Source organism: Rhipicephalus sanguineus, chromosome 8, assembly GCF_013339695.2.
Source record: "Rhipicephalus sanguineus isolate Rsan-2018 chromosome 8, BIME_Rsan_1.4, whole genome shotgun sequence".
Classification (NCBI taxonomy): domain Eukaryota; kingdom Metazoa; phylum Arthropoda; class Arachnida; order Ixodida; family Ixodidae; genus Rhipicephalus; species Rhipicephalus sanguineus.
Genome location: NC_051183.1, coordinates 115576210 through 115648298, shown reverse-complemented (window position 1 = coordinate 115648298; position 72089 = coordinate 115576210). Strand labels below are relative to the sequence as shown.

The 72089-nt window shown below is 45.4% G+C and overlaps 1 protein-coding gene across 1 annotated transcript; it reads left to right on the top strand.

The window, feature by feature from the left end:
* Positions 1-17506: 17506 nt before the first annotated feature.
* LOC119402945 (dehydrodolichyl diphosphate synthase complex subunit DHDDS-like) lies at positions 17507-48725 on the top strand. Its single transcript, XM_037669969.2, has 7 exons — positions 17507-17596; positions 29684-29868; positions 30796-30938; positions 37305-37421; positions 39397-39501; positions 46494-46716; positions 48523-48725. Exons 1-7 carry the CDS (start codon positions 17569-17571, stop codon positions 48691-48693), a joined length of 972 nt encoding a protein of 323 aa, XP_037525897.1. The 5' UTR covers positions 17507-17568; the 3' UTR covers positions 48694-48725.
* Positions 48726-72089: the final 23364 nt, after the last annotated feature.

Genomic DNA, 72089 nt, shown 5'->3' with positions numbered 1-72089 from the left:
TCCAGCTGCCCGGTGTTCCATGAACGCCTTTGCGTATACCGGAATGCTGTACAAGCCAAAAAACTACTATTGCTCACACATATTACATTTTTGCCCACACTCTGGTGACGTCAACATGCCTGAGATTACCTGAGGGCCTCTTTCTCTTTTGTGGATGCTTACAGAACGAAAGCTTGGCGATACTACGGGAAGTGGACAAGATGGGTCTCTCGATTCCCCTTGCCATTTCTTTTAGTCTCAAAGGAGTCTACTACGCCCCGAAGTTCGCCAATCCGTCGTCGCCAAACCCGAACGAATTTCAGTTGTTCAAACCATGCGAAGATCACTCGAAGCCGTACTACGACGACCCGCACAATGTGAGTGCCATTTAATTTATGTATGTCCTTGTTTATTAATGAAATCACGAAAACACCGCATAAAGCAGAACTACACTATTGCACAGTTACTGCTTTATTGTAGAAGCCATTGAAGGTCTTGTTATTCATATACGGGAAGTTCTCGCATAATGCTCAAAATAGGCTGGAAAACTAGATTCTGGCATACAGGGAATGAGGAACCTTGGAGCTGAAGCGCACGACTGAGCGGCATAATTCTCGTTAATTGCAGTTGCAACGACATTATTATGTAGCTAAACGCACAAGTGGAACTTGGAATATATATTTGGCACTGCTTCCTTCTCAGTCAGCGTTTTTCTTAAAAAAAAAGAAAAATGTCAGCTGTCAGACCGCTGGCAGTTCTGGGCAATGTAGTCTATGTCTGCGGTTGTATTTACGCGAGAGCCTAATCCTGCCGCCCATGAGATCATCACGACGTCTGTTTAATTGTCACAGTGTTCAACGCATTCATGGTTCAACTAACGCCTTCAACAAATCATTTCTACCGACTGCCATATCGGATTGGAATGTACTTCCTGACGGTATTGTTAGTGAGGTAAACTGTGTGAAATTTAAAGATTTATTGTTACAGCACCACTGTCAGGAGGACGAGTAGTAGCCCTGTTCTTTGCGCGTTTATACCTGCCTTCCCATTTTCATGTTATGTTTTTATTATTTTTCTTGCTTTTTCCCCCTTACTGTATTTTTTTCTTGTTTTTCCAACAGTATTTATGTCATGTGACCTTGTGACCCGTGGTTACCTATTGTTACCCCCCCCCCCTTATGTAATGCCCCATGAGGGGCCCTTAAGGGTAAATAAATGATGATGATGATGATAATGATACCACTGCGCTGTCCATCTACATTGACCTATTTATGGCTCTGTTGTGGCTGAAACAGACGCTGTAATAAATTTTCGCCAGTAAATATCATTGCGCCATTCCAGTCTAATTCTCACCGTTTTATTCAAAAGACCTCCAAAGGACATCATTCTCGTTACCGGCTGCAAGGCGAAATGGAATGAGCAACCGCTGCGCATCATATTCATCTGGAGCGTTATGGGATGTCGGCGGCGCGACCTTCTCCCGTAATTAATGTGGCAGTAGAATGCTATGGACTACCCATAATCTCCTGGCAATTGAAAAGCTTCTTTTCTGGGAAATGTGCATGCATTTCCTTGTGGCTTACGTTTCAAAGGGGTGGTTGTCTATTTTTCCCAGTCATTAAATGTAACTGACTGGATTCCAAGAGAGGGCAAATGAGCGAGGGAAAGGCCGGAAGCTAGGCGTGACTATACGATTAGGAAGATTGCGTGGATAAGGGACCGCGGCCAGAGTTTTTGGGATTGGCAGCTTTTTTAGGCCGTGGGTGGCAAAAAAAAAAAGCCTTGCCTATTTGACTAGCTTGTGGCTGGTTTCTTGTTCCGTCGATTTTAACCAAAGTATGAATATCTTGTGAGGTTGCCTCCATTGGCGTTCGAGTTAGTGGTGTAAAACATGGCTATGTCGCGTGTCCTGCTCACGAAATTGAATTTCGCGCTTGCCTGATACAAACTAAAAGACACATGGCTGCGACACGGAAGGAAAACTGTTGCACGGCGCCTAAATTTGGAGATGGTGTATTGCCAACAGCGACTTTAAACGGTAATTTTAAGTTCAACAGGATAATCGAAAGCGCTCCGAATCGCAGAAGCTCTGCAACCAACGACATCCGAAATCTGATATCCGATGAACTGTCTGAGTTGTTTCTTAGAGTGAGGTAAGCAGTCCAGCTCGAAAATATTACGTGCTAGGACTCCGTCATCATGCGAGAAACGACAGCGAAAGCGACTATAATTTATGCTGCATCTCCAGCATTTGAGCAATGTCAATCCTTATTGTCACCTCAATGCCGGTAGTTTTACTCCTTTCATGAAAAATCACGCAATACACTTGAAGGGACTTCGTCATCCTGCACGAAGTGAGTGGTAAAGTCAACAGTTTATGCTCTAATCTCAACGATTACGATTTTCAAGCGTTCATGCTGTGCTTATTTACACTTCCGTTAAAGGAAAATAAAACTCTTAAAGTTAGCCATTGAAATATACACGTGGCAAGTTTTTTTCACCCGCATGGCTGCTTTTGGCTACTTTTACTGCCCTTGGCTCATGCTGGCCACTTTTTGGCTTGTTTGTCCGATTGTCTTGATATTTTTCGTATTTTCCACCTGGCAACCGTGACCGCAGCATGTACAGGACCGGATTAATTGGAGAATGATGGGATGACCTTTGCTCTCCAGTTGGCGCAGTCAGGTTGATGATGCTGACGATGATAATAGTGATGATATCAATGACATTTCGTATAGTAACAGCGGCCATGCCAATGACGTCATCCGCGTTAATTCGGATTGACCGTCACTTTGCAAGAAATATGCGACCCGTATGTCTACATATTGAGGTGCCTATAGCCTCTTGTGGTTTCACGGGGCGTTAAGGAATGTAGGATAGGTTGTCTGCACAACGCTGAATGAGACACTGTTGTTACAGCGACGCTAAGAACAGTGAATTGTGATGTTGATCTGTGCTCCTTACTGCTGTGCGTTTGTAACTGCTTTGGAAGATATTTCGGCATATATTCTCTTGCAGAATATAATTTTGAATAAAGGATGACGCGGCCAATGCTTTTTCCAAGCCGCCTAGCAGCCCAGCCTCTTGAATGCGTTCACGATAACGTCGTTGTTGGGAGGTTCCATGTAAGATCGAAGAAGAAACGGGCTGTCGACTTCTTCAATTTACCTCAAAATTTTATATTTTGTTGCCTTATGAATGAAAGGAAGAGATCCGCAATCGGTTTCGCTGCCACACGTTTCTTCGAAGCAGCGTAAACTAACAGTTATGAAGAAGTGGAGTGCAATACTTTCCAGCTGGGCTGTTCTGGCCAACTTTGGTTGCGAATTGCTCAAAATCGAATAATATGAGATGGCTAAAATTTATTGAACTAGATATTTGCATGCTATTGATTGTTTTGGGCTATTTCTGGCTTTTATGGGTAGTTTAAACGTTTTTACGAAAAAACCTCAGAATCTGTCCAGGAGACGTTTTTCTGTATACGTTCCAATGAATGTCTACTCACTTTCTATAGCTGTGCAAGCAAACGCAAGGTAACTGGATTCCGCAAAAGTCTCTGCCTGTATTGGCCCATAACATTGACCAGAAGAAGGCAATGACCTACTTGACCGAGATCACCGTCGCGCAACTGGTGAGTACGCAAACTTACCTTTGTGTGTTTGCTTCAATTTTTTAAAGCAGAATATTAACCACGGCGAGTGCAAGGGTTGCTTTGACATATTCATATATATCTACATACATATTCCTGTCAGATGTGACTGCCACCAGGACTATCCGATAACCTAGTTGATATTAGGAGAAAAATTTGGGTTGGGCCACCTAAGCAGTAGTGGTGTGAAGACACAGGAAACCACGGAGCCGGCATTCCCCAGCCCTTGCTGTTCTATAGTATACATGGCTTTATTATGCTTTACATTCTCCCCTGCTCCTTTCCGTTCTCTTCACCCTCACATCACTCCTCACCACCCTCATCTGTATTTACCACGCATTGCTATATTATAGGATACATGGCCATGCTATGCGTTACCCTCTCCACTTTTTTCGCTTCACCTAACTCTCGCACCATTTCTGCCCACCCTTAATTCCCTTTTCTACGCCTTATCTGTACTGTACTCTACAAGGTAATGCTATGCTTTATTCTCTCCCTCCTCCTTTCCTTGCTCGTCACCCTAGCTTCACCATTCCGCTTCACTTCCATTTCCCACCTCGTTCCTAAACTATACGATACAAGCGCCGAGATGGAGGCTAGTTGGTGTGCAATCATTTTTACAGCGCAAGAAAGGACGGGCAAAAGGTTGGCGCACATTTTTTGTCCCATCCTTTCGGCGCTGTAAAAATGAACGTGTACTCTAAAAGGCTATGCAATGCTTCGCACTCTCTTCCTTTCCTTCCTCCTCACCACCGCATTAATTATCATCACCCTCACTTTACTTTTCCACGCCTTTGCTATGCCATGCAATTCATGGCTGTGCTATGCTAGCAGCACCTGGGCACCAATCTGCTTTCCGTGACGCATAACCGCCTAGTTTTGTGCGCATGACCCCGGAATTTTGCCATGCTAAAAGAGCTCCGCTGTTAAAGAAAATGACAGACGATGCCAAAGCTCTAGAACGAGAGCACGAAAGCATTTCTTTTGGCTAAGGTATTGTTTCGGAGGGATACTGTAAAGTGATGTTGCCGTTTGTGCTGAAGGCAACTGATATGGCAGGCAAGGGTGCTCTCTGTAGTTGCTGCGTTGGTGGCCACGTGTTGGAGACATCAGAGCGCTTACGCAGTACGCCGAAGAGTGGATTCAACATTTGCCACGATGCGGTTTGTCTTGCTACCACGCGACGTCGGGGTGTACATTGCGGGAGTAAAATACCTTGAATGCAGGTTTCATCCTTGTTCATGTTCCTTTTGCCACTTTGTTTACACTCCCAAGCGTACGTGCCCCATATGTGAAATCGGCGTCGTGAATTGTCTGTGCAAAGTAAGACCTTCTAAAGACAAATAGGAGAAGCATTAAGAAGCTGAAGCCCCGCGCAGAAGGTGGTTGTGAGCCTTGAGCAACAACGTCGGTCCGCTGAGAAAACAATCGCGTACTAATTAAATTTCTAGCGTGGAGTTTTGACCGTCAGGCAAATGCATACACATATCACACGATGACACCGAACATTTCCGCCTTGTCAGTCTTTGCCTTGTCAGCACCATACCAACCAAAATACAAACGCGTGCCTCCGTGAACTTGGGCAAAGCCCTAAGCGAATGGCTGCCATCGCAACCGTCAGTGAAGGTAAACAGACCGTCTTCACCTCTTCGTAATTTCGCCCATAGTCCACCCTGGTGGTAGTGGGGATGACCAACCCTGCATCTGCGCTGTGGTATCCTACAGCGACATTGGCTCATTCCTATTGTGATTGTCTATGGCATCTCCAAGATATCGTTTCCGTCAACGAGGCATGGGTTCCCGTGCTTGACCGGGAACTTTTCGAGGCTGACGTAACAACTTTTAGCGTTTGCAGCACCTGCCGTGGCTCCCATCGGAAAGGCCAGGTCCGATTATCTCAATTTCTCATGGATACACCTGTCCGCCAGATTCACTTCACATGCCCAAGCTCACCTCGATCGCGAAACAGATGTTATACATCCATATACCGTTTATATAAATTCGGCGGCTTCTCTGTTGTTGCGGCCAATACGGCAGTCGGAGGCTGCTGGCGAACTTTCCTGTTGGAATGATACCATGTCCCGTGAACTACCTCCACACAATGCGGATGACAAAGCCATCCCGGTTCACCTAAAGAGACATTCTACGGGCAATGCAAGAGGGAATACATAGGACACATTTGATTGTACACCGCTGCCGTCTTCGCACTTGAACGTCACTATAACTTTTTTCTTCGAAGGCAACGTCATTTTGTCACGTATCCCAAGTCCTTCTAGGCGATGTTTCTGATATAATGGTTCGCACAGCGCAAACATTTAGCGCAGGACAAAAAAACGTACGAAGACGACCGCTAGCATTCAAGAAAATTTATATCGAATAGCATAGAGATATACATTTTCCAATTCTAAAAAGCAAACAAAACCATTCCAAAAGCAGACACCTGCCGTGCGCGAACATCTTAGTATCAGGAAATTTAATTCTTTTCGCACAGCCCGAGGGAGGGAGTACTGACGCAGTCAGGCTCTAACCTACAAATGCTCTCTGCCTCACTAATTCTTTTGTTAGTTTATTTGTTTTTTCTTATCATAAAGCTGTCATGCAAAAGCGGCTCGGTGGTTTCAAACCGCTTATCACAGTTCATGGATGCAAAAGCGGTTTGAAACCACACGTGCTGCAGTGCGCGGCCAATAAACCATCGCGATCACTCATTAGGTTGCAAGCACGTTGCCGGAGCCTGTAATTGGTAAAGCGGCCGGTTTGCCCTATGTTCGGGTGTACTGAAAGAGACATCTCACAGATGACGTTTGTTGCATAAGTGAACAAGGCGTTTTGTGCCCGTTAGAAGCACCTCATTTTGCGTTCGACATCCATTTTCGACATGTAGGAGAGCCTTGAGTAGAACAGCAGGACCTAACACAAAGTTTATGATCAGGCAAAGGAAGCAATGTTGTTTTTTGCAATACGTTAAGTACTCCCCCATTTTCCTTTTTTTTACAGGCATGTGAAGGCAAGGTTTTTAACCTGAAGCTGAACTTTGCCCTGGCTGCCTACGACGCCGACTTTGACCAGGGTGCCAAATGCCCACGACTGGGTTTCGATATTTTTGGCGGCAGTTATAACCGGCTGCTGAACATGCGCAAAGTGATGGATTTCTTGCGGAATAGCTACACCAGTGCTAAAGACAACTTCGACTGCCAATCCGTTGCCGTCAACCTGCCCTTTTAAGAGAACGTGGAGGCCGCCTGTTCTGGTTGTGCGTGAAAGGCACTGATGCCGCTGGATAGTTTCTCAGAATTGATTGCTCAAAAAAGAAATAAATCATTTATGTGTTTACCTTGCGTTCACGGTGTTTGTTTATTTCTGGGAGATGGATTGTTCTTAGGCTACGTTCAGAATTGGGACGCCGGCATCCAAAGTGAACTGAATGCTCCTGCCGCTGAGAAAACACGGAGGATGCTTAAGCTTCAAGCGTAAAACGCGATAGGCTAATCGGACCCCTTTCGCATCGCCTTCCGGTGGACACGTCAACAATGCAGCAAGGAAAGAAAATATTGTGAGCGTAGGATAGCCCGTTTCAAGCTATCTTAGAATGTGTTTGCGAAGCGCCGACTCCGTCATAATTCTAGCAACACGTTCACCTGCGGTGCTGCTGACTTTTTTTGCGATAGCAATTATATGGACAGTTTCCACGGGTTTTTGCCGCCGCCGTAGCCGTCGCCGTCATGTCCTTCCGGTATGAAGTCCAAATTGATAAGATCCCCCCGCGCATTGTATGTTCTACTGCGGGTAAAAGCGCTCAAGCGGGGGAGATGAACGCGGCCGAAGCAGAGTTCAAACATGCCCGCCAATCGCGCGGAGGGTGCATGCGATAACATCACCCCGCTCGGGGGAGGCCTGCCGTCGAAGCAGAGAGGAAACGCTCGGCCTTCTTTAACGAGCCTTAATAGACGCGAGGGGGGGGGGGAGTGTCGCGTCACGCGAAGAGCGACTTTGAACTTTGAATCTAAGGGCGCGGTCGCAATCGCTGGCGCGCGCGCTTCTTCTTCTTCAGTGGTTAATCAGAAAAGGAAAAAGGCACCTAATTTCTGTCTGCCTATAGGCAACACGGCGCAGTGCCTTGTAGGGGTGGGGGTAAGGAGGGAATAAAAGGATAGTAGGAAAATAGAGAGAAAAGTGAGAGGAGCACATCCATCCAACGAAGAGAAAAGAGGACAGGAAAGATTGGGAAACGGTCACGGGAGTTCAGGGACGGGTCCGCGAAACACAGCTAGAGGCACAGTGCACACATCGACGAAACGGAGAAGGTCCCGACGATGAGCGGCGCACGGCATAGCGGGCGAGGAGTCCGTCACGGGGCGCCGGTCAGCGAGAGGTACGAGTAGTAATCCAGGACATCGCGGCCGGCACGTCCGTCTTGCTTGAAATCCAGCGAGCGAATCCCAAACGCGCGCGCTATATCAAAAGCCATCGCAGTGGGCGACGTGCTGCGCTCTCAACGCGAAGTGACTATGCGGAGCTCATCGCTCCCTGGAGCGGCCGTATTCTCTTAGACCAGCGTTTTGTAGTTACGCGAGATCGGATACAAAACAGTTAGCTGCCAGCCTCACTTTGTGTAGCACTACAATTAGTTGATATCGCATTCATTGCTTCGCCCTTGCAGTGAAACTGACTTTATGATGTAGCTGATAATGTTGATTATTGTGCCTTAGCGATATGTAAAGTTGGGCCTTTAAACCAGCTACTTTGCACACATAATGTTTTCACGTTTGGAGCAATTCAATGGATCTTCGATGTAATATTGCGTTCGTTAAGGCGATTCCTCGCACTGTATGAAATTCATCTAGTGTGTTTTCCGAAGCAGTTTGAAGCTCTGTCGTGGCTCTGGGGTAGAACAGCTGCTTTTTACGCAGAAGGCCAGAGTTCAATTCCCACGTGGCTCATTTGTTTATTTGCATCTATCTCAAATTTTGGCTCAAGGACAAGGGCGAGTTTTTGCTCGCGAACCCCACACCGACACCGGAATTTTCGTGAAGCGATCTCTTAACACTATCGCGTTAAGACTGGATCGTTCACACGGCATGCTTGACCACCGTGCAACCGGAACGCTATATGCAGTCACTGGAAAGAAAACACATATATTGCAAGGACATACTGCTTGTCCGTATCATTAAGTACCGGCAGCCATATCGTATACAGATAGCCCGACGCATTGCTCTTATGATGCAAATCGTAAGTGAGGGATTTACACTGACCAGACATAAATACATGGACAAATAAATAAATAAATAAGTAAATAAAGACGCCACTCGTATCAATCACCGGCAGGTCGTCGATAGTAGTAGTCCTCGTCATGAAGATTATTTCGAAGCGCCGCTACTTATTGTGCTCACAATCGCAGCTGAAGAGAAGAAAGGAACATAAACAAGCCGCCAAAGCACTCCGTACTTAGGGTTAACCACCAAAGCTTAAACGTGCGACACCGGTGTTTAACACTGCGTTTATCGTGACGGTTCACCAAAATCCGTGTTCCTTAATCATCTTATTAAAGAGAGACGTCACTGAGGGCGGACCAAATGACGTGCATCTTTCTCTATTTTTGCTCTTTCTCATTGATGTCGCCTATTGCTCTTTATTTTGAGTGGACCAGTGGTGAGTATCGGGGCTGTCCCAATGTCTGCGGCACAACGCGCTTGGAATTTCTAGGTGCCCTACGAAATCCGGATTTGGAAGCACAACTTTGGACAGTCCAACTTGACCGCGACGTCGCAGAGAGGCAAGGCCTATCTGGTCGGACGTGGGGGCGTCGCCATACATATTACTTCTCGCCCCGAAGGACATTTCATTCCATAACAGATGAATATTGGTTTCGTTCAGCAATATTTTGCTTCTTTGTAGTACCCCAGGCCTGCGCGAAAATGCGTACCAGCGTCAGCCGGAGTCGCAGCAAGTCGACGCGGAAGGTGGATGAACGGCCTTCTTAGAGCCCATTGTAATCTCTTAGGGCCACCTTCTGGAAGTACAGTTGAAGTTCCCACTGTTCCATAAGACAATGTGAGCACCTACGTAGTCCCACACAGTTTACAATGTATAGACACTTGTACAGGGTCGACCACATCTAAGCTGAACACCTCATTAATATTCAAACCGGTAAAACTAGAACGTTTCTTATAATTCACGAGTGCAATGCCCGTTATAGAACGTCTAATCATGGTGTCGACAAACACAGTAATGATTTTCCGAATTATGTATTAAACAACAGCTTCAATGAGGTCTTGAATACTAATGAGGTGTTCAGCTTAGATGTGGTCGACCCTGTACATATAAAATAGTAGCAACTGTGGAGTGAAATGAAGCAAGAAAGCTGCGTTTTGGGTTTTTATACCATAATATATCCTGCTCAAATGCATCGCCTTTGAGATGTACAGCCGCCGATTTTTTTTAACCTGAACGCGGGAGCGTACGACCGCCGAGTTGATAAGCACCGTACAACAAAGCGCAGCGGCTAAATGAACGAGAATACGCGGATGCACGCTATGGGCTGTGCTAGGGTGCTATTCCGGGCACTGTCAAATTCTACCATATTGTCAAGTGTCGTTATGGTGACTCTTTAAGCCAATCAGAGATGCCGTACCAGCCCTCTGTGCCAATCTTTGTTGATCAATGGCGGAATTTGACAGTGTCCAAAATTGCACTATAGGCAACTGTGGTCTGCTAGGTTTTTCCGGGAACCGTACACCACACGCGCTTCTTCTCAGCACCGCCATCGTCATAATTTTTTTAAAGACGATAGTCTTTCTTGGGGAACACAAACACAGAAATTTTGGTCTGTCTCTCTGTCTGTCTGTCTGTCTGTCTGTCTGTCTGTCAGGCGATTCAGCCACCCAGCCAAAGCTTAACCACTTGCTGAACGCCCAGGCATCTTGAACTGATGCGGGAGTTCATACTTGTGAACATTATCAATCAAAAAGGAAATATTACGTATATCTGAGGCGCAACATCAATACGTAAGTGTTAAGTCGCGTGTTCCTTTAGTAGAAAATGTATGGATGCGTAATTCTAAAGACCGTAGTGTTTGCTACGCTGCGCTGAAAATGCTAGTGCTTTTTGGGCAGCGCTGAAAATGCGACGATATGAGCCATATGCGGCGACTGAATATAGAGGAGGAGGAGTGCTCATGTAATAGGGCAGGCAGAAGCCTATCGCCTTTCGACGACATTTGCAGCGAATCGCGCAGATACGCGACCAATTTTCAAGATGATAGTCTTTCTTGGCGAACTTAAACGCAGAAATTTTTTCTTGTCCAAACGCCGCAATCAAGTTATAAAGAAAGGTGCAGTAGTCGCGTTTGAGATGGATGGTATGTGATTACACACGCTGATTACAATACGTGCGTATGAGCATTCTTACAGTTAAGCTTTTCGTTATGCCATTTCGTAATTTCCTCGTACCCTGCGCTTTCGGGGGAACGGAGCAAGATTTCCTACGAGAGGTGGAACTCCGTTACACATCCCAAACACCACCGCAAGTACATCCGGATTACACGGGATAAACCAACACCACCCTGGACGCGGGATTCTCTGTTGACGAAATTGAGGCAGCCCTCGTCAAACTCAACACAAAGTCGGCCCACGGTCCAGATCGAACACCGAACAGGGCACTGCGCAATCTCGATTACGGATCGATAGAAAAACTCACAAAATATATCCACGAGTGTTGGGCGCGTGGCAAGCTACCCCAGCAATGGAAAGAAGCACAGGTCATACTTATACCGAAGCCCGGCAAGAAATTACAGCTGGGGAACCAGAGCCCTTTTTCCCTCACGTCCTGCGTAGGCAAGTTGATGGAGCATGCGTTTCTCATTAGACTCACGTTTTACCTCGAAGACAACGAACTATTACCACACACCATGATTGGATTCCGAAGACATCAATCCACGCAGGACGCCCTTCTACAACTGAAACATCAAATCACAGAAAATCCTGGGCGCTCGACGAGAGCTATCCTCGGACTGGACCTGAAGAAGGCCTTCGATAACGTTCGCCACGACGCCATATTGCGACAGGTAGAAAAGCTGAATCTCGGGCTGCGAACGTACAACTACGTCCGAGACTTCCTAACGGGAAGAACCGCACGCATGCGAGTGGGACAATTAGTGTCAGATCAAATCAACATCGGGGGCTCGGGCACCTCGCAGGGCTCGGTGATCTCGCCGATGCTCTTCAATCTAGTCCTGCTGGGGTTACCCGAACGATTACATCAAATCGAAGGACTGCACCACACGCTATACGCGGATGATATTACGATCTGGACGACAACGGGCAGTGACGGAGCGATCGAGCAACGCTTACAGGAGACAATAGAATGCGTGGAAGACTACCTCATAGGCACGGGACTCACCTGCTCGGCCGAAAAATCTGAATTGCTGCTATATAGACCGGTCAGAAAGGGGCACCCACCCAACGGCTACATCCCCTCGGAAAAAAAAAAAAGAAATCAAGTTAACAGCACCAAACGGCTCACCCATCCCGACGGTAAACAAGATCCGGGTACTGGGGATGATGATAGAGCAGAACGGCGGCAATGGTGAAGCACTGCGCTGGATAACGGCAAAAGACACCAGCCCGATGCAACTCATCCGAGGCATCGCGAATAAACACGCGGGCATGCGCGAAGGCAGCGTCATATGACTCATACAAGCCTTCGTCATTTCTCAAATAACGTACACGGCACCGTTTCACAAATGGAAGGTTGCGGAAAAGGACAAGGTTACCGCCCTCATATGCAAGACGTACAAATTTGCGTTGGGACTTGCGCCTGGAGTCAGCACCAGCAAACTCCTAGAACTAGGCTTGCATAACACGCTCGAGTAACTGGTGGAGGCGCAACAACGGTCCCAGCTCGAGCGCCGATCCAAGACCCGCCCAGGCCGACACGTGCTCGAAAAGCTCGGCATAACATACCACACGCAGAATGGCATCAAGGTCGAAATTCCAAGAGCAGTATGCGAGCGAATATACGTTCCGCCATTGCCTCGCAACATGCACCCCCAACACCACACGGGACGGCGTAAAGCCAGGGCACACAACATGAACCATAGCTACTCCAACGACAAGGAAGCGGTTTTCACAGATGCAGCCCGTTATCCAGACAGGAAGAGTTTCGTGGCGGCAGTTACCAGCCATCGAGGCAAATACCCCACGAGCGTGACCGTGAACACAGCACACGCCGAAGCGGCAGAGGAAGTGGCTATAGCACTGGCCCTCACACAGACCAAGGCCACCTACGTTATCAGCGATTCGCAAACAGCGATTCGCAATTTTGCGAACGGGCGCATCTCGCAAGAGGCGCGCCACATACTACAGCGACATCCCGTACATCCAGGAGAGGTAGACTTCGATAACCGAAGTCACTTACTGTGCATGCCGGCACACACCGGACTGAGCACCCCGAACGAAGCTGCTCACCGTGTTGGTCGAGGCCTCACTCACCAAGCATCATCGGAGGAAGAAGAGCCCCCGCGGGGTACGGCAAACGTCTGGGCGTGGGAGGATCGTATGACCACGTTTCACGATATCACGACACACTACCAGTTACAGAGATGCGTATACCCATCACCTCACGATAGGCTAAACAGGACGCAAGCGGTACGCTACAGACAATTACAAACAGATTCGTACAGAAACCCCAGACTCATGCACGCCATGTATCCAGATATTTACACTACAAAGAGATGCAGCTCGTGTGGCGAGGTTGCCACGCTTAGCCACATGTTGTGGGAGTGTCAGGGCTTAATAGACAAATCGAACAGTGCCGATTCATCCGTTTCTTCCACCGCCAGCCTCCGCTCGCGCTGGAAGACCGCACTGGTCAGCTCGAACCTGACAGCACAACTCTGGGCCGTCAAGCGTGCCGAGGAAGCCACTTCGAGGCAAGTCTCGGAACCGCGTTCACGGTGGGTGCCCAGGCCCACTTAAAGACGCCAGACTGAAGCCTCATTGTCTTGACAATAAAATTCTCGTTCCTTCGTACCCTGCGAGATGGCCGCAGCGGGGTTTCGATTTATACAACAGATATATTGTTATGCTGACACTAAACCTCGTTTCTCTACAACTTATTTTGCCTAGCTTTGGTCTCTTTAATTAAATAGCAATGCACTATTGCGAAGAAATCTTTGTAGGTGAACATTATTGTCATTCATTGGAAACAACTTCTTTTGCGGCGCGGAGGCATAATCAACAAGCGCGGCGCGGCCTCGTGGGCAGAGCTTATATTTATTCGTAGGATGTAACCGACTATAGTACAAAAGGTTGCTGTCTCTACTCTTCCGCAATATCCTTCGTTTCTTGTGAGTCCGCGCTCTTTTTCCACTCTGTCCTTCTTACAGCAGAGCTGTAAGGACAGAGTACAAAGTATGTGCAAGCAGCTCCTAGCATAGCACAGCCATATATAGAGTGGTACAGCAAGGGGGCGAGAAAGGTAAGTCAGGATTTTAATGGTGAAGGAGATCGAAAGGAGGGGTAAGGCTAAAGAAAGAGGAGGGGAGGGGCCATCGCATTGGCATCTATAGTGTAGCATAACAAGCGGTGGGAAAGAGAAGAGAGGACGAGGAGGAGTGATATGGGATGACGTGGCAAAGAAGGAGAAGGAAAGGAGGGGAAAGGGTAAAGCATAACAAAGGCATGTATGGCATAGTATAGCAAGGGGGTCCAAAAGAAAAGTGAGGTTGAGGAGAAATGTGACAGCGAGGAGAAGGGAGGGTAGAGCACAGTACAGCGGATGCTACTGGAGGAAGGAGGCGAGGTTTGAGAGTGGGCTAGTTGGCAATCCATCTTCAACAGCTCAGGAGCGGACAATGGACGACGGAGGGAAGAAAGACAAGCGCTTGTCGTTTTTCTCTTATTTGTCCGCTGTCCGCTCCTTCGCTGTTTGTTCAACACGGGGGCGAGTTGGAGGGTCGTGACATGCAGGTCGTCTAGCGGAAAGGAGGAGAGCGTGCTCGGAGACTAGGAGCAAAGGAGGCAGTAGGGCGGAGTCGGGCGTGAGAGGTGAGAGAAGACAATGTCACTGCAAGTGTGGACGCGTGCGCTTGCTTCTTAGAGCGAGCGCGCTCCTCCAGACCCGCCGTGGTTCTGTGTAGCCACGCCGCGCGCAGGCGGTGTGACGTCAGTGATGACGTCCTAACTTTGTATTGCTTTGCACTCCATCGCTGTGGCTTCCCTTCAGCTCCCCTGTCTCTTGGTGTTTACGGCGTTAAGTCAGTTAAAACCACGTAATATTTTCCCGCGCCATAACCCGTGATGTATGTTCTACAAAAAAAGCCTTAGCTGTCGACTAGGCAGCCGTATCATCACAGATCTCGTTGTCACCTAGCGGCAGTGATAGCAATATGAACACGGGGAGACACAATCAAACAGAAGCCCAAACGAGTGCTCCCAATCAGCACGCATGCCTTTTGAAAGGCTTGGCGCCGATTTTAGCAGTAGAATCCCCTTTTTCTCCTACGCTTCCTATTGTAATATCGTTATGACAGGGGTCTGCATCGTGATGAACACGTCATGCACAAGTCAGGACGCCTGTCGCTAGACTTCAGCATTATTTAACTGCTGTGCAACGGGAGCTAGGATGCGTTGAGATAATACGCACGTCCGCACTGGCATTTTCAATATTCGTGGCAGTCCCTGTCATAAAGTTAAAGCCTATTGCCGGAAAATTAAGTGTTGTCGTGCCGCAAAGTACCGGATGGTGTCTCCTATACAGGGCGCGTGAAGAACATTAAAGGAAGGATTCGTGCTTCCACGGTCACATCAGAAACAGCTCAGTACTATAGACCTGTCGGTACACTCCTTACAGCTGGTTCTCGTTCCCTGACCGTAGCTGGTGCGTGCAAATGTGCATGCGTGCTTAATATGAAAGAAGGCTCACATACCTTGTGGTGGTACATTCTTCCTTACGTTTTGGGGGTATGCTTGACTCGAAATTTACTGTGCTTCACCGTAGAGCTTTAGGTATTCCTCATCATGTGACTGTGTTCTTTTACCGTCCCGGTAACTTGAGGGTTCCATCTTAGGAACCTATTTCAATACATTTTCCACTTACTGTGCGTACGCGATCAAAGCGAAACTGCGGAGGCATGTGAGCACGGGGTTGGGGGCTCGATCGCATCTTAGCGCGAACATTCTCCACGTTTTTCCGCCTTCCCGTTCTCTTCGGTATGTGAAAGTGCTGAACATACATTTTTTGCCAGATTTCGATGTCAGTTTTGAAATGTTTTGCTTTATAATTTAGAAATACACGGATGGGGTACTGGGACTAGTGCTCGCTCATTTCACAGTTGTTCCTCCAAGCAGCTAAACAATCCGGCTAGCTCACACAATGTAGGAATCCTTTACCGAGGAGGAATGAGCTAGAAATGTTTTTTGTTAATGAAGAAAAATAACATACTGCCTTCTATGCAGAGGTTGTTTTTTATAGCACATCTCTGTGAAAATAATGCGTGACCACGACGAAAACATTATCTGATTCTCAATACAGCTTAGAGCGGCTGGGGCACGTGCAAAAGAAAAAAAAATCACCGACGATTGCGATACTGCCTCATGCGAATTCTGGGCGCAGCTTCATATTGGGGTAACGCCAACTGTGTTTGAAGTAGGCTATCCACAGACAAGGAAGCAGCCATGAGTCGACTTAGATTTCTGTATATGTTTTATTTTCTTCATCACTGTTTATGGTCCTTCTATTCGAAGATCCCCTGATGTTGTTGCTTGTCATATATCACTTAAGCTCAGGAGAACAGTTCCCCTGATGCTACTCGTCATATGACTTTAAGCTCAGGGGAACGTTTTCCCTTGAGTATAACGGCCTTGTGGTCCGTAAAGTATAAAGTTAATGGCTCTTCCTGAAAGGTTGCAGCTTGAAGTTTGAGAATGCGATGCCAACGCGCCCGTTTCGCTTCAGCTTCGCGAGCCCGCCGCTCCGGATCGGCTGGGGCGCTGGCTGCGTCGACGCGACGTCAGGAAGAGAGGCCTCGTTCATAAGCTGATTCGCATATAAGGGTACGTTGCATGATTTATGGCGTGGTGGGTACCTTGCATGAATGACTATTATTTAAGGCGAAGTGGGTACCGTGCATGATTTATGGTGTAGTGGGTAGCTTGCATGACTTATACTAGAGAGCACGCGCCGCAGTGGAGCGAGCGCTCTATCGCACGTCCATATGTCAGGCAAACATTTCTTTGCACACCATGCACGAGGAAAACTTCGTTCTCTTCTTTCTTTCATATATCTAGTCGCACAGTTTCTCAGGCAAACATTCTTTTCCGCACACCATGCGCGAGCTCTGCTTTCGTGCCAGCACTTCGTTCTCTTCTTTCTTCCATACATCTGGTATCACGCGGGGCACTGGTCACGCTGAGGGGACAGCCCTCGTTCATAATCTGCTTCGCATCTAAAAGCCAATTTGAATTGCTATAAATCGAATCCTGGCAAGGCCTACACGAACTTTGAAGCAATCATCCATGTAAGTGACCGGTTTAGTTTGACGGCCTATTTATACAGATGGCCAAGCTCTGCAGCAGATATTTGAAGGAACAACTGGGATTTGGCACTTAATGTACTCGTGGCCTGTGAGACACGAAGAACTGATACAGTGAATACCGAATTTCCTAATCTAAAAAGCGAAAATAAGAAAGGTCAATAAACCTGCTCTCGGGGCAGCAGGCAATAGACAATAAAACCATTAGGTGTACTAACACATAAGGCTGTCACTTTAGTCTGTAGCCATGCTATGCTGCTGTCATACAAGTGCGGCGGACACTTGCGCACAGCTGGCAATTTATCATTGTGTTTTTTCGCTTCGCTCGCTGGCAGTTGCACTGCAGTTCTTCGGCACGGACGAAATGAAGCAGAGAAACGAATAGTATTATTCGCATCGGGAAGCAGACATGGACGTCTCAACAAGCCAAACAACAGGTGCGCTTAAAGAGATAAGTTCAAGATTGTATGATTCGAGCAGATCTAAGCCGTTGCTGTCCAGCGCTGAGATAATATCTTATAAAGTTACCGCGCTGCAACCAGTTATTTTGATGATACACAGCCCCAAGCAACTACTCGGAATGTGGAAAGTGGCATGTCCGTAGGAATCACACTTGAGAATAACCGTCCTGTGACTTCAATTACAGGTCGTGTCCACATTGGGGCTCACGGTAAGGTAATAATTTAAATATTATGGTTGCGAATTTTCACTTCCTAATAGTCTACATGCCCGCAATCAATGGGTCACATATAAATAAAGGTTAAAAGATTCATCATCGTCCCGATCATAATAATCATCATTCTGCCTGTGGCCATATTTCTCGAGTGAACCGAGAGCGCAATTACAGCGTTACCAAGCAAGAAAGCACGGCACCTATACTGCCGTTCACCAGTGTGATCCTCCAGGAACGGACGCGCATGCTTTATAGTTATGTACCACCATAATGTGTGCTGGCTGGCGAAATTTCGTGACCACAGCAAACGCATGTCTATTTTTGCGATTCACATGTTATAGGTCTATGACACGATATCTTTTAATTTTTCTGAGTGATATCGCCACATCACATTATGAGTACCGGAGTGGGATGCATCTATCGTCATTGGGAAATGCAGGCACAAAAAGGCGCCTAGCCATTAATGATAACAATTTTACAAAATTCCATAAGCTCTGACAAGGGCCATCGAAATCTCACTGTGCTTACCCACTACCCATACAAAGCGTATATTGTGTATTGTGGCTGCTATATTAACAATGCTATGAATATGTGGAGTGAATGAATACATGTGTCCCGACGTTGCAACTTAGCAGGTGTGTCGATTTTCGGCCAAGGCGGCCGCACATCAATCAGGAAGAAATGCAAGAAGACCCGTCGGCATAGGGCAAAGCGTGCGTTAAAGGGACAATGACACGGTCTTCACAATTTGGTTCAAACAAATTGAACCCATATAGTGAGCCTTAGGATCATTAGCAGGCCTATTTATGGTCTGCGGTTAGTGCGTAATTTATTATGAAGCTTTAAACCTGTGAATCGCTGAAGCTCGATCCACCGGTGTATTTAGACGCCCGTGCCCATGGCACGTTGAATAGTTGTATGCGTAGAACAAAAATATGACTCAAGACTAGAGGACTGATGAAGACGGACGCTAAAGACGAGCGAAATGGTACAGTAAGCATTCTCATTTAGCTATCCAGTCAACGCCTGGATCCATGCATTATGGCCTTAACTTCTCCCCCGAAGGTACCACCACAATTTTCTTATTTATCTTACACCGCTGATCGTTCTCAGGTAGATTTAATTTCTACGCACGCTCCTTAGCGTTTGCATATTATCGACGTACTGGAGAATGAAATATGAGCGGCCCATTGCTAGGACGTATTGAAGATACATCTATCTTAGATACTATCTTAGATACTCTTTGGGTATCCTGTATCTGTATCGCGATACGTCCCGCAAGACGTGTATCAGTATTTGTATTTCCGATACACTGAAGAATATGATGTGTATCTTAAGATACAAGACACTGCAACACCGCGGTGCGAAACAATAAACGTTGGTGAACTCCGCTTCTCACGTTGATACTGCTGCCACTAAGCCAATAAAACAAAAGTCAGTGACATTACTTTATCTTTCCGCCAGAGTTTTCCAGAGAAGGCTGATGAGCTCTGAGCGTCCGTATTGATGGAGCAGAGTGACGTGGTGGCGCTCGCATCGTATCGAAAGACAAGCGCGCGAACATCGACGCCCAGCCGCCCTATTGCTTACTCGGTGTTCTTTTTTTCTTTTTAGTTCTGTCATAGCCACGACACTGGCTCTTATCCACTATCCTGTGCCGCGTGCTCCAATGCGTGCGGCGTCTTTCGCACAAATTCTGATGACGCTGTAGTGTCGCAATCGGAGTTTCTCACGCGTTGTTTCGTCATGAAGTCTGAAGAATACAAGAATGGGGTTGCATTGCGTCTTGAGGCTTTCACAGATCGGCGATTTGAAGAACCTCGTGCATGTAAGTTTAACTTACATGCAATGAGATATGCAAATAAGTTTCTAACAGCTGTAGCGCCACCAGCAGCAATGCTGGATCTAACAGAACGAGCATTCACCTAACAGAAGCTATCTTGGCGTACGACTTTTTTATTTATTCAATGAATTTTCAAAATCAAATTTTTATTGTTAGCACAAATTCTTTCTCAGCTGTCCGTCTTTTCCATCCCTTACATTACTTATGTCTCTGTGTGTTTTTTGGTCCACTTACTGCAATATGTCACTAACGAGCTGCCACGGTAAGGTCTGATTTATCCTTACTTTTAACTGTGTGCGTCCTTTCGGCTGGTGTTTGAATACTTATATTTCATTTGAGAGAGAAGGCATCTAGGAAAGGTAGGGAGGTTAACTAGACTATGCGTCCGGTTTGCTACCCTACACATGGGGAGGGGGAATAAGAGAGTAAAAGAGAGAGAGACAATGATAGACACATTTCACGTCACACACACAGTGCCGAGTTTCACAGGCGGTCGCTCAATGAAGTTGCTTTCAAGTACCGCAGGAGGGCTCGTGTGGCTTTCTGGGTTGAAGTGCTGCGTGACCAGGCTCCTAAGATCTTTCCTTCATTAAAGGGCCGATCATCGAGTCTACTCAAGGCACACTGGAGAGTCCGGCGATCTTCATCAAATTGGGGACAGTGGCACAAGAGATGTTCAATAGTCTCTACACTTGAGTTTACTGTCATGTCACTGCGATGTTGGGAACAAATATATCATAATGTGCTCGTGCCTGGGGTATACAGTATGGAGCACTGCACGGGCTCGGGCCTACCCGAAAAGCTGGGCCGGGCCGGGTAAAGTAGCTTTCACGGCGGGCCCGGGCCGGGCTCGGGCCTGAAGCTCCGGGCTTAGGGCCGGGCCCGGGTTTGAGGTGGCGGGCTCGGGTCGGGCCGGGCTTGGACTTTGCTCCGTTCTTAAACGGTCCCTAAAGTGAAAGATTGAATCGGTTTAGACCGATAGAGAATCCGAACGTCATTAATTTCGCCATCAATGAGTCTATTAATAAAGTAGACAATCAAGGTCAAAGTTCCATTTTGAAATTTCGCGCTGAAATCTTCGCACGTGACGTCATGGATTTTAAAGTGTATTCGTCGTATTTTGGGGACCTTGGCTCAACGAAATTTACAGAAACTTGGTATATCACTTCTGTTAAGGCTCCTCAGAGGTCAATGTACTTCATTTTTACCCACTATAAGCACTTAGTATGCATTGACGAATGCTCAAGGATTGTTGCGGCCAAGCCAGGAAGGGAGAATGCGCAAACCGTCATAGCACTACTGAACAGGGACATGTTTAAGGGACTGAAATGCATTGTATCTGACAATGGATCGGCATTTAGGAGCCAGGAACTTGCATTGACGAATGCTCAAGGATTGTTGCGGCCAAGCCAGGAAGGGAGAATGCGCAAACCGTCATAGCACTACTGAACAGGGACATGTTTAAGGGACTGAAATGCATTGTATCTGACAATGGATCGGCATTTAGGAGCCAGGAACTTGCATTGACGAATGCTCAAGGATTGTTGCGGCCAAGCCAGGAAGGGAGAATGCGCAAACCGTCATAGCCACACCTGAAGCATTCTCCCTTCCTGACCTCGACCTCGACGACCGCAGTCCCCCTAAAGTGTTTGCCGCAGCTGACGTCCACATCGCGCCTTTGTCCGCCGTCCTAGTGCCTGTGTTTTCGCCTGCTGCCACTAACTCTACTGTTTTGTTTCAACCATCTGTAACGAGTGCGCGTCACCGAACCTTCGTCCTCCCGTTTGCCGTCATCAAATTTTGCAATGGTTCTGCGGCACTTTACGCATGCAACGTCTCTGCTTGCCCGTCGCTCCTACTACGCGGCGAATGTCTGGGGAGCCTCACTACTTTTGCTGACATTTTCGACGATACAACGCTTGGAGACACGGCATCACTTCTGCCTTGTGCCATCACTTCTGCAACTGACACAGCTGATCCTATCGACGTATTCTGCAAAGCTGTCGATTCCCACCTTACGCCTGTGCAGCAGAAACAGCTTGTCCAACTCCTCCAGCGTTTTCGAGCCTCCTTCGACCACAACCAGCCTTCTTTGGGTCGAACGTCAGCAGTTTTCCACCGTATTGATACCGGTCAACATGCACCATTGCGACAGCGTCCATACCGTGTGTCATCTTCCGAACGTCGTGTCATTGATCAACAGGTAGACGATATGCTCAAGCGTGGAATAATCCAGCCGTCCAGCAGTCCCTGGGCCTCTCCAGTTGTGCTGGTGAAGAAAAAGGACGGATCCATCAGGTTCTGCGTGGACTACCGCCGTCTCAACCGTATCACGCGCAAGGATGTCTATCCTCTGCCGCGCATCGACGATGCCCTAGACTGCCTACAGGGAGCAGAATTCTTCTCTTCCTTAGATCTGCGCTCTGGCTACTGGCAGGTGCCCATGGCCGAGGCCGATCGCGAAAAAACGGCTTTTGTTACGCCCGACGGCCTTTACGAATTCACAGTCATGCCCTTCGGCCTCTGCAACGCGCCTGCTACTTTCGAGCGTATGATGGACACGATCCTTCGAGGCCTCAAATGGAATATTTGCCTTTGTTATTTAGACGACATTGTCATCTTTTCTACCGATTTCGCGTCCCATTTAACCCGCCTCGAGCAAGTTCTTGCTTGCCTCTCCGCTGCGGGACTGCAACTGAACCTGAAGAAGTGCCACTTCGCCGCTCGGCAGCTTACGATTCTAGGGCATGTGGTTTCGAAGGACGGTATTCTTCCCGACCCCACCACGCATTCTCCCTTCCTGGCTTGGCCGCAACAATCCTTGAGCATTCGTCAATGCAAGTTCCTGGCTCCTAAATGCCGATCCATTGTCAGATACAATGCATTTCAGTCCCTTAAACATGTCCCTGTTCAGTAGTGCTATGACGGTTTGCGCATTCTCCCTTCCTGGCTTGGCCGCAACAATCCTTGAGCATTCGTCAATGCAAGTTCCTGGCTCCTAAATGCCGATCCATTGTCAGATACAATGCATTTCAGTCCCTTAAACATGTCCCTGTTCGGTTTGCGCCCAGTAGATGCCGTCAGAATCTATGACGTCGCGGCGTTTGGTGCGTAAATTTCAAGTTGGCGTCGTTACTTGCATTTTCCTGCGAGTTTTCTCTCTTACCAAGAGTCTTGTCGCGGCGAGCGTGGTGCTTTTGGATTGGTAAAAGAGTAATTTACTGACAATAGAAAAATCGTTTTGTGCTTACATATAAGCCCCACATTTTATCTTGAAAAAACGCTTTTTCTATGTGGGGTAAGCTCTTTGGAGAAGTTTTATGAGGGATAAGTACTGAACTGATTGTTCTTCTTGCATATGAGCTACTTGATATATCTGAAACGGGCGAGCTAAAAGTAAATAGACCAGCCACTTATATGTAACATCTCGCTATGCCATGCTTTATTTGCTTTCGTTATTATTTTATTTCCCGAATGTTACTCTGTAATCGCAGAAATAAATGTAATATAATAAAATTATACTTATGAGATGTCATCGCAAGAGCGATCACAGAGGTACAAAGCGGGGAAACGTTGTTGAAAGTTAGAACCCCACTCTAAAACGAAAGGACTGCACGGAGTCTCTCTCCGTGCACATAGAATCCCTCTAAAGAAGGACTGCACATAGAATCCCTCTAAAGACACGTTCTTTTTTTGTGACTCTGTGACGGCTCCCAGTGGTCATGTGGCGCGAGATGGACATGCACAACGTGCTTTTTGGGGCCACATTGTTCATGTCTGAGCTTTCGTCTTGTTCCGCCATATCAGGGGTCTCAAACTCACCTCAGCTAACGGGCCGCATCCACGAAAATTTACTCCCGCAAGGACTAGGGCAATGACGAAGGTAGGAGCGTGGGAGGGGGGAGCAGGTTTTAAAACTACCGTCATTTCACAGCAGACCTTTCCCATGTCTCATATAGACCATTGCATCGGGCGAGGAGGACCGCACTGGCAACCAGCGCTTTCTTCCTTTCTGGCTCGTGCGCTTAGGCGCGGAGTGTGCGGGCTGGTGCGGGGATGAGTGGCGTTGTCGAACAATTTTTGCGTGTTTTAGGTTGACCTGCGGATTTTGTTCACTTTTATTGCGATGTCAGCCAGCGAAAGGTCATCGGGAAACCACTGTGCCGTTTTTGGTTGTTCTAACAACTATAAAAAGTAAACTGCTGCCAGAATAAGTATGCGACGTGCATCACCAAGCGCGGTGTATTTGCGGTTGTGTGCACTCTTCAACGTACATCGTTTGTGTTACGTTGCAGGTTATAAATTGGCAAGTGCGGCAATATATCCGGAATTCCCAGTGTTCCACGCAGTCAAATATCAATCGGATATGGCCAGATTTGCGAACAAACATAAGCGGTCAAGTACGGCCCTGTCCGGTAAAGTGCAGAACATCCAAGTACCACTCGAGTACCCACCTGAGTTGTTTTCGCTTCGTTGTATTATCATATTTTAATATGATGTGTTTTGTCTAACAATTAGCTTCGTAGCTCGGCTCAACACGGTGATCGTTGCAGCTGATGTATACCGGTATTAGCACGGACGAGAAATCTCTCACTTCGCAGCGGGGTAACCGCCATCATACATTTAATTTGTGCTCCGTACCAGCCTTGTAAAACCCGAACATTCTCTGAACGCTACATGAAAAGAATGTGGCGAGATCTCTGTCGTGAGGTCACAACTTCCGTAAGACAGCGGAGTGTATCGTATACGATGAGCCATATGAAAGCCGAATAGCAAAAAAAAAAAAAAAGTCTGTCACTTCGTGTGGAACAACTACCTCAGGAAGCCAAATTTTTACGTGGTCAAGAACAGTGTCCGACCAGTCGCGCAATGATATGCAACATTGTTAATTCTCTTCTACGCGCGACACAAAAACCACGTTGTTACGCTTGTCTAGTGTTTCTTCAACTGCCAGTTTTGCTGCTTAGCTTTGCGAACGACAGCAAGAATTTTGCAAAAACGGTACATCTGGTACATGAAGTTACAAAAAAAAAAAACGCGAATCACCTCCGATGCTGATCAAAGGCTCGAGCCCGGGAGCACTTCGTGCCTTACCGGCAGAACAAACTCCCTAACCATCTTCATCTTATCGCCGCCGAAATCCACTCAAGTATCACGACGCTTAAAAGAAAAAGAAGCGTGCCGGCATGTCAACATCAGCATCGTTTTTATATGTACCAGCACCTCCCCGTAAACAGCTCTAACTTCGTTCACACCGGTGGGCAATAAACGAGCGAGTAATAAGCGGTCACTTAAAAGTTGAGAAACAAGATAAGCAACTGTTCGCGAGCAACAAACAGATGCCGTCCGCGCCACGAAATCGAGACGGCGTGATCACGCACAACCGCATGTACGAGCGGTAGTCATGGAAAAAGAAACTAAAAAATTACAGTCCACGAAAAGAATTCATTGTATCTGCTAAGAGTGGCGGCACTTGCTTGCCCTGCTAGAACAGGTCGAAATATTTACGTGGTTTTCCAACAGACAGTGCGGAAAATATATGATATCGACCACTTGCGACACGTTCGCGTCGTCGTATATTAACATCATTGACCCTGAACGGATCAAACCGTTTCAAGACGTCTCACAGATTCATTTCCTACGTAGACCGCATCGCTTGATACGAAATTCAGTGCGCCGGAACGAAATAAACCGGCTGCAACTGCAGCCGCACGTATATCTTCCATACAAACGCGGAGCTTCGCACACGCCAGTGGGTTGCCAGACCAAGGACGGCGCCGCCCGCTAGGCAATATGGCGGCGCCCACGAAAAAAAGGTCTATACGTGATAATATCTGAAGGGGATTTGGCGGCAGGATTCCCACAACATATCGATACCCATTGTTGCAAAATAGTGCGGAACGGAGCAGCTTGGAGCGTGCCAGACTCTATCGAAGAAGAGGAAACCGAGGGACGTCGAGGGCACGTGCACGTGGTCGGCGCAGCAGTTCGCCTTTAGTATTGCCATTAAACGGACGTCTCTCTTTCACGTCTGGGGAACCAGTCATTTCGTATCACCAATAATGACTAAAATCTGGACGCCGATTCTGAAATATAGCTCCTGTTTCACGGTTATGTATCAACACACGGTGACCGCAGGAGCGCCTCACGAAAAATATCCTTTCGATCTGTGATGCCTGTGTATCTCAAGAACATACTTATAAAGAAAAAAAAAATAGGATCAAGGCAGTCATGTGCGGGCGGCGGGACGCTAGCGAGAGGTCCGCGAGCCGCGTGTTTGAGGCCCTATATAGTGCGCTATATAGTGCGAGAGCTATGAGATACTGCCGCAACAGCATTGGAATGTGCAGCAACAGAATAGGGCCATTAAACAAGGCGTGGGGTGAAGTATATTCGCTTGGCAAAATATCGGCTTGAAAACGGACAATGACAGATTTCGTGCCGGATGATGTCCCTTTACCTCGAACCATATGCATCTAATGAGTTAGCTTCGAGAAGCTTAGTCGCGCCTTTATTACCAAAGTCGAACGAACCCCGAAAATACATCTAAATTGCTTCGTCCACTTCCTGCCGGTCCTAACCGCGTAGTGCAATTGCCACCTTCTACCGGTACAACATCGCTGGGAAGGCATTAGCCATTATAATATGAGAAAAAAACGAGCACGGTGCAAACCGTGCATAACATGCACTGCTGAAAATTGCAAGGAGCAGCCCTCAAAGAGGAGGTTTATGGATGGCATTGAAGAGTGGCACGATGTTCGGGAACGAGAGAAGTGAAGGGATGAGCTACAAGCCATATTCATTCTACACAGCTCCACAAAGACATCCTAGATTTGCTCCAGTGGTGGAAGTTAAGAACAAGGACTGCCGACGCCTTCGCAATTGGCAAGGTAGATGTGGTGCGCCCGTGCGGCCAGCGCGAGCAGTGCAAAAAGCTTTAGCGCGGCAGGATATGTGATGCAACATAGCATGACGCGCTTAAAGCAGGAATATCTTGATACTTTGATTTTTCGCACAATATTATGTGAAGAAGTAAACTATAAAGTATGTCATAAGAAACTTATATACTGTATATACTAGCAGTGGTGTGGTGTATGAAAATAATGCTATGAGAAAGTTTTTTTTTTCTTCCTTTCGGCTGCTTATACGCATACACGTGGTGAACGCGGTTCCATACCTTTACCTAGATTAGTGCATTTGCAAAAACGGTCACAAATTTGGTTTTTTTTTTCTTCTGTTTCTCTTGCTGTGGCAAGGCGCTACAATGGTGAAAACAGGTGGTACATATCGAGAAGGGTGCACGATTGGCTTTGTGGTTACAGCATGCTATAAATTTCAATAGACTATAGTGCAATAAAAACAAAGTAAAGTGAGCGTTTTGTTCTCTGCCAGACTAATCTAGAACACATGCTCTGGCGGTGCTCCGTGTTACGTGGCGGCGAAGTCATCAAGCGGTCCAAATGGGAGGCTTCTATTACCAGCTCCGCGCTAGAACAGCTATATGGGCTGTCCAACGGGCTGCGACGCAGCAGAGAGACTCGGTCTTTCTGTTCCGATGTCTTAGCGGCCCGCAACGTGCTAGAGCACATTCCGATGGACCATAATAAAGTTTATCCATCCATCAATCCATCCTTTGTTGTTATTGCGCTCCCTATCAAAAGTCAACTCGTGCTGCAAATCACTTTCGTTGCTACATTATCTGCTACAAAACGCCCTTCATGATCCCCAGTGTATTTGCAGAAAAAATGGGTACGGTATACCACTGCCGAACAAACAATCATTGTATCCAATATGTCCGCTCAACTGTTTGCACCGTGAGCCCCTTTTTACCAGAAATTACCGTATGGTAAAGTATAATTATTAGCGAAACATACGCCAACAAAGCATAGATATTTGCCACTTAAAACACTTTGCTGTCGATTCTATGTTCGGGCAACACCACCTACAGAGATTACTGGGTCGGGCCTCAGTCGGGCCTGATCTGTGGTCGGGCCGGGCCGGGCCGGCTAGGCGAAATTTTTTCTCGGGTTCGGGCCGGGCCCGGGCATCATTTTGAGTCACCGGGCCGGGTTCGGGCGGGTAAATTTGAACGAGTTCCGGGCCCGGGCCGGGCCCGGGCCAGGAATTACGGCCCGTGCAGTGCTCTAATACAGTAACAAAAATTCTGCTTACTACTTAGTAAAATACCTAATTTAGTTTGCACTATAGTAACTTAAATTATTAGGAGCCACCTTAAAGATGTTAGCAAACGACTTCGGGAAAGATGGTAATACCAAATGCTCCGTTTTTCTCACGAGCATCCAAGCGAGCTGTTTTACGCTATTTTCCATAGTCACTGAACTTCCTATGGTCTCACCCTAAATGGTTAATTGTTATAGCTATTGGGGTTACCCGCGACTGTGGGCTAGTGGTTATGGTGCTTGAATGCTGACCCGAAGGTCACGGCAGAGGTATTTCGTTGGATCATGGAGACAAAATGCTAGAGGACCGTGTGCATAGGTTTCGGAACCCCAGGTGGTCGAAATGCCACCCCCCCCCATACGGCTTCTCTCATAACCATATCGAGGTTTTGGAACGTAAAACGCAGCAATTATTATTAGCTCTCAATTGGGGGTACCGCCTGCACCGTGTTTCTATATTTATTCACTGTGTTTGATACGGAACCGCTCTTCTATTTTACTTAGATATATTGGCTTCCCTAAAGGCTTCCTTAAAAGGCTTCCCTAAAGGCTTCTTACTCTTATTAATCACCAGGTATTCAGAGATATAAGTGGCAATATAGTGTGAATAACGGTGGTGTCCTGCGGCGCATTGTGTAACTTTACATAACGTCTAAGACGTTTCTGGGCAAGAAAAATTGTTAAAAGATTGTGCATTACTAAGTAACGCTTTACACCTGCAGATAAGTGAATATAAAGGTCATTCCAGTTTTATGTCTTCTACGTAAGCACGATGAGTCGCAATGAATGTCGCTAGCAGCGTTATTGCTGATGCACACCTGTCCGGTGATCTGGTACTGCGAAAGCCGTAATAGGTTTACGGCTAATGTAGAACTCCACAAGGGCATGTGCACTATCGTGCGGATGCTCTTGTGAAAGTTCTTGTGAAAGGATCAACGAATTGTACAGAAACCTGTCATGCTAAGCAGCTAAAGCAACGCCAATAAGTTGTTTCGGAATGAAACTAATATACCTTGAGCAAGGAATACAAAACCTTTGAGATACTGCCAGCCATTTCTTTCAAACGAAACAAAACTGGTTGCAGTTAATAAATTTTCAAGCGAACATTTTTGTGCATAGCCGTTTAGTGTTACATTATATAGATATATAATAACAAATTTGCGAATGTATAGAAGTATCTTAAGATACAATTGCAGTGTATCTTATCGGATACAATCAGTGTTGTGGTATCTTGTATCTGTACCTCAAATACTTCTTGCCTGAGTACCTTGTATCGTATTGCGATACAACTTCAAGGTATCTTTGCCCAGCCCTGGAGCGGCCTACGGCCCATCGGTCGCTATCCTTGCGGCACCTGGTGAGATATAGCTCAATCATGCAAAAGTGACGGCTTAAGGAAGAAAAATGGTGCTAAGGAGTGTAAGAACCCGTTAGCCTCAGCTGTCTTGATACAAGGCGCATCGCTTAACTTGTGGTGAATGATTCGATGTTATTTCCTTGAGGCCGTCGGGTCGCGGCTACTCTGCACCTCAGCAGCACACCTGTGGACTGGTTGACGTTGTAACGTGTAACCTGGTTTAGCCATGACATTTTAAAAGCAGTTTTACGGTGATTGGCCTCGAAGTCCACGACGCAGGGCCAACCATATACTCCTCTCAACCATAGAGACTTCTGTCGAATATTAACCTTTATATGTGATTGCACAAGGTATCGTCAAATAAATATCTGTCTTAAAGATAATTATTTGCAGCTGTCAAATGATTACTGGAAAACACTTGCGTAGCCTAGAAGCCGCTACCTAACAACTCTCGTTTCGCTTCCCACGCAGACTTTCTCTCGCCAACAGGGGACGCCCTGTTACGCTGGCACGAAAGGATCGTGCATTGGGTGCTTCGCCAGGGAGTCGTACCGCGACATGTTGCAATCGTCCCAGACGGCAACCGGCGCTTCGCTAGGAAAAACGGAATGAAACTGAGCAACGTTTACTGCACTTTGCTGGAAAAACTTATTTGGGTAAGCAACCTCAAGGAAGTGTTTTCACCGACTTTCCAGTAGTACGTGCTCATCTCGTCGACGAACTAGTTCGAGTATTGCTCAGCAGCCATGGAGCTGGTCAATTTGTCTTGTATCGCTGAGGACATGTCTCAACGCTCTCAAAAAATAGGCACATGCAGGCATTGCAGATGAACATGAGGAATGCCTAAATATGGCTGGACAATTTCAGTAAGAGAGCGCATATAGATGGATGTAGGGATGCATGTGTAGATTGCGTACGTTATTAACAGTGGATGTTACCATGTACACCAAGGACACACAGATAAAACACCCATTTTCTAAAATGCACATTGTAGTTTATGCATGGTACCGCATCCGTTCTTTTCATTAAGTAGCGTTTACGTCGTTCTGAAGGTGTGATCATTCTCGTTAAAAGTGCTTCTCCCCGTGAAACTAAGCCAGAATTACCGTAACACCGGCGACTCAGTTTAAATACTCACCCGCCTCGTATGCTGCGCTACAAAACGAGCTTTTTTTTCTCTGTTGTATATTGGGAGTTTTGGCTGGGAGACCATTCAGAGAAGATGCCATTGGAAAACGGCACCTCGGTGGCTCATTACTATAACAGTGCTACTTAACGAAGGGAGGCAGTTGAGCCGACGCGCACTGACCATTCCGTTTTTTTTTGTTAGATCTAGTTGCACAACTCATTCTAATCACGTATCCAAAACTACAATAATCTGAAGAAGTTGTTATCGTAGAGTAATTTTTTTTTCTTCTTATGTTCAAGATAACTTAAGCTGTCAGTATTTAATCCCGTATGTGCATGGTATTACTTACCCTTCTACCTTTCCTTAATTATATTCTTTTCAATTCTACAAAGCGCAGCCCTACAGTGCATTTCTTTGTGTTGCTTCATGTGTAGTCGCTCATGTGTTTCTACAGATCTGGCCCCGTCTCGTAGCGCTGGGCGTCACCGAAATGACAAGCTTTCTGATCAGCACCCGTAACTTCAGCCGCGACAATACGGAAGTCGTTGCTGTGGTGGATGGACTGGAGAACTTCTTCACGAAAACCTTGCACTCCTTGTAAGTCTTCGCGCATTTGGCACGTTGTGGTGAGGGAACCGTTGAGGCAACCTGAACGTGCCATGTCTCATTTAGTACTTTTCCTTTCTGATTCAATGCCAGGAATCGAAAGACTGCAGAGTCGCGAATGCATCAGACTTGATATATCGTGCAAATGTTTTTTCTTGCCGCTTCCGAGTTAAAACTGGAAATCATAAATTCTATACGCGAAATAATATGTCAGAAATCATACCATAATGGACATAAATACCCTCAGGGGTTATGCTGTGATACGCAGCGTTGCCTAAACTCGAGTTTAGGCAACGGCTGCTTTTACACTCAGCCAGCAAATCGATCTGCGTTGTATTTAACAGCATTGCTTGTCCGTGTTAGCCATAGCAACATAAACGTTCAGGAAAGCTAAGTTGTGCTGGACACAGCAATTCAATCACATGGCATAGCTGCAGAGAAGTACACCTGTCTCTGTGAGTGAAATACTGCATGACCATTTTTTTATTTTGCCGCCAGAGAAACATGTGTTCAGTGGCACCAACACTCAACCACGCGGCATCTCATAGCGTGCAGGCAAGCCAGTAAGCATAGACGGTCAATGCGCGTTCGTTACACGAAAACATGCTCGGCAATTGAAACGCACAGAATTTCTATGCTTCATTTCGTTACACTTGTGGAGTAGCTTACAAGTGTTCAGCGGCAGACATGTTATAAGAACGTACATTAAAATGAATAGAGAAGAAATGAAAACGTGCTCTTTGTGGTAAGACGCACTGGACGAATTATTTCGTTCATATGCGCTTTGAATACATATTTCGGTGGCAGTGAGAGTGTTCAGCAATTGTAAATCATGTAGCTTTGGGAAAATAATTATCAGGAATAATGTGGCGGACAGCGCATACTTTTTCTCTTCTTATAATTGATAGTGTAAACCGTAAAATTACCAAAGTTACCAAAGTTTATGCGTGTAAATGCTGTAGGTTCAAAGTAAGTAGTAGCGACTTCGTGGATGATTGAATTAACTATGTGCTTTAATTACCCTTTTATATTTATATAGCACATAGGGGAAGCAAAAGGACCTTGATATTGTCCATTTGGTGAGCATCATGTATATTAAACGCGCTAAAAGCCACTCTGATCTCCTGAATATTGGGCAGCCTTATTTGATTTTAGTGATAGCATAAGTGGCTCAGATAAACACTTTATCATCATTATCATCACCATCAGCCTCAATTATGTTCACTGCAGTATGAGAAACCACCGCGAAAGATATCCAATTTACCTGAGCTGCACGAGCTTATCCCAGTTTATGCTTCCAATTTCGTAATTTTACCACCGCGCCTGGCTCTCTGACTCCCTCCTGTACGTTTCCCATCCCTCGGTATTTAGGCGCTCTAATTTACCATCGAATATTTTCTCACCGCGTTGTGCGGTCAGCCTATGTTCATTTGCTTTTTTTGATATGTACTTGGGCATTGGCTATCCGTCTTTGTTGTCTGATCCCCGCTGCTATCTTCCTAACTCGTATAGTTACGCCAATAGTTTTCTTTTGCATTGCGCCCTGTTGCTTCTTCTTTACTTCCCTTGTGATCGTTCAAGTCCTTGCCCCATGTCTTAGTACTCGCATTATGAAATGGTTGTTCCCTTTTCGTTTTGGCACCAACACTATACTCCAGCTCACAAGCTGGTTGCAGCACTGTGGAAGCTACGAGGCTGCTTAACCAATAGGAATAGCGAACACCCCTCACGATGTCCTCACCGGCGCCGCGTCGTCTGTTCGGCGTCACCATAGCGTCTGTGCTCTGACCGTTGCGCAGTAACAGCAGAGCTGCAAAAAATGATGGCTGATCCCTCCGTCATAGGAATCGGTATAACACGAAAGTGAAACGTGTCATCACAGAAGTAGTTGATTGTTCATAGTGCATTGTGAGGACTTGTACAATGTCTGCTGTTTGGCACATATAGCACCGCTTGATGTGGACGCACTCACTTGTGGCACATCTTACCGACGACTAACGCCCATGACCATGATTTAAAACTTGCGGTTGCTGAAGTTCTTAACATATACGTGGACACCGCATATGGGTGAACCTCGCGCAAAGATGGCATCAACACGCTCATAATAAACACTGATTATAGTGCCTAGAACACTGATACTCGTTATGCACTCCTTCAAAGCGTCGTGAAATGCGAAGACGTTGGCGAAGACAAACGCTACGCGCGTCGTGCCTTCCCCCTAGCCTGGCCGTTACTTCTGACAGGGCGAGCGGGGAACGCGGTGCCACAGCCAGGGGAGCGTCGGAGAGCTATTTTTCGATATGGATGGATGCTACGAGCGAGGCTTGGGTAAAGCTGCCACCTCACGGTGTGTTAAAGCGTTGACGAAATTAAACTTGTATTGGAAACGCGCCGAATGGGACGGTCGTAGCAACGGCGCGTTTTTTAAAATCCGGATGCATTTCTCAGTCGGGGCATGTTAGGCGTCTGTCGGTGTCCGCACGCCGGCAGGTGTTATCTCTCTGCTCTCACTCCCTCTCCTATAGCAACAGCTGCGGGCGGGCGTGGTTATCCTCGCCCCTAGCAACCGGAGCAGGTGGTGCGGGCGGAGTAGCGGAGAGTGAGTGGAGGGGAGGAGCGCGCTCTGGCGTGTGAGGGCGCTCGCATCGCGGGAGCTCGGCGGAGCTCCCGCGTGTGTGGAGAGAGTGTAGGAGAGGGTAGGTGCAGTGCTTCGCCGCTCCTTCTCTCGCCGTTCGCTCTCTCTCCTCCCTGCGCCCCACTCTCCCGTCCGCTCACTCGCAAGTATATATAAATGGAGTGAAGCGCGCGCCTCATGGCTGGGCGCCTCTCAAGGCAATTACTACGCCATGTACTCTCGGCGCAAGAAATGCATTCGCATTTCCTCACGATTCCCTTCGTGGAGGTGGGGGCATTTTTTTGTTTTTTTTTTCGAGACTGGTTCAATAAAGTTGTATCCTCCTCGAGCATGGTGGCACAGATGTCACGTAGCATCCATCCATCAATCCAAGAGCACTGTGAGAGGAACGTGCGAAAGATAAAAGGCGCGTTCATGTAGCCTCCGTAATGCGTTTGGCGGTAGCTCAGTGGGATAAACGCCCGCCATCCATCGTCGCGGACCGAGGGGTCATGGGTTCGACTACCGTCAACGGAACTTGTTCTTATACCTTTTTTTTGTTTGCTATCTGATGGCGTTTATTTTGTTGACATACTTTCGTGACCGAAATACGGCATGAAAGTCATGGTGGAGCCCTGCATAAAACACTTTCGTGCTAAAAAACAACGCGCGTTGAGCAAGTGAAGCGAGCACAAGTAGCAACGAACTCTCGTAGCGTTGGACAGCAACGGTAGCGCCGGAACAGCGTCTGGTCGGAAAAAACAACATGGCGGCACACGTCAACGCTCTCTCCTTGCGCCCCTAAATTATGAAGTCGCCGTCGTGAGCCGTGTGCCTTCGTCAGTTCGAAAGTGACGCTTGTGTTTGCATTATAGTTGCGTCTTGACGCCTCGAGAGCAATGTACTCGTGCCTATTTTGCACTGTTTCCATGATTCATTTTCAAATTTCCGGGCGCAAGTCATAGCAGGCGTGGCTGAACAAACAGCTGATCTCAATAATATGGTTGAAACGTACCTGATACTTTGTCCTCAGCGTGAGAAGAGACAAAGCGATAGCCGATTCCACCGTTTATTTACTGTTGTCCGGAACGTGGGCACGTAGCAAGCGCGAGTTCGGATCGAAGCGGGCGATCGCGTCTGTATGGGCGCTGCCATGTTGGTCCACCATCACAATTATGGGTAGTTACCGGTACAATAAGTAAATGCTTGTGACATACATGCGACTCGTGATTAGAGCATCACGTATTGCTGTGACGTAGCACGTGCCCAACCAACGCAGTTTCTTTTAGCCTTCTCCAATAATAAAGCAATTACAAATAGAGGTATGTTTTGCTGCGCAGGCGTGTGCTTTGTTTACACCTTGTAGCTTCCACCCTGCTGCAACCAGCTTGTGAGATGGAGTATAGGGTAATGATCTTGAGTTAGGAATGCCTGCCTTAAGCGCATCAGCCTATGCTTATTATAGGATCAAATTCCTTTACATAAAAAGGTGCCACTTGCTGTATTTGACTTACATCTCAATACTTTTCAACAGGTACTAACTACCAGCTGTCAATCGGGAACTTTCTTTCTTTTGCGAAGTCACTGCACATTAGCTGTGTCTTCTGCAAGTTTCCCTTCAAGTCTATTTGATTATATTTTGACTTGAGACATGCGGTCATTTCATGTTTGTTAATCCACCGTCATTCTTGTTCAGGGGCACCATGTAATCTGCAAATTGTAGGTTGATTATACATTCTCCTGTAGTTTCAGAGTGAAAGCTCTATTACGCTGTGTGTTCCAAGGTCATTAATCGCGTCGCAATGACCTTTAACCACCTGAGCGCGAGCCTTAATACTGGTAGTGTTGCAGGCGTGTTGTCGCGCCACGTGATCTGCTGCGTAGAGGCTTCGCAGCTGCGCTCGCTCGGAGACTCGCCGCTGCGGTACCACGGGACCAGGCGATGGTTTAGCGGCTGCTTCACTGGCGCTTGCTCGCTCAGTCCCTGGTCACCGGCTGGGCGGTGACCTCGCTCTGCTCGTGTCGGTCAGGTCGCCGGCTGGGCGGTCTGTGCGTGTGGTTCAGCGCACGTGACAGGGCAAATCCAGTCATTCGGTAGATATAAAGAGACGGCAGACTGCGAAATATTAAGCAATAGCAAAGTTGCGTGCTGAAACATTGGAGCTAGATGAGGACAGATTAGCACGTTATAGAGTAGATTACCAAGCGCCGAAGCACACCAAAGCTACTGCAGCCGCCGCCGTCATTCAGCAACGTGAACTTCAAAAAGGACCAGAAGAAGCCTAAGTTTAATTAAGCACCGTTTGCATAGTCTTTGCAGAGCCAAGTCAAACACACACCTTGCTCGTGATAACTAGGTTTAGAAGAGTTAAACCTCAGCCGATTTAATATTACCTACTTGTTCTTATACAGTTGTTTCAATACCTCCTCTAAGCAATAAGTAAACAGCGTCACAGATACTGTATCTGATTGCGCGATCCCTTTCTTGATTCCATGTTTCGTGCTTTTTTGTAGAGAAGCAACGCACCTGTGGGGTCTTCGTAGATGTTGGCAGATATATTCAACTACAGTTCAAGTACCCCTTGGCGAAATAGTGTCTCCAAGACTGCTTGTATTTTTACCTTGCCGCAGTAATTGCAAGCCTACAAAGGGTTTCGCCGTATTCAGCAGGATTGCCAATTTATTTATTGACCACAATGTGATCATCCATTGTAGAGTATCCCTTCCTTAACTAAGCTTCACTAAGGTGCGTATTTGGGCCGGTATCGTTGAACTAAGCTTGATCCCAAGGTCGGTTAATGACATACGTTCTTATCGCTTTTGAAATTTCACTCTGAATAACTTCGTAGGCTGTTGTGTATGTAATTTTTTGTTTTTCACAGCTACCTTGCTAAGTAGTAATATATCACTGTCATTTTGAACACTTACTGGTGCATTTGTTGTCTAAAGACATGGTGTGTCAAGTGTCACAAAGTATTTAGAGAATAAATAACTTTGATATTTGATCAAACCAACCATGAAACCGTCTTCTCTGGCCGCGTTTTCGCGTAATATGTTTTGCGGAGTCCTCATAAATTTATCGATAGTTATAAATGGCGGTGCAGTGACTTCTTTGACTTTGACTTCAATCAAGGTTGTATGCCTTTTTTCCGAACTCTACGGATCTGTACAGATAACAGTCGTCTACCACCTAAACTATACTGCTGAACCTGCTAATAACATTCCCTGACATATGTACTGCATTCCGTTTTTTCTCTTCCCACACCGTTTCGTTTTAGATTATTTGATGTTGCCGTTCTTTCAGTGCTTCCTCTACTGCTCACATTGAAATTCATGTGTACGTTCCTGCTTGAGTATCATGTTTATTACAGCAGTGTTTGAATAGAAAAATGTATTGAAGGGCAGGTTGAAGAAGTACTTATCAGAAGGGGCTTCTTTTCATGCCTGCGGATGTTCACCTGAAAAAAGAAAGATCTGCCATTTGCTTTTTAGTGCTTTTGTTTGTCTCATTGTTTCAAACATTGATGCGTTACTTCAGCACTTCACATCAGTATAAGCACCACGGCTACAATATGAATGTTGTGCATAGTGAAAGAAATTAGGTCATACAACAATGACCATGTTCACATGTGTCAATGTGAGCGTCCATGCTTTTTTCGACGTTATTTATAGGAACAATGAAGGAACTGCAACAAACACTAATTTCATCGCAAGATATTTTTTCTCATTTCCTTTACTGCCAGGCACATATTCCGTCGAATAAATTGGAGCGTCACAACAGCAGGCAACCTCAAAATGCTACCCAAAAACATGCAAGCGAATGTGGCTAGGATTGAGACCGGCACCGATGACGAATCCTGGTAAGAAGTTTCGTGCAAGTTGCTTTTTGCAGTGACGAGTGTGGGTCGTTTGTTCATCCTCTTACTTATGATATTGATTAATGATGCATGAGGGTTTTGGGCTTTTAAACCACCCACTCCTTCAGAAAGAGAATATAGACAACCACCCGTTTGTAGCACGAAGCCACAAGGAAATCGATACGGATTTCTCAGAAATAAAGCCTCTTAGTTGCCGAAAAATTCGTCCTGGCTTCGTGCTACAAACGGGTGGTTGTGTAGTTTCTCTTTCTTAACCCTTCCGCCACCTTGCGGGATTCCGCAGAACTGATTTGCAATATGTGTCCAGTTGCTTCGAGTTGTCGATGAATTCGCCCTCGCGCTGCCAATTGCTTGCTTCCTGGTTAGCTCATTTGGTAGAGAGACCGCCCCGGAAAGGCGTTGGTCCCGGGTTCGATCCCCGGACCAGGACGAATTTTTCGGCAACTAAGAGGCTTTATTTTTGAGAAATCCGTATGGATTTCCTTGTGGCTTCGTGCTACAAACGGGTGGTTGTCTATTTTCTCTTTCTTAACCCTTCCGCCACCTTGCGGGATTCCACAGAACTGATTTGCAACACCCACTCCTTGTGCAACTGACATGGCATGACACGTGTTGCGATTGTACGCTAGTGCCGCACAATATTGCATGTGTTAACGTGTCTACTCGCACTGTATACAGCCTGTATAGGTCGTGTCTTTTTTTCGAAACAGTTTTAAGCACTGGCATGGCTTTGTGGTAGGACACCCGGTTGCCACGCAGAAGGCCTGAGCCGGATTGCGGCTGGAACGCATAAATTTTAATTATTTGAATCCATCGCAATTTTTCGCTCACGGACAAAGCCCATTTTCCGCTCACAACCAACGACACGTACACCGATGCCGACATCGGAATTTCTGCGACAGGAGCTCTTTTTAGGTGCGGAGTTAATGGCTACACCAGGAGACGAGTAAAATGCCGTCTCGTGCACGTGGATAGAATACCAGGAAAAGGTCATCTGCTTCAATGCTGATAAGGCGCGCTCTTTCGGTGATAGCATTAGGGCTTAAAAGAAGAAAAAGTCCACTTATTCAGAAATGAAGTTGTGTCAGTGCTATCACAGGTACTGTTCATATGCAAGTAAAAATATATCGATTAGTTGGTAGAACTTACATATGTTTAATTGTACACAAGCATCTGTTATAACACTATTCTGTGCTGTGACGCATCTATAAAAGCTGATGCATTTCGCAGCTAATCAGATTACCGACGACTGTGACTGCAGTTATAGCATGTAGTGCTTCCACTTTCACTTTTCATTTTTTACCACCAAGTTCTAGTGCCTTTGTTGAACATATATGTACAAAGAAACAAGGTCGGATACACCTTGTGCTATGACACCTTTATGGGGAATCACTAGGGATATTGACACGTCTCCTGGCCGCCTTTTTCACTTTCTTGTTATGCTATTTATTGCACGGCGGAGGCCATGCATGAGCTTGCACGCTGCTTCGGGATGGTGTAGAACACATTGCATACCCGGCGCATCCCAATAAGAAGTTTCGTCTCTAACAGCGCGACTGCTTGCTTGTTTACCGTCACAACCAAGTTACAACATCGCTGTACGTGCCAACTCGTCTACAGGGGACATTAACTTGTCGGTGTGCACTGTCACGCTCTCCTGCTCCCACGAAGTACAAGGTTCACTTGGAGGCTGTTGCGCTAGAATTCCTCCAGTGACAAAATATATGAATCCACTTAAGTTGTCATTTTAGAGCAAATTGCCTCTAATATTTCGCAAAGGCTGCCTGCGATTTTTATTGCTCTGTAAGACAGAATGTTTCACGAAGGTTTGTACGGTTACAAGCATTCTGATGCCTTCAGCCAAAGAATATGTTGCTTGTCAAATAAAACCTTTCTGAGCCTCTCCATTTGATATTGTACTCTAGACAACATTCATTGCCCTTCTTGCTTCTTCTAGCAAAAAGAAACTGAGGTTCTGCGCAGCTTACAGCAGTAAGCTAGACCTGACGAACATGGTGAAGGATTTTGTTGATGCCATCCGATCAGGTGTTATCCAGTCAGAGTAAGTGCCCGCACAGCTATCGAAAACTGGAACTCACTGCTAGAGTTCCTTTGCTTCCTCTTTGTATTGGAGGTTGCTATATGTCGTGGTGTTCCTTTCACTGATGAAGGAAGAGCATTACATTGTGGAATAATTTATACATTATAAACAAGTGCACCAACTAATGAGCAAATACTTTGTGATTGCTTAGGTACCTGGTTGATAATGAATAAATTTGCGATTCCCCCGACTCTATGGGACACGTTTTCTTTTGAGGACTTTTGTATGCCATGTCGCATGCAATGTGTTTATAATAGCCCCGTTACCATTCATTTGAATGCTTACTATTTCCTCTTGCTCGTGATGACTAAGGGGCTACTCGGTGGGCCCAGGTTATGGACCATATGATCGATGAAGTAATCAACACGTAGAAACCAATTGTACGGAGGAGGAGAACATGCCATCACAATGACGCATTCAGAGAGAATATGAACAACCCGCAAAGATTCGTTGACGTTAGTCGCCAGTATATTGCCGCCTGCATGTAATGAGTCGAGGGCAAGAGCAGCTCTCGCCCTAGAAAAGACCGCGTGCTTCTCCGCTCCAGAGCCAGCCCCTTCGGTCGCTCTTTTCGGGAGCCAGCTACTGGTTGGTTTATTAAAGGACCACAGTACCGGCAGGTCACGGCTCCATGAACCAGTCTTTTCTTCCCAGTGGCGCGCGCAGAGTCTTGGTGGTACCGAGCTCCCATTACATTTTCCCCCAGTTCAAGAAACTTGCGCACATTTCGGCTGCTATTGTTCAAAAGTCACTCAGCCACGAGCAGCGCGCAGGACTCGTGTTTATCGATGCAGAAAAATATTCAGGTTACGTAAGTTTGCACGTTGGCTGCGACTATACAAATTCCGCTGTCGTGTCACAGCCCACAAGCACAAGGAAGAGTCAAAGTTGCAACAGTAGGGAGGGCAGGAATATTTAACAACTTTCAGTATTCGTTTTCACATAACCTTGAATTTTCAATTTGTCCCTAGGAATCACGTAATGCTTTAATATGTCATGAGGTCATTTAAAATTCAAGAGTGTGTTATACAAGTCACCCGTTGTCATCGTCGCAACACGTCGCTATGCATAGAACGGGCGAGTGAGCATCAGATAAATATACACATAATGGGAGCATAGGTCAGTCAGGTATCAGTGACACAGACGTAGAGACTTATTTTCGTCTTCCAAGTACTAGCGCAGAACCAGCATTCTTCCATGCTATCGGCTTCTTTGTACCTCTGTGTCTTGTCGATACAGCCCAGATACAAGGAGTAGTATTCAACTATAAAATGTGTGCCTCAGCGCCCAGCTTGGCAGTGCACGACACGCAATAAATTTTGTCTGGCATGATGCTCATTTTTTTCGTTTCGTGGTGTCAATAATCATACTTCCGGATCAAGGCGTTCATACCTGCGACAATGTCTTGGAGGTTCATGACACCTTTTGCCCGACCCTTGCTCTTCTGGCTCTGATGCAGAATCATTCAATGCCACTTGTCGTACGCTTGGCTCCTATGGGGTGGGATATCAAAATTTATTTGTGAAGATACACGATTTATTAGTGCAGGTGTCTGATAAGTGAGGGCTGACCTTCCATAATTCGTACGTGTTCTTGGTATTGGTGTCTGTGTATTACGTAGCGAATAACGTCCTGATGTTGCATGTGACATGTCTGTCAGATCATGTTTCTGTATGTGCAGGAGGAGTTTATAGTCGTATAATTTACTTGCTTTAAGCAAATTATACTTAAGAAATAAAGGATTTGTTGGTAAGTCTTTTGGTTCACCAAAATAGTTCTCGAATAGTCTGAGCACTTTCTTTTGCAATGCTTCCAGTTTTTTGTAATTTGTAGTTGTCGTGGTACCCCAAACAAGTGTGCAATAAGATAAGCGGGAGTAGAACTGCGCGTAATATATCGCTTTTTTTTAGATGTAAAGGAATTAAATCGGATAGTTTAAATATTATACCAACGGCTCTGCTTATCTCTGAAGTGAGTTTGTTGATGTGTGTATTCCACGACATGCTTTCTTCAAACCATACTCCTAAAAATGTCTGACATTTTACGCGCTCTAAGACGGTGCCCTGATACGTTAGCGTGAGCTCAGTGTCACAGAGCTTATAACGGGCTTAAAGAGGACGTAATTTGATTTCTTTTTATTTAGGGATAATTTATTTGCGTGAAGCCAACCATCCAGCTGAACAAGATATTCGTTTATCGCTTTCTGAAGCTGAGTAAGTGTGTGCGCTGAAAAAAAGACGTTGGTGTCGTCAGCGTACATTACTAACTTGGGAGAGTTAGGAATATTAAATAAGTCGTTAACATACAATACAAACAACAAGGGTACCAGAATCGACCCCTGTGGCACTCCTTGTTTTATCCTGGCTGTAGGGGAGGTAAAATCACCAATTTTGACGCACTGCTTTCTACAAGAAAGATAATTCTTTAAAAGATCTAAGGCGACGCCGCGAATGCCATAATTATTAAGTTTCAGTAGCAAAATGTCGTGATCAGCGCAATCGAACGCTTTCCTTAGATCAATGAAAAGACCTACACTGTAGAGTTTGTTTTCAATGTCATGTAGTATTTTATCTTTCACATGTAAGAGAGCTAGCTCAGTGGTTTTCTTTTTCTGGAAACCATACTGTGCATCGTTTATAATTTGGTGCTTATTCATGAAATTAACAAGACGCGTGTTGATGACACTTTTCAAATACTTTAGATAACACGGGTAGCACCGAAATGGGTCTGTAATTACTTATATCAGCAACAGCACCTCCCTTATATATTAGGCATAGGCGAGCAAGCTTCAGAGCTAAGGGGAAGATTCCAGTTTCAAGCATTCTGTTAATAATGTGTGTTAATGGTGAAGATATAAGAGCCGCAACGTATTTAATGGGCAAGGCACTTAACCCATCAATTCCTGCCGAAACATTGTTTCTAATTTCGCCCACTAATTTTTCTACCTCTTGTGGACTTGTAGGAAATAAACTAATTGAGTGTAGCAACCTTTCGCGTTTATGTGTAATAACATGACAGGCTTCAGAACTGAGATTTGTTTGAAATTCGCCCACATTCATAAAGTATTCGTTCATTTCTGTAAGTGCTTCCAATTCTGTTTTGCCATTGGCATAATAGGCAATTTTAATACGACGTTTTACTTTCGAGTTGCTTGATAAATTATTTATTTCGTTCCACAGCTTTCTGGGTTCATTAGGTATACTAGCAAAAAGCGTTTGATAGTAGCAGGCCTTAGCCTTTTTTCTAATCGGCATTTAACTTATTACGGTATTTTTTAAAATCGCTAAGTAGAGCAGCGTCACGTGTCTGTACAAATGCATGATACATTCAGTTTTCATGTTTTATTCTTTTGTACAAACATCGACTAACCCAAGGCTTGCGAATTTTTTTCTTCCTGCGCAATGGAACAAGTGGGAAGTGTCGGTCATAGATAACCTTAAGTGCCTCATTAAAAAGACTGTATGCTTTATCAGGGTCTTTTTCTGCGTAAACGAAGTTTCACTGCGTGGTTTCCAGCGCATGATAAAATTCGTTAAGCTGATCCGAGTTCATTCTACGATAACACGGCTTTTCGTTGGTGTCGCGTCTGTCACTGTCAGGCGACAAAAATGTGAAGATAGGCAGGTGATCGCTTACATCAAGTGATAATATACCACTGGTGCAAGTTTTACAGGGGGCGTTTGTGATACATCAAGCAAAGTGGCACTGTGGGTGGTAAGACGAGTAGGCTGTGTGATGACATTGGAACAAGCAAACGAGTCTAGAATAGCTTTCAGCTGCTCACAAGATGCATCCCCACTGAGCATGTCAACATTTGCATCACCCATGATGAGGAATGTATTACGCATCACAAGGAGTTTGCGCAGAAGCTTTTCTATAAAAGTAAAAAATTCAGACTTATACCCAGTGGGAGTTCGGTAAACAGCTGCAACTATTACATTTTGCACACACATTGTAAGACACTCTATACGAGGCGTCATACAGGTCAAGTCGTCGATAACGTCATGATTGAGGGTATCTTTAACATACATACTGATCCCACCACCCCGATTTGAAGAACGAACAATGCCATTATGAACATAACTCGCGAACTGTGGTGGCCTATCTTTCGGAGTGCAGCCAAGATTCCGTAAAACACAAAACATGAAATTTACTCTCAAAACGACCAAGACCCAACAACGCCTTTGCCTTATACTGCGTGAAAGACGGCTTGCAGGGGCGTAGCCAGAAATTTTTTTTCGGGGGGAGGGGTTCAACCATACATTATGTATGTTCGTGCGTGCGTTTGTATGTGCGCGTGTATATATACGCAAGCAAAACTGAAAAATTTCGGGGGGGGTTTGAACCCCCCCCCTACCCCCCCCCCCCTGGCTACGCCCCTGACGGCTTGGATGTAGACAGGGCATCAAAAGACGTTGCTGCCACGTCCACGACAGGAGACATCATAGATCCTTTCATCGTAAGAAGCATCCAGGATTCCCCCAGCTATACTATACCTCGCACTTCACTACACTTAGACCCCTCGTAACCACGATCACGAACGGATCCGATTGACAAGCCCGGTCGAGCTGCTGGGTCTCACAGAGCACGGTGATGATGACCTTGTTCAAGAACTGTCAAGAACCCCGTCCACACATGCACACAGGTTCGTGAAATGTGCGCGCGTTCTTCGTCATAACGGACAAGTATAAGCATGAGAACTGTAACAACTGTGACTGTAACATACGTGCAGTGCGCCTGCGCGCACCACTCGGATATGTATATATCTAGGGAAAATTTCCAGAATGAAGCTTAGTTTCGAGTAACGCCTGTCCTGTGCATCTGTGTTCCTTCTTCGTCCTGTTCGGATTCGCGCTATGCAGTATTGAAGAATATAAGCACTACATAGCAGCTTACCGCGTCTGGTGATGGTAACACTCATGTTGCTGTTGGCATCGTTACGCAACTGTAAAAAAACCGGTTAAATAATGCATATGCGATTCTTCAATATATGAGTGTGCGTATACTACTTTCACATTTCTCTAGCGTCATTCCGTAACGTTTCGCTCAATGTGAAAAATTACACCACAGTCACCACCCCGCGCATGCTTCGCATAACATCGATTCCCACGGTACGTGGGATCTGCCGAATTTTTTCTAATTAAATATTTTTATACGCAGCCCAGGCCAGGTCTTCAAATTCTAACTTTGGCCTCATAATGGCTTTGTAAGCTGGTAGGTTTACAGCCAGTGACGTATGGCGTAATTTGCGCTTTATAGTTGCTAACTGCTTTAGCGTGTTGCGACAGCTGTAGTCTGTATGGGGTTCCCAATTTAAGTTACTTGTGAGCGTGACACCGAAGTACTTCACTTGCGTATTCCTATTAACATATGTATTATTACTGGTATAGGCGAATACTAATGGCTTTTTTGTTGGTAACAGTGATACACGCTGTTTTGGAGTTTTGACTTCAATCCCGTTTATCACACCAGGAGCAGATGGAGTGCAATGCATCGTTGAGTCGGTCTTGGTCAGAAAGCTGATTATTGTCGGCATAAATAACACAATCATCCACAAGATGTGGGATTTTCACAGGTGGCTGAACTGATAGTAGACATTGTTTATGTACACCAAAAACAATATTGGTTCAAGCACCCGCCCTTACGGCGCTCCTGAGTGCGCACCAAATGTGTCAGAAAATGCAGTCATTTACGGTCACGTATTGTATCGTTAAAGACAAATAGCGTGTACTCCAGTGGAAAATAACCGATGACACAAATATAGGAGCACAGCAGGACGGCCAAAAAAGACCTGCGTGGAAATTTTTCTCAGATTCGGGCAGCAAATAAAATTGTCTTGTTGGCCTTTGAGTCATTCGTTTGCCACTTCTGTGACGTAACCAAAAAAGCTTGTTGCGATCATTACAACGATTATATACACTAACACACAGACAAATTCGACGAGGTAATACTTGACCTAGTGGTCTGTGCAGCTAAATATTACTGATGTCTGCTGCCGTATTGTACCACAAACTATTATATCCATGTCCCTGGGTATGGGAGGGATCTCGAGCGCGTCTGGATTAATCATACCACAGCTGGCAGCAGTGTCCATCTCCGTGTATGTATAATGACAAGTAACGGCCTGAAGCCCCTCCGAGGACAAAATTGGGTGTTTTACGAGCCTAGTTCTATGCGACCAAATAGAGGGAGGCGAAACACTGCACAGTGTGGGCCAGTACCGCTTTTAGTCAGGGATTTCTGCTGAAATTCGGTTCGACCTGGATTACCATAGTATGCAAATCTCGTAAAATATTTGCTCTGGTATCATGTCTGTCACGTCAATTTGAAAATGCTCTAGCTTCACTCTACCTTTGCTCTAAGTCAGTGCTACTGCTGGAGTGGAATATATCTGCTTTGAAGAAGAACGGAGATGTGGCCGGCTTTGCTAATGTACGTTTTAAAGAACTTGCCGCGCAAGGGGCGTGACAGCTGACAGAAGAGCGACACAGTGAACTAAGGAAACGAGTTATCGTGTGCGGCTCTCCTCGCTTTCCTCGATGTGTCGCTTATCTTTGAGCATATATGTGCTTACATTGCGAACTGTTTAAATGTATTTGTCATATCACTGAAGATATTCAGTTTGATTTATTATATATGACGGTAATTCAGTCACTTAGAGTCGCAGCTGAAGTCGGAATAAAACATCGGCGCTCCTGCCTGTCTGCACCAGTACAGGTCTAAAATATGCGGAACAGAAACTTGTGCTTCCATCACGGCTATGATGGTGGAGATACAACCAAAATAGGAACGCCCACTAATAATAAACAAGAAACTTTCCTAGAACAACATCACTAGGCCTCCGTCCTGAAGTGTTCGGCCGCACTCTATAACATATGACATTATTCTTTCCAGTGAAAGTGTGCATAAATAACATAAAATCATTATCCATTCCTTGTGGAATGCCTATGCAGTGACATCAGCGCAGGCCTTATCGTGGAGTGGCTGGAGCTGAATGAGGCTTCCGAAACAGAGCTGTGGTTCCGCAGCAGTGGTGAAAGGCGCTTCAGTGAATTCCTGGTGCTACAGAGTGGGTACTCGTACATGTGCATAGAAAGGCAGCTTTGGCCCGCTGTGACGTTCTGGAACTGGGTTAGAGCGATCCTGCGATTTCAATTTCACTGGCCATATATCAAGGTAGGTGCGAAAGGTCATATGCGAAAGTTAGTGCAACGGTTTACCTCTCATAAAAGACTGGGCAATAAAAAATGAACAGGCCCTGAAAACAAGGTTAAACACAAATGAGATCCTTTTATAGCTGATAATAAACTGAAAAAGTTACCCCTTTCGAAGAAAAAAAAACGAGCGTAGGATGCACTCGACGCGCCAGGTTAATAACACGGCGGAGCAGATGAGCACCTTCGTAGTCCTAGATTTTGCTGTTTTGCGAAGTTCTGCATATTTATTCTTTCTTTCTTCCTATTTTTTTTTTCTCCTTCTCTAAATTTTTTCTGTAATTTTTCTCGGTTTATTTCTATTTATTTATTTCTCTATTTTGTTATCTTTCTTGCTCTTGTTATCTTTCTTCCTCTATAATCCTTTTCTTTCTCTTTTTCACTCTCTCTCTCTATTGCTTGCTTCATTCGTGTCTCGATCCTTGTTTTCTCTATCTGTTACTCTATTTCCTTCACTCTCTTTCTTTTTCTTTCTCTTTTTATTTCTCTCCTTTCTCTGTTTCTCTTTTTTTATTCTAGGCTTTATTCACTCCCCTCCTCCTTACTATCACATCTCTTCTCATCACACTCACTTCCCTTTCCCAACCTCTTGCTGCACTATGCTATTCAAAGCTATGCCATGCTCTGCTAGTGTGCCTGGTTATACGAGTGGTTTGGACGCTCGCCTTCGGATCGAGGGTGCGCTGGTTCGAGTCCCGCCTCATGAAGAATTTGCTCTGCACAGAATTTCTCCTTTTCTCTTTCTTTGTCACTCTGTGTCGTTCCTTATCTCTCTTTGAACTCGCTCTCTCACCCACCAGGGTCATTCAGAGCACGTTGCAGAAATTGGCGCACGTGTTCGCAGCGAAGCATAAGAGGACGAAGAAGAGGATGTAGAGAATGCGTGCCGGTTTATGATAATGCTAATTTCTGTTTCAAACAGACAAATCAGAGCCAGTTGAAGAAGCTTCGCTGTTAGTAAACGAGTCGTGTACAGATGCGTCAGTCAATTACGTTGATTGATGAACTTCAGTGGCGTCAAACGCTTTTGGTTATAAAAGGAAGTGATTTCACTTTGTAAATACCTGAGTCTACCACTGGTTAACGACGAAAATATTTGTTTAGCCCAAACTGCTAATTTAACTAAAACATAAACTTTCCTCTACCAAGAAGCATTTGAAAAGCCAAAACGCTTAAGGCGACAGGAAATGGCAGTAGGCATCGCCCTTTCACAGAAACGAAATGAAGATTCGGCGCGCTTTCTTAGGTGCATCTTGTACTGAGTAACCCGCGAACACCACTACTCATGGAGGACGCAAGCAGCCACACCGGCTTCAAACAAGCCTTAAGGTCAAAAAGCGCTACAGCAGCTGATCAGTAACTAGGTCCACCTTCATTGAGCGTAACTGCCCAGCCTTCGTGGATGTTCGGGTAGCGTGCTTGTCTTGCACCCGGAAGGCCTCGGTTCGATTTTAATCCCAACGCAGATATTCCCCCTTTCCTTTTCAACACATGAACTTTACTTTGATTGAAGAAGCTCGCACGCGAAACTTGGAGCCAGTAAGAGCATTCGTTTATCTGTTTATATCGTTTGCATTCGTTGGCTTTTAAAGTTCACGATCAACGCCGCCGACATGAGATGATAACGACATCGCAGTTTTTGCGACATACGCTCCGTACTGCTATCGAATAGATAACTCTGGCTAAGCGCGCGGCAGAATGATTGCAGAGCCTGCCAAGGCATAAATATTCCTGATTAAGTTTTCTTCCCAATGCTCTTGTGACACAGGCTGTGAAGGACAAACATGCTAAGCTGTGGCCGGCAATGTGTGACCGAAACGACAGTGCAAGAACGATTCGCCAAAATTCCTTCTTGAAACACACCAAATCCAAAAGGATGGCTCATATGAATAGCTTCTGCTACGACAAGAAATCTCTTCAATTTGAAGACCCCATCTAATAAAGGTTTCAGAAAAAAAAACAGTGAAAAGAATAAAGAAGACTAATATTTACGTGTGGCTTATTCTTCATGAAGAATCGGTTAGCACAATTAAAATAAAGTTTTCGAATGCTGATAATCTTACTGCAAGAAAGAATGTCTCTCGCATGCTTACCGTTCACGTAACGCTAACGGAGGCTCAGCTGGCATCCCTGTCAGCACCTTCGTACTTATAATTCACCTCCTCTCTTGGTCTTCACGTGAACAATTTTTCATGTCATAAACTTTTACAGAAAAGACTACGGCTTCATCTAAGAGCTTTCAAAATTTCCGGAGCCCTCCACTATGTGGCCTCTCATGATCATATCATGGTTTTGGGAAGTGAAACCCAAATGATCATAATAATTGAACTACTTTCAGCAGCGCCATACTTTCTTTAGGTTTCAGCCCCCGTTTTTTTTTCACAAAGATTTTAATCACTGCAGTGATACCCTTGTGTAATAGCGGGTAAATCTTACTATGTGCGAACGCTTGCATACCATTGCGATTTCAAAAAAATAACCCATTATAACATCCTTGTATTCCTAATTCCGCAAATGATTGCTAGTTCCCTGCCACATGGTTTGGGGTAATGTGTCGTCAGGCTGACCACCCAGATGTTAGGGTGCTGACGTCGGAGTGTATTGCTCTCGTACTGAAAGTGATGCCGCTACATTCGCCACTCTAAAACCCAGAAGAATATCGGAACAAAGATCAGTATAAAAAAAAAAAACTACGCAGAAGTGGTGGCCTTGTCACCATGGGTCAGGGAGTGATAGTTCCTTGTGCATTCCCCTCCCATTTTCCAGATGCTGAATCCTCACTGCTAGCGGCCGTCTTGCATCCTGTGAAACAACTGGAACCACTGGGTTTCTATGTCTGGCTGTGTGTCAAAATACACTTCGGGATATCACGTACTGGGCACAACCGGACAATATTCACTCTATATGTGAATACGTTTTGTCAAGCTTTATTGCCGAATTATACAAAAAACATGAAGAAAAGCGCTACGGAATAGAAAAAAAGTTATATGCGCATTATTTAACTTGCGGCGTTGCGAAAAATCATCTCCCAAGCACTGCAATGAGACGGTAAACCAGCGAAGCTGAAACCTGGACCCCAAGGATTTATCACTGCGTTAATCTCGATGGTTTATCAAATTGTTTTCAACTTATTGCTTACGTCTAACCAGAAGTCCTAATTGGCGTTTTAGACTGTGTGTTCCCTGCTTCATAATATTTAAGCACTTTTATTTAAATATTTATTCTACCATTTACATACCTTTAGGGGTAATTTTGCATTTTTATGAACTATTTCTGCATCTTTGTTTACTAGATTATTTTGGTTGATTTATTTCTGTGTTCATTTGTTTACATTTTTCTGTTTATTTTCATTGGGCCAGCGGTCAATAGAGGGATTTGCTCAAATTCTGTGGCACACACCTTTTCACGATGACGATAGTTTTTTTTCAGTACGTAGGACTGCCGGATTATTCTTTCGCCTGGTCATAAAAAACTTTGATTTAAAATATTTCCAACTTAATTTCAAATACACTCGGAGCAACGCTTGGTTTCAGTAAAACCAGAAAAACGGCTGATTCATAGACGAACAGGCGTTCTTCCGTGCATGAAATGTCATCCACCATATAATTAGTATTGCAGCAGTTTTTATTAACAATTTTTAGTACCTATTGAAATGTGCGAAATAGAGCAAAGAACTTCACAAGACACATTGACTTGTGGCAAAATTTGGAACTTGCACTGGCGTTATGAACGGTTCTTTAGGCGGCAATCGAAATATTAGTCTGCAAAATGCTTGTCTATAAAGTTTTTTTTATGCATTCGGCTAAAGTCTAACTGTTACACCATTCCATTTCTTATCAAGCTTTGCGAATGCATCATGCGAAACTCGGCATTTCTTTGAAATGGGTGATGCTTCGCGGCCACCGGCTATATTTCGCACATTGCAATATGTAGCGCAATGTAATTATTCTAAATGATAATTATTGAGAACATGTTAACATCGAGATGAGAATATTGTTTTCTCATTAAAAATTGTGTGGTGCTGAGATGGATGTATTTCAAGTAAAACTAAACAACACATAGCAGGTGAAGTTTCGAAATTCTGGCAGGGGTTTAAGAATTCGCCAAGGTTTCATGGTACAGGGAGCATACTCGCAGCGTAGAACATAGTAGTGTCTTCCTTGGAGACGTGATAACACATAATGCAAGCACTGTGCGTAGAATGCCGCAGTGGAATGTGCACCGAAATGCTGCTTGATGTACACTGTCATTAAAAAGGTAGCGTCGCAAGGGCCGCGAAGCATGGTGCTATGAAAACATAATTGTTTATGGACACAAAGCCCGTACTTGACTATGACAAGGTCGCGGCAAACAAGAATCGTAGCGGGTTGTGTGCTTTTGTCGATGAACCATCCTCAGCGGCGACATAGAGAAAGCGATGATGGGGCCGCCGTTCAAAACTCACAGGGCCCCTTATGCTTTTCCCTAAGACGACCAGAATGCGAAAGCCATCATCTTTTGTAGCGTTCGATACACTGGCCGAGATTGAGCAGTTTCGCGTCCCTTCTGGAGAGCCGTACTGCGCAAGCGCCAGAAGCAGTGACGTCACACGCCGCACAGCTGGCGCGCCGGAGCCGCCGCGAGCGCCTCACGGGTCTGCGCATTCCAGACGAGGGACCCCTTAGCCGCGGCAGACGCAATGGCACGGCGCGTATGCCCAGCTGTGCGTCTCCGTTGCGCTGTAGCCAAGTCTGACGCTGCGCCAGGCGTTGGAGCCATAAAGACGGGATCTTGTTTCTACGTTGACCACCGAGCCGTCCTTGTGACAATAGAGAAATGGCGTTGAGCAAAAAAATAAATATACATGTGTCATATAGTAGGTTTACTGTGTGTGTGTCATTGAAACAGCAGTAAGCATGATAATCAAGCTAATCCTAGAGGACAAGGAAAGCTAAGAATAATCAGCTGAGCCATAGCTCACGTTACGTATATCCTGGCATAACCGAGCTAAGGTACTGCTAAAATTTTGTTCTCGGTCGGTGAATTGATCCTTGGTCCCCACCCACTCAAAGCTTTGTGCAAAAATTACACCCTCTCCCGCTAACGGGAACCATGTGTGGATGCGAAGCAGCGGGGAGATGGTTAGCTTGAGCGGGAGATCGCGGAATTTTTTTTCTTGCGTTCTCGAGCCTGTGCCTTCCTCTGGCGTAGTATTAGCACTGTCTTCCAGTTTCCATCCAGCTCCCGCTGCGTGGAACTCCAGCGGAAGCTGGATGGAGGCCAGTCATCTTCCCAATTATTCGTTACGGCTGTCTTGAAATGTAATTGGTGTTTGCCGCCCGTCTGTTCCCTTATTCATTTTTATTTGAAAAGCAGTTAGTAGTGGGACCTGCCCTATTTCTGCGTGACATAACCCTTCTTGACGACCATAAAGTTTCGCAGTCACTTTTACACAACGAAGTTGTGCGGCCGGCTTAAACATCGTCGCTGTTAAAAGCATAAATTTCAAGCTAATCAAGACAGGAGTTCAAGGAAAATAGGGGTTTGAAGTAACGAAAAAAATGTCGAACAAGAAAAAACGACCAAGCCAACGTTTTGACAAGACTCGAGCATAAACAGGCTGCCCAACGATCCATAGCCTTAGTAACTTTTGCGCCATAGAACTCATTTTACTCAAATGCTATGTTTGAAGAATAATGATGAAATCTGAAGAATGGCACTGTGGCGGTTCTGCTGGACCTCAAGGTCCACCGGCTACCACTCTGTCTTGTATCCACAGAGACGGCAAATCTGAAGCGAAGCGCATATCGGAATAACGAATCATAAAAATGATCATAACAATAATATCTGGGGTTTTACGCGCCAAATTGACGATATGATTGCGAGGCCCGCAGTAGTAGAGGGCTCCGAAAATTATGACCACTTGATGTTCTGTAAGGTGCGCTGACTTCGCACAGTTGAAGGCGCTCTAGCGTTTCGTCTCAATCTGAATACGGCTATCGCAGCCAGGAACGAGCCCGCGACTTTTGGTTGAGTAGCCATGCACCGTAAGCACTATACACCGTGGTGGATGAAATGAATAAAAATTACATTACTATCTTGAGTGAGCCAAAACTCTTGAGGAGCACAAGAACTATGATGACGATGTCTGCGAGGTGGATGGAACCAGAGCTTCCTCAAAAGGACACGTGGTAAATGAAAATGACAGCTGTTAGTACTTTATTAAAAACAAAATCGCCGCAAACTTCTAAGCGGAAAAGCATTATTAAAATTAAACAGTTCTACTTTTACAGCATGCCCCTACGGCATCACTAAAAAACCATTTCGATTTCAGAAACACGTCTTATGTCTGTACGCACAGGAAAATTGTTAGTTTATTCAAACAGAGCGGGTCCTATCACAGGCGTGCTGTTTGCCTTAGGAGCCTGGCACTAAGGTTAAACAAGTTCTTCGACGCAAGGCGGGAATATTGCGTCTCTGAACGGGCCAGATAAACATTAAGCATTATAAAACTACACAAGGGCAATACTTTTCAAAGTCCCATCAGAGACGAAATAAAAACCAGGGTGAAAATAAAAACTGCTTTATCCTGAACATATACGTAAGATACCAGCTACTTCTCCACATAGTCACCGTTTCGATTGAGACACGTGCGGTAGCCTGGCACCAACTTTCCTGTACCCTCCTCGTAGAAGGCAGCCGCCTGTGCTTTTAAAAGTTCTATACGCCAATCTGCATTCGCTTAGTCGAACCCCTGTCCTCCTAACTAGTTTCATCTGAGCAAAGAGGTGGTAATCAAAGGAATCAAAGATCCGGGCTGTAGTGTAGGTGATGGAACACTTTCCATCGAAAACACTACACGAGCTTCTTTGTTGCGGCTGCACTGGTGGCCGCGCATTGTTATGAAGCACGACAATGCCTGATGACAACATTCCTCTTTGCTTGTCCTGAAAGGCCCTTCGCAGGCGTTCAAGAGCCAAGCTGTACGGGGCTGCAGAATTGATCGTGCCGGGCTGCCTGCCTGATTTCCACCAATAGAACGCCATATTTGCCCCAAAACACAGTAGTCATACACTTCTTGCTGGAGGAGGTTCCCATGAATTTCTTTACTCGCGGGGAATTGAAATTCTTACACTGTTTTGATTGCCCTTTCATTGCTTCAGTTTCAAAACGCACCCATGTCCCGTACCCTCTGACTGTTGTGTTTTTAAAATCTTCTTGATCACGGTAGCGCTGGAAGAACGCTAAGGCGTCGCCAATTCGGTGTGTTTTGCGATGGCCGGTCACCATCTGGGGAACGCACCTCGCACAGAATTTGCGGTACTGATTCCGGTATGACAGCGGATATCAGAATTCGAAAAAAAAAACAACTTGGCTCAGTACAGGACACATTGTATAAATCAGATTTGCATGAAAATACACTGAACATCTCGTAAACGCCGCTACAAACCTATTGAATATTGGCTGTATCAGTATTACGTATCTTTCTTTCACTTACTGTTTATATTCATTCAGCTTTAGTTACTTGTAGAAGGTAACTGTCAGCGTCGAGAGCAAAGACACAGATTATCTATCCATTTGTGCCGTTTATACCTGGAACTGAATACTCTAAGCTTTTCACGATTACATCGAAATGTTATAATTGAGTGCTTTGTGCAGAGGCATTCATAGGAAGTGTCGCTTTATTTCATTTGTGCTTTTGTGAAAGAATGAAAGAGCGTTGCTACTTCAAAACATATTGCGCGAGATAAAAACTCACAGCATATCCACGGAGTGAATGATGATGAGTGGGCGAAGCTGCGGAGGTTCATCGGTAAACCCTGAATCTTCCGTGAGTTCTGCCCAGTACATCATCACCGACGTGAGATCGGGCGCGTTTATACTAAAGGTTCGATGAGTTATGACGACTTGCAGCTCACTTTAATTTTACATGTACGCTGTGAATTTTCATTGTTTAGAAAACCATTGCTTTAGAAAACATCTGGCGTCTTTCGTTAAGCAGCTGGCGTCTTTTCGTTTTGCTTTAGAAACATCTGGCGTTCTTTCTTTTTGCCTTTAGAAAACATCTGGCGTTTTTCGTTGGTTTATTTCATCAATCAACGGCGTTTTGAACAAAATTTTTATTGTTTAATCACGCACAGGAGAAATCTCACCAGGCACTACCTTGGAGGTAAAAAATGGCTGCTAATGGGAATGAGAGACAGAAGAAGTCGGCTTTTAGCAAACACTTACACTTCTACTTCTACTAACGTTTCCTACTGGAACATGCCAATGGCTGCTAATGGGGAATGAGAGACAGAAGAATTCGGCTTTTAGCGAATTTTTTATTGTTCAACAACGCACAGGAAAAATCTCCCACCGGCACCACCTTGGAGGTCAAGATCTGGTACTAGCGTTACGACTGGTTACGCACTACGACTACGACAACTACGAGGGAGGAACGGGTGCCGCCTTAAGGAGCTTCACCCCTAAAAACCGCAGTAAACTCGCAGTGCGCTAATTCGTTCCAGAACACCTGGACAAAGCGAAAGCCACGTCATTGTTACCTCAGGTATGTGGGTATTGCCACACAGTGCACACTATTCTCAGCGAGCATACGCAGCCACCGGGAACAGAAAGGCACTTTGACAATGAAGTTTACTCGCAAATGAATACACAGTGGCCCGAAACACTCTATTCACCAGGGAATCAATTCCCGAACTGCCCATTTGGTGAACTGTCCTTTGCGCCGCCGCTACTAACCAGAGCTTGACGGCCAGCATGCCCCCTGTTTCCGGTTCTTCTTCAGCAACGTCATTTTGAAATCATGGAGCCTTTGAAACTCTCCACGCAAATGAAAGGAACGGAATGTGCTTCAACGCAGCGAGTGCAGTCTCCTGAGCATAGAGCATTGAAGTACATGCGGGAACAGGCACCCAGATAAGAGGCGACACGTATACACCAGTGGTGTTTGTCTTGCCGGTGTTGATCCGCGCTGATACTTCCTTGCTCCATAATGAACGCACTCGATCGAAAAGTGGTATTTGTGAGCATAGAGTTTCTTAATATTGCACTATAAAGAAATCTGGCGCTTCTGCCTATGGGAGCTGCAATGCACGGAGCTTCACCCAGCAAGGGAATGCTGGGTTGTTAATGGATTTGCCTAACCTTCGTACTTTCGGCTCCATATGGCTTTTTGACTTTTAAAACTGATAATTATTAAGGCGCAAATAAAACGTATTGTAATAATTACGACGTACACACATAGCCATTCCATCGACACGCTTCACGCTTGCAAAAATTACGATCAATCAAAAATTAACAATTTTAAAAGTTGCTATAGTTTCAACGCTGCCTTTTCTGCTAACGTGTAGATTTAGCAGCATTTACTGGAGGTGAAGTAGGAAATGCCAACAGATTTTTAAGTATAAAATCAATGCGTGTAGATTAGAGACTGGTTTAACTTGATTATTATTTATAGGCGCGTAAAAAGTGAATTTCTATGACCAGTAAGGAGTGTGCACACATTCACGTCTTTGTATGCAGTGAGATGTTGCACTAAGTAGTTTTAGATGCGAAGCATCTTATGGCGGAGTTCAAACCGGTGGTGTGCTGCGTGACCACCCTTACTGCGCATGCGCAAACCCTCTCCACACACCTCCTCTCCGCTCCCCATCCCCGCTCCCTTCACCCACTCCTCTCCCCCTCTCCACTACCCATCTGCCCTCCTTTCCCCTCCCAACTTCCCCCTCCCCCATTTGCCCCTCTCCACTACCCCTCTCCCTTCCCCCTCTGAAACGCGGGCTCGAAATGTCGAAACGCCGTTTCGGATCGCCCGATGGTCCCCTTTAGCGGCAGATGGTGTGATATTTTTTAGCTCATAATTCTCAAATCATGAATGGTAATCTACCACTATCCCTCAAGAGAAAGGTATATAACAGCCGCATCTTACCGGTACTTACCTACGGAGCAGAAACCTGGAGACTTACAAAGAGGGTTCAACTTAAATTCAGGACGACACAGCGAGCGATGGAAAGGAAAATGATAGGTGTAACCTTAAGAGACAGGAAGAGAGCAGAGTGGGTCAGGGAACAAACGGGGGTTAAGGACATCATAGTTGAAATCAAGAAGAAGAAATGGATATGGGCCGGGCACGTAGCACGTCGGCAGGATAACCGGTGGTCGTTAAGGGTAACTGACTGGATTCCAAGAGATGGTAAACGCGTGAGGGGGAGACAGAAATTTAGGTGGGTAGATGAGATTAAGAAGTTTGTAGGTATAACGTGGCAGCAGAAAGCACAGGACCGGGTTGATTGGCGGAACATGGGAGAGGCCTTTGCCCTGCAGTGGGCGTAGACAGGCTGATGATGATGATGATACAGTTTCAGCATTTGGTAGTCGTAGTAATCGATGGCAATAAAAATCATTCTGTCTTGTGTAAAAGGGCGCATATAATGTGATGTGCAGGGCCAAGGTTCGCAAAAAAAAAAAAAAAAACTAGCCATATGATGAACTTGCCGATACGCTGTGTGAATAGAGAAAATCTCTCTCGCTGATCCACGTCTCCTCGCTCTTTTTCTTTCTTTATGTGATATGGAATTAGGAAAGCTGATTTACCCACGGATGTGTTCACTTGTAACTTAACTGTAACTGCGGCTGTTGGGCATTGATATAAAGCGAATGCAACAACAAATATTTCTTTCGCTTGGTGCGCCAGCACATTCAAAACAGAAGGTGACGTCGTCTGGTAGAAGTGTCGTCTATTGCCCTGCTAATTAGCACCCGCACGTCTGCACCATCGAAGCTGCACCGCAGCAGAAAGGCTCCACAAAAATCGTCAACCAGTGCTGCAGCTCTCGCACCATTTGTTACGAATGGCAGGGTGCAGTACTTCGTACACCCTCGACATCTGTCCAGGAAAACGGACCCCGAGTATACCAGCGGCCTGCCGCCGCATTGTCGCAAAACGAAGTTCATGAAGTCCTGCAAAATGCCAGCAGTCCCACTCTGCCACCTTGAACCTTTGAGGCGACCAATTCAAATTCGTTCCCGACGTTCACAGCAAGACATTCTTTTACCCAAAACAACAGCCAAAACACAACAATAAACAAAGACACAAGCGCGTTCGAAGCCGCAAGCACGAAGACTAGGCAATTCTGTGTAGCACCCATCATTTTCACGGTGGGTAATCGAGTGCAGCGCGAAAGTTCCGTTTAATAAGTATTGTAGGAAACTCTATGCTTCTGAGATCTGCTTTTGGTCGAACAAATCTCGGAGACCGTGCAATATTTCTGAGTCTGTGATCTCGCTAGACCTCGAATTAATTTGTATGTGGGCTCTCGTTTACCAAAACTGTGGAGGTCGGCACGCATTCCCTGCGGCACTCGTAGCACGTGGAACACGCTCATATACAAGGAATGACTTGTCGAGATTTTTTAAGTGGTCTGTGACTGTAAATGTTACCCACTTTCTTATTTCTAGCGCTAAGAGCATGCTGTGCGGGTGCGGTGCGTCCACGTAGTCGAGAGTGCAACTACTTCCCGGCTTGCCGCTTTTTTGGGTAACTGAATGCGCCTTAAATACGTCCTTAAGAGCGTCTGAACTGAATACATCCTTAACCGCATCGCCTGCTTCCCCAAGGACAATTTAGTTTCATGAACTATGTTGCGCATCTCTTCAACAAGTGAAACACCCTCTCTGAGCAGAGCTCGACGGCAATGTTATATTAGGTAGGTGCTGGAGACAATATAAGAGTGAGGCAGGAAATGAAGCCAGCAGCACCAAAGTAAAGCAGTTGGTAATAAAAGCAGCTGCGTGCGCTAGCAGTAATTCAGGGTAGCAAAACAGGAAGTCTCCCGAGTGAAAAAACAACATCTGCTGCATTGAAACGAGCGCATTTCCCTTGGCATCAGTTGAAGCCCCGCAAATTTTGTCGTTCCAATTCACTTATAGACTCGGAATCCATCAGCATTTACCCGTTGTTACTGGGAGCACAAATACCTGAAATTGTGCGACCAATACAAGCAAATATTTGATGATGCAAATATATGTGTCTCCAGCACTCTTCATTCTTCGTGATCACAAACGTCGTCGAGACGAGAAGACTCTCATGCCAGGCATTTCGGCTGGGAAAGAAAGAATCCATTTTCTTTAACAAAAGCTTCAAGAGATAATGAAAGTAACACGTCTCCTTGAAGGAGTACGTATTGCCTAGCGGCACTGAATCTAGTATCGATATGGGAGAAAACCAACGAAAAAAGCTACTCCTGCGCATGAGGACAGGAGCCTTTCGATTGCTCGCTAGCACTGTAGCAATATGTCTACGTTTCTCGCACATTTCATACCAGCATATGGCTTGACCGTGGCCTTTATCCTGATTGACACCCGCGTAAAGACACAAGTGAAAAGCCCTGTCTGTACGCTTATTAGCCATTTAAATGCTGTACGTGGGACCGTCGCATGAACTAGCACGCGTTGCATAAATATACACTCCCGAGCTAGTCGCTTCAACAGTCTCAACAGTCAAAATCAATATATTTAAATCAGGTCGCAGAGAATGAAGCACTGCATTGTTCTGACAAGGCGCCGCAACGACCTTATGTAGAGGTCGCGCGAGGTACACGAAAACAAGGGCTTATCTCGCCAAATTCACGTGATAAAGAACTTGAAAGGCCTGCGGACGAACTCGTTAGAACTCTGACGTCTCGTACTGTGATGGTCACCGGCGCTTCCACGTGTGTATAAATAAAGACGACGCGCTACGGCTCGCTGCAGTGCGATTTTGCTTTCATAGAATGCTGTACAGGAAGGTCGATATGCTCCATCGCAGTTTGTTGGGTATGTGCAACTCGGTCTGTGTTGTCTCGCTGCCAAATTACGTTTGAGTAGCGTAGCTAATCTGCGCGCAACGCATACAAAGCCATTGCTCTTGTCGAGTATGCGTAATCAACGGTAAACAAAGGGAGGAATGTATGCTCGCGGCGAAGGAATCGGTAGGAATTTCGCGCTTGGTTTCTATTGCCCGCAGAGTTTTCGCTGCATATTATGACATTTGTTGGCGCTTAACAGCCTTTATATTTCAGAGTGATGCATTCTTTTTTCTCTTTCGTCCTCTGAGCGTAGTTTGGCGCAAGCGGAGCTCATCCGCAGTCGAAGCGGCACTAATGTAATGTGAGCGCCCGCAGCACCGAGCGGCCGCTACTGCGGGTTTGTCAAGCGGCTGATCGCAAGACAAAGCTTGCTGAACCACGACACCTGGCTGCGCATTTGTTGGTGTGGAGCTACTGATCTGTGATTATGTCACGTACAAGTATTTTGAACAACTTATATCCGAGTTTCAGCACATAACGAATGACGCGGCCGCTAGGCTGACTTGGTCACATTGGATACATTATAACTTGTTAGCAACCAAAATAATGCAACGTTGTTTTATGCAGAATGACAGATGACGTTCTTGACTTCAATCAGATGGATTTGAAAAAAAAATTCAAAATGGCCTTTTTGAGAAAACTGCTTTCAAATTTCGGCGTTTTTGGTAAATCACTTACGTTTCAGCCCAATTATCGAGTAAAATGGAGCGTGATAAAACCGCGAAAATTATTTTAAAAGAGAGCGAAAGTATTAAAGATAATATGTACTGATTTTTATTACCTCACGTCAACTTGTTTGCAGCAATAAATTCCTCAAATACAGGTATTCTGTGCGATTTGCCAAGTTTGTGATTTTTTTCTTCAAAAGTGCTTCGAGAAGCAAGGAAAATCATAGACTCATAGGATTGTATTGAACTTGTTCTTTGAGGGAAATAAATATTGTGACCGAGAAGTGTACCGTTTTATCCCAAGGCGCGCTGAAATATTAGATATCGCGAAATTAGCGGAAAAGTGTGTTTTGCGGCCAAAATTTGTATATATTTTTTTTCAGGCGAACAAAAAATTTTTTTCGCGAAACTAACTGCCATACCATTGTTCTGGGTGTAATGCCTAGACCTACAGCAAATGTCATCAAAATCGGGAATGGTGACCGGGACCTCGTGTTCGATCGATCTGGACACACCTTACAGGCAACGTAAGAGTGTGCACATTATTTGCCTAATGAGCTTTTGTGGCTTGTATGGCGTGAGCTCTATGAGAGATAAATATAATCTGCAATGAAGGCAGTTTTGAGTACTTGTAATATATCCGAGCAATAAGCGTATCTCTTCATCATGCGGTAGGGTTTGCACACTACTTGGATCGTTTTCTTTATATCGAACAATCCATATTGTGGCATGCCTTGCATTCTTTGAACTAAGCATCCATACCACACCACCCCTGCATAATTTTGTTGTCGGATTCTACAGACGTTTCAGTCATGCTGCAAATATTTAAAGTGACGTACTTGTGTTAATTAGTGTCCACGTTGCTCGCGAGATGGGAAAAAGATGCGGAAGAAACGGAGTAATGCAGTATGAATTCTTCATCCGAAAGGATAGAAAGGTCAATAATCCCGCTGCACGCATCTGCCAAAAAACAATTGGTGTACTCACACACACAGCTGTCACTCTTTTCTGAACCCAGGCTGCGCTGCTGTCAGGCTACTACTCTGAGCACTTGCGCCCCGCATTCCCTTTGTACTGATTGCATTGCCTGTGTGCTATTAGTGTCTCTCTGAACGGCAATAGTTGTACTGGTGGCCTCCGACGCCGGAAAAAAATGAAGCAAAACAGACAGGTAGAATTATTCGCATTAGACAACAGACCTATATGACCCACCTAGCCAAACAACAGGTATGCTTAAAAGAGTGAGATGGAGGATCGCGTTATTTTGTATATAGATATAGAATTAGCTGCTCTCCACCATCGAAGATTTGCTTTTATAAAGTGACAGCATGGGAAGTAGCTTTTTGATGTGATGCGCAGTCCAAACAAACAATGTGTCATGTGGATAGTGGGCAGCCCGATTAGAACCACGTTTGAAGCCAACTCTCCTGTGATTTCAATTACAGGTTGTGGCAACGTTTGTATTGCAGGGAAGTATATTATTGAAGGAGTAGAAGTGCTAATTCTACCTGATCAATAATCTTCATTTTTGTAATCATCACGTAAGAAAGCAGTGTGCTTTAGAGGCTGTCAAAGACCGAGTACTTGACTCAAGTCCAGGAAAGGAAGCGACCAGGGCAAAGCATTGAGGTTACCGAGGCGGACTTATATTATCTACCTTACCGCTACACTCACATAGCTTCGGTAACACTTGGAATCGGGAACGACGAAGATGTCGCAAGGTAACATCCGTAAGCCACGTGATTAACGCTGATCTCTAGGGTCTAACCTATCCTTAACTCCGAGTTTCTAAATACGGTCTGTTCCTTTCCTAAGTCTAACTTTGACAACTTCGTGTTACGTGGACATTGCACGAGCGGAAGTGTGTCGCACTTTATATTGTGCAGCGTCGGCAGGGCACTTGGGTAGCTGGAATCTTCGCGGTGGTGGCACCTTCACAAATCACAACGTGCGTTACTTTGACTGCTTAGACGGACTACGTTTGCACAACGAGATGCAACGAATGTTTTCACTAACACTGCACAGGGGAAACTTGATTAACTGAAACTAAGTGGTGTTTCACTAATCTAGAGAAAATAAGCGCATGTGTTCACAAGCAGAGCTCTGTTGCGCTACCTATTTATTCGGGACGTGAAAAAGGTCACAAAGTGCAAAACGTCCATTAGCGTGTCAAGCTGAGGACACGCTAACGCCCACTGCTTTCATACTTCACTATAATTGCTTATCTCAGTGAATGTGTTTGGGGACATCCCAGTGTCGAGCCACTAATTTAGAGTAAACAAAGCAAGAATGCTATACTCAAAGAGAAGGGGAGAAAAATGGTATTGGAAACATACCTCAGGAGACAGAAAACTATGAGCGACATTTCCCTAGCGTAATAAAACTCTCTGCAAGACCAGTACATGAAGGCAGCAAGCTGTTGCAAGATAGAAAGCAAACTATGAAGTACAATATAAAAAAAGATTAGCGTAGTTGAAATTCAGTCGATGAAAATTAAAAAAAGAACTTTTTGAAACAATGGAAAACATGGAAACAATGCAAAGAACTTAATAAGCTGGAAAGAACTTACAAAACTAGCAAGCTGCAAAAGAAACAGCGCCGGCCCGGCACTTTCTCTTGCCCTTTTGCAAAGACACATTTCTCTATTCACTATGCTAGATGCCCCATATAATAAAGTTTATTCCTCCTTCTCCTCTATTCACTATGAAGCTGTCCGTTCGAATAACGTTGGTGCCATCAAAATGCGTCTCACACGCTCTAACGTGTTCACAATCGAAGGCGAATCCGCCAGCTTTCTGTCGCGGTATTGCTCGTTTCCGGATGGATGGATGGATGGATGCTATGAGCGTCCCCTTTATAACGGGGCGGTGACATGTCTGCCACCAGGCTCGAAGGCGAAAAAAAAAAAGAGAAAGAAGAAAAAAAGCTTCCTTGTTTCATGTTGTCCTAATGCCTTATCTACATTGATTAAATCTATGTTATTATACCAAAAAATATAAATTCACGGTGCATCTCTCTGCCTCTTAAGGCAGAATGACCTTATTTTCCCCCATTATTTATTTTTGTACTTTATCTCTACTTTTCTGCCACCAATACTCTATACTCTTCCATTCATCCGTCTCAGCGCCATCCCTCGGCAAACTAAATAACGACACCTTTCCGCTCGTACCTCTGCAGCCGCAGCGACAACCCGGTACACAGCAAGCGTGGGGCATCATCGCTCACGTATACCATCCGTGTCCTCGCACTTAATTATTACAGCCGTCAGTCGCACAAATTTAAAAAAAAACGAGGAAAACTGAACGCCGATGTCGCCAGATTCCTCGGGCCTCCAGCTGTCCCTACGCAGCGAAGCTTTCCTCAATGCCCAACGTTGCCACAGCGCCGCCGCACGGCAGCTGTGGCGACATAGCAAGCTCTCTGCATTGCGTTACGGAGGAGCTTTGTGACCATAAAAGCATTCAAGGACTCTGGTTATGCGTTCTCGGACAACTGTGACTTAAGGACATGAAAGCGCGCAGAAAGATTTTCATGGATAGCTCTATAAATTAATGACTCGCTATGTAGAACTCCACTTAGGAACAATTTCTTTGCCCCAAGGTATTCATCTCAAAACCAATTTTCCTCCCTGCGTAGGGTTCTTCTCGCCAGCATGGGACGTCCAGTTAGGCTGGTACGAAAGGATCGTGATTTGGGTGCTTCGCCAGGGAATCGTACCACGCCATGTTGCAATCGTCCCTGACGGTAACCGGCGCTTCGCCAGAAAAAACGAAATGGACCTGAGCCAAGTTTACGCTATCTTGCTTCGAAAGATCATGCTGGTAAGAAGTCTTTCTTTTCTTTCTTTATTGAATACTGCAAACCTTATTAAGGGCCAAGAAGGGTGATGGAGAAAAGAAGAAAACAAACAGAGCAAGTATAAACAAAGATTATACGGTTTGAAAGTATCACAATATGGCGGCAGTCAACAAATAATTACTCCAGTCTTACAGCGCGCGGGCAAAAATAAAACTTCAATAAATCTGTTCGTGTAAAGTATGGTGTAATTGAATTAGTATGCTAATTGTTGGGATTTTGAGTCATGATTATAAGAGACGCCGTTTCACCATATTTTGCCCATATGGTGTTCTTTAACGTGCACTGACATTGCACAGCACACGGACCTCTAACATTTCGCTTGCATCGAAATGAGACCGCCGTGGCCGTGATCGAATCCGTCAACTTTTGATTGATTTAAGATGATGGTGGCGAGGATGCCTTGATGTTGAATACGAGAGATAGAGTAAAAATTTAATTGCTAGTTCCCGATTGCAAAACAAGAAAAGGAATTGTAAACGTGAGGTTTTTTTTCTTCTTTGTTCAAGACATGGAATGCCGTTAGCCTTCAATATTATTGCGATAGCAATTATATGGACAGTCTCGGCTGATTTTTGCCGTTGCTGTCGCTGCCGTCGTGCACCGTATATGTATATGTGTGTATATATATATATATATATATATATATATATATATATATATATATATATATCAAAGCCAGAAAGAAAAATTATTCAGAAAATCTTTCCGACGCGCGGAATCGAACGGGCGACCTCCCGCTTTCCAGCGCGCGGTGTTAGACGGTTAGGCCGCCAACAGCACCGTCTTTCAGCCTGCTAACGGCGAGCTATTTATATACACCACTTACATCAGCATGCTTTCTTAGTTACCACATAGATTGCGCGATGTGCACGCGTGGCGCGCTTTAAAGATCGTCGCCCCGTTCCTGCGAACGCCGTTGCTCTTCGACCTACAGGGCGTGGTCACCTTCGTGCGCTTATCTCGAGGAAAGAAGGGGGCGGCTGGCGTGGGGGGGGGGGAGCGGGGGGTTGTATGTCTTGTGCTATCCCCACGATGTCCGCGCTGAAGTCAGAGAGCGTACGAAGGTCGCTTCGCTCGCTGCAGCGGCCGCGTTTGCGAAAGGAGCGCGCTGTTCAAACAGAAATAAGTAACAACTGGGACAGTTCGCGCTCGTCCTGTGTGTACCTGTTCGTTCGTTTCGTGCGTCCTGCTTTATGTTTGAGCAGTGCGCTTCCAGTGTCGAGCTGTGACGCGTGATATTTTTGCGCTTGTCCTGCGTGCGTTCTTTTCGTGCGTTTTGGGCTCGAGCGACGCGCTGGCAATTTCGAGCGGCTTTCCGTTCTTCACGTTACATTCAATTTATTGCTATTGCATTCATTGCTTCGCCGTTACGGCGAAACTGTGACGTTTTTCAGTGGGTGAGTCCTACGGAGAATATTTTCACTAAATAAACCTCACAGCTTTTTTTTCTGTACCTTTTCGAGGCGGCTAATTCTGCTTTAGCAAATGGGTCAGAAACACATGCATGTTCAACTTTTGGCCTAATTACTGCGTTGTAAGCAAATAATTTTACACTTGAAGGTGAATGTTGGAGCTTCAAATGTGTAGTTTAGAGAACGCAAATAAGCAAATGTTATGTATATGTAAATTTCACAATAATGTATTAGTAAGTGTGACACCTAAGTACTCATATTGGGTTTCTTCATGCAGTGGTAATGAACCTAGCCTGTATGTGAAGGAAAGGGGAGCGTGTCGGTGAGAGAGGCAAAGAAAGGTGGTCTTACCAATATTAAGCTTCATATGCCATGTGTTAGATCAATCGCGAATGTTAGCAACAGCGCCGTTAAGGTGGTGCTGATCGTTTGCTGAAATGATTTCATGATACAACATACAATCATTTGTAAACAAGCTGGTTTGTGTGTAGGATCAATTACTGTAAATATGTCGTTAATGTACAGCAAAAACAACAATGGTCCTAACACACTCCCTTCAGTGACACCGGAGCCAACCGAAAGATAGCCAGACTGCCGCTGATTAAGTGCTGCACACTGGTAGCGATCTCTCTATAGGCTGGTAATCCATAAGATCAAAATTTCCGCAAGTTCTATTTGTCTGAGTTTCAGGATTAGTTTGTCATGCGGAACTCTAACGAAGGCTTTGCTGAAATCTAAAAATATTGCGTTATTCTGACCGTATTTATTAACACATGAAGCTAGTGAATGTGTAACTTTAACTAATTCTTAACGACAGAAGGGGAATATTTAGGGGCTGCTTTTTATTTGCTAGGACACACCATTAATTAGTACTCACATACAAAAAAAACCGAGGTAAGTACAGGGGATTTTATTTATAGTAATTCTGATATAAATGTCAAGAAAGTGGAGGGAAAGATATCTTGCCACCGGTAGAGGCCGAACCTGCGACCTTCGAATAACACGTTCGATGCTCTACCACTGAGCTATGGAGGCGGTCATCCCCCCGTTCATTTTACGGAATATGTATGTGCACTTACACCTAGTAGTGTTACTCAGCGCCGCTAGTAGCCATGAAGACGAGCGTGGAACATTCTTTTTCAGCTTGATAGGGTCGCGAAGCACGTTATCTTTTTACTAGCTTGTAGTTGAACAATAATCCTTATTGGTCGCAGGTTATAATCGTTACTCAAAAGTCACAGTGCCCAACTAATGAACTGTCGGTCATGTTTACGCCCAGCTTGCTAAGGTTTAAATGAGATGTCATCACTGCTGTTCAGAGTGCCTCTTTCTGAGGAAGAACCTTCATAATCACATGTCGTAAGTCTGAGGGCTCAGAGACGGAGAATAAAGTTTATCGAACCATAGGCAGTAGGCGGATTACCGTGTCCGGACCCCTCTTTGAGGGCACAGCGGCTTGCCGGACATCACCGAGGGCCCCTAGCTGGCTTTCCCCAAACCCGTTAAGTATCACTTAACGGGTTTCTGATGCTCTACTGCATGACAAAACCTATTTTTAACGGTTTTAAATGGGCTGTACCTTTGGTAGCCCTTTCACAACGAGTGCGATTGAAAACATCCCTTCCTTGTTCAAGAATAAAGCCCCCAGTGCAACTACACATATGCTTGCAATGAAACCGACTCAAAGTCATTGCTGTCTTTAAGCATTGCGTCAAGTGCCCCTACGCGTTATTCAGATATTCAAAGATGTTATTCGTAAAAAAATGTTTTAACGTCATGCTGCTGTTTTTTATGACTCAAGAGCACTGCATATGTCAACATTTCATTGGAAGCTTTTCGTACATGCACAGTGACATTACTTCGCTATCTTCCTTCGCTGACTTTCATTAAAATTGCGCGAGGAGTACCCTAATAATTCATCTCTCTTCTTTTGTGAATGTATATAAGGAGAGATATGTGCAAATGTGTGGCGCCGGCTACTTCTCTTGCATAACAGTAAAAAAGATGGTTGATCCCTCCGTCATATGAATCGGAATAACACGAAAGTAAAGCGTGCCGTTACGGAAGTAACTGAATGTTTACTGTACATTGATATGAGAGAGTTTGCGCAATGTATATTGATGTCTGGCAGCTCATCATCAAAGTGGGATGCACCCACTTTGATGATTGGTGGTACATCTCCATCCCGACGACTAACGTCCATGTTAAATGATTACGAAAAACCTTGTGGTAGCTGTAGTAGTTTACGATGAAAGCGTAATCAGAGAACGAGGTGTGATAGCCAGAAGAGCGTCGAATAGTGGACGCAGAACTTGGTCGCGATCCAGCTGCTTGTTAAAATGTCATTGAACACGACGGCCGCACTAGAGGGAAACGCAAAGCGCGTCGTGCCGCTCCCCGGCCCCGATATTTCTCGGGGCGAGCGCGTGAGCGGGGGACGCGGTGTAACAGCCAGGTGAGGCAGGCTAGCGTCGCAGAGCTAGTTTTGGTTTGGACTAGCGTGATTATAGTGTACTATAAGCGTGATGCTATGAGCGAGGCCGACGCTTTTAAGACCGCCACCTCGCGGTGTGTTAAGGCAGTGACAAAATTGAACTTCTATTGAAAACGCGCCGAATGGGACGGACGTGTAATGCGTTGCAGGTGTTAATCGCGGAGGCCACAGTAATGACGAATTACTTTACCTTACCGCTCCCAGAGGTTAACACCACCCCGCCGACCAGGAGAGTGGTAGATTATAAAAGGTGCGTTTGCAAATCCTCTACAGTCTGTGAGCGTGGCGCAGTGGATAGCGTGCCCGGCATCTGTTGTTGCGGACCGAGCGGTCGTGGGTTCGATGCCCAGTGTTGGAACTTTTTTCTTTGCCATCTGGTCATATAAATTTTTTCGACGTCATTTCCGTGACGGAAATAGGTGACTGTAGTCTTGGTGGACCCTGGCATAAAACACTTTCGTGTTAAAAAAATTTTTTTAGAAGGAGCATCATAATTTTTACAATGTTGAGGTAGATTTCTTCTTCAGGTCCTTTACATGAGCATGTAGCACTGTAAGCTCTTTGTATATGCCTTGATTAGCCAAGTCATTTGAATTAGGTATTCTGCAGATCTGTTAACCTTACGTTAAATCTGCTAAATCTGTTAAATCTTACGCCTGAGTCAATGTTACATAACTGAGAATTCTGCGCTCAATTTTGAAACCATGCCCCACAGAAGAATAGTTTAGTACTACTACCTGCAGCGTGTGCAGAGGCGAATGATGCGCGATTCATATTGAAGCATGGTTTTCACGAGTAGCTCCGGGAACCCGGCGCGTTGCTGTAGCAGTTCTTTGAAGCCGCGACTGAACGAAATGTGTCATCATGGTCCATGTGCACTTCTTTCATGTAGCGTTAACTTCCACCGCTGCCCCGCCACGGTGGTCTAGTGGTTATGACCCTCGACTGCTGACCCGAAGGTCGCGGGAACGAATGCCGGCCGCGGCGGCTGCATTTTCGATGGAGGCGAAAATATTTGAGGCCCGTGTACTTAGATCTAGGTGCACGTTAAAGAACCCCAGGTGGTCAAAATTTCCGCAGCCTTCCACTACGGCGCCTCTCATAATCATATCGTGGTTTTGGAACGTTAACCCCAAAATATTATTATTATTTAACTTCCACCGCTCATGTATTTCGATTTGAACAGACATGGACCTGTATGTCGGCTCTGGGTGTAACCGAGGTCACGGCCATCCTTCTCAGCGCCCGTAACTTCAGCCGTAACACCACTGATATCGTTGCTGTCGTGGATGAGCTGAAGAAGTTCTTCACCAAAGCCCTGCACTCTTTGTGAGCATTTTCTCATTTATCATGTTGTGGTGAGACCACGGTTAAACAGATTAGAGCACGAGGTGTTTCATTATAAGGGTCACTAAAGGAAATATTAACCTTGTTGAATTCATGTTTTAGCTGCGCTGGAACATATCGTAGCTTCCTGCGCGCCCGTGAATGATTTTTTTTGCATCGAAACTATCCACCGCATGTGTCTTGTGCCGATACTCTCTTTGAATCGCACGCAGCGAATGGAGGACTTGACGCCGTCATCACAGCTGCCGGTTTCCGTCCATCAGTCGGCATCCGAGAGCTCAACGGCCATATATGTAGCAAAAGCTCTGGCTTACTGCACGTTTATTTGTTGTCAGAAATTACGTAATTAACTTTTTATCTCTGAGCCGCAGCAGTAAGTGAGCAAATAAATAGAGAGCCTGACCTCATTTTAATGAGGTACCCAGGTAGAACTGCAAATGATGCCACTCCAATTTTCAATTACATCCTTTTCTCGCTTACAGATGCTCTGATATCGCAAGGAATCACAAACACAAGTCTGATTTCTCAATCTAGCTCGACCTAATATTTCCCGCTCATTTCCCAACGTATTTACTTTCTTTCAACGCAGGAATAAAACACTTCCAGACACTTGCGAATGCAACCGACGTGATATCCAGTGCATATCCTTGATCTTATCATTTCTGATCCAAAGGACAACATGAAGTAGAATATGTAAAAGTGATAACTAAATATAAATAGGGGTATGTAATAGGTATAGTTATTCTAGACATTCTTGTATAAATTAAAGCGCTCGGTATACTTGAGCACCCCAGGTAAATAACCAGCCACTTTTCACACAGAGGCCACATTGATGTGGGCTCTGTTTAACGCCATTTATGTATTGAGCACTCTGTGTGCAAAGAGTTCAGAGTTCAAGAACACTACATTTGGCTCAACACAGCAATGACGCAATCAGCCGAGTGCATATTTTAGCGTAGAAGAAAAATACTGCGTGACCGTCTCGTTCTCTGCGTCATCAGGATGTATTGGGGACTCCAGTGTGCACCCCATCACACACGGCTCAACAACTTTGCTCGTCTCGCCTAGTGCCCTCTTTTGTCCTTGTCATTTTGCGCCGTCGAAGCATGAACGTGATCCAACTCAATCAAATTTCTATCCTTATTCTGTTTTCATATAGATACATAATTCCGCTCGTAGCGAAAACCTGGGTAGATTCCAATGGCTTCTAGAAAGTCCATGATGTAATATTTTATTTTTCTCTGCTTAGAGAGGAGATATATCGACAGAGAGCGAAAGAGGGTTTGCGTTTGTGATACGTCGAGAAAAAGTTTCCGTTGTACCTCACTGGCCATGCCTAGGTATCACACTTTGAGTGTAAATATTTTCATTTTTTTCGATAACTTTCAATGGAAGAATCAAGCGACAACTCAAGCAATCAATTATTTAGTGTCTGTTTCCTCGGTTTGCAGAGACATATTCAGTCGAAGAAACGTAAGGGTCACCACTACAGGGAATCTTGACCTGCTATCCAAGGACATGCAATCAAACATGGCACGAATAGAGACCGGTACCGATGACGAAAGTAGGTAAGAAGTTACGAGAAATATGCTCTTTCGAGATGGACGTGTGGGCCGCAGTGTGTAGTTTTGATGAGCCATAAGCTAAGATTGAGACTTTGGACTTCACTTTTGTCGACTAGTTTAATCGCCTAATATTACTGCTGGTCGAAATTTGGGCATTTGTGGTACCTTGTCAATAGACAAAACTCGTTAGGCAATCACTGTGTTCGGTTTTGCATTGTAGTGAGAAGACAGAATAACAACGAATTATTGCTAAATATAAAGGCATCCAATGTTCACGAGGAAAACATGTCCCAAAGTCAGCCAATACTTCCCTAAAAATACCTTAATCAGGAACCAGCCGAAGTGCCCATATAATTTATTATCAACGTTGCTTATGTGCAGTTACCTGATAAAACGGTAGCTCAAGGAATAATAGGAATTCTGTCTTCGTAAAGCCACCGCTTATCAGTTTTAACGGCGCAGCTGCTTAAGCCAGCCATAGAAACTTTGATGTGTACAACAATCTATCATCATCGTGAAAGGCTATTTGCCATAGAAATATGGACAATCGCACTACTCACCGCTGGTTCTCTGAAAATCCAGAAGGCAACAGACGGACGGCAAACACCAATTAAGATTCCTAGACCCATGCAAGATGTAAGTAAGGAACTGCGCGGTTGACGGCACACAAGAAGATGTAGTACACAGGACGAGCGCAGACCGGTCCGTGCTCGTCCTGTGTACTACTTGTTCTTGTATTCCGTCAACCGCGCACTTCATTACCTTTACCGTTCTAATGATAAACCAACTAGCCCCCAACGCACTTTACATGTAAGATGGAATTGAGAAAAGCTTTATAAACCGTCAGAATTAATGCAGTGATAAACACTATAGACGCACGTTTCAGCTTCGCTAAAGCATCTGTACCAAGCGCTTCGACGGTACGTACAGCGGGAGAACATCAGAGAAAGGGCCAGGCAACGGCGGCTGCGAGAAGACCCCGAAGTGGTACAAAATGTATGCGAAGGACGACGTGCCCGTAGATCTATGGGAGGTGCGAACGTTTGTATTCAACGCGAGCTTCTGTCTCAAGGGTTTGTACATCCGTGTCATGTCTGTGTCTGTCTGTGGTTTGAGTCTAACCAGTCCGCGCTGGAAAGTAACCTAAAAAAATTCGGCAGATCC

What these genes read in the sequence shown, in the direction of transcription:
- LOC119402945 (XM_037669969.2), top strand. Translation starts at nt 17,569, where the DNA reads ATGGACGTCTCAACAAGCCAAACAACAG. An exon ending in TGCTGGAAAAACTTATTTGG is followed by an intron (nt 29,869 to 30,795) that starts GTAAGCAACCTC and finishes GTGTTTCTACAG; the next exon opens with ATCTGGCCCCGTCTCGTAGC. An exon ending in ACGAAAACCTTGCACTCCTT is followed by an intron (nt 30,939 to 37,304) that starts GTAAGTCTTCGC and finishes CTTTACTGCCAG; the next exon opens with GCACATATTCCGTCGAATAA.